Raw genomic sequence first — 72,089 nt, forward strand, 5'->3', positions numbered from 1 at the left:
GCTTAATATAAGAACATAACACAAAAACAGCCATACTAGGTCAGACCAGTGGTCCATCTACCCCAGTCTCCTGTCTTCCGACAGTGGAATTAAAAGAACAGGCAATCATTGAGTGATCTTCCCCCATCATCCACTCCGAGCTTCTGGCAGTCAGAAGCTAGGGACACTCAGAGCCTGGGGTTGCATCCATGACATCATGGCTAATAGCCATTGATGGACCTATCGTCCATGAACTTATCTAGTTCTTTTTTTAAACCCTATTAGTTTAGGCCTTCCCAATATCCACTAGCAATGAGTTCCGCCGTTTGACTGTGCATTGTGTGAAGAAGTACCTCCTTTTGTTTGTTTTAAACCTGCTGCCTATTCATTTCATTGGGTGACTCCCTGGTTCTTGTGTTATGAGGATTAAATAACACTTATTCACTTTCTCCACACAGTCACTATTTCATAGACCTCTATCATATTCTCTCTTAGTCGTCTCTTTTCCAAGCTGAAAAGTCCCAGTGTTTTTAATCTCTCCTCAGACAGAAGCTGTTCCATACCTCTAATAACTTTTGTTGCCCTTCTCTGTACCTGTTCCAATTCCAATATATCTTTTTTTGAGATGGGGTGACCAGAATTGTACACAGTATTCAATGTGTGGGCATACCATGGATTTATACAGTGGCATGATGATCTGTCTTATCTCTCTTTTTCTTCTAACTTTCCTGTTTCCCTGCCTCCCACTACCCTGAGGCTTCTCTGCCTAAGACCCATCAGCTGCTCTTCCAGGAGCTGGTGAGGGTGAGGGAGGTCAGGGAGTACTGCTGAGTTCTGGGTGGAGAAGTCCTAGAGCAGCAAGAGGGGGAATAGGGCAGAAGGGGAGTTCTCATACATTTTGGGATTGTCTAGAGCTCCAGGGCACTGTGGTCAACACAACCACCATTTTAGATCACCCAGGCTGCTACCTAACTGGGATGGAGAGATGGTAGAGGGGAGTCTGCAAACCTCTCAGTGACCAGAAACCTCATAATGACCAACTTTCAGATGGCCCACATTGGCAACCACTGGGCAGGAAGAATTTCCCCAGATTCCTCTACAATATCTCAGTTCCCATGAACCTCTGTGTATAGCATTTCAGACAGTTCAGCATGGCACTTCAGCCAGCAGCTGTGAACCAAATAGCCAGCACAACCACTTAAGTATAATTACATCTATAGATCCAGTGAAGGACCAGGCCTAGGAAAGCATTGACATTTGCAGCCTTTTTCTTGACCCTTTGTGGCTAAAATTGAGGCATTCCAAGAAGATCTGGCATAATCAATGAATAATGGCTGCCCGTATTCTATGCTTTTAGAGTTTATTTTACACTTGTTCTGATGAAGATGCCTTTAAGTTTTTTCCATTTTTCTAGCAGAAATGAGGTCAAACCCACCAGAGAATGAAACTGTGACTTTTTGCTGTTCTTTGTACAATTTATATCTTCTGGGAATATATTAAAGTGATAACAGAAGTCGTTCCCCAGATCTGTTGCTGATTTACTGCAGTAAAGGATGACTGTTCTAAATCATTAGAATGTGGGATGTGGACATTGGATGACTTAGGTTATTGATAATGAGACAGATCCCCTGGTAGCAATTCAGTTCTGGCCCACACAGAAAGTAATCAAATGTCACTGCTGTCTGCTAGCCACTGGAAAAAACCTATGTGAAATGAGTTGTGGGTCACAGTCCAGTCATTACTGTTACCAGGGCACGTGGCCTCTATTTCAGCAGTTGAGATGGGGAAGGAGGGAAAGTAGGACGGGAGAGACACAAGAGACTACTAGGAAATGAATGGTGGTTCCCATGTTTTAGGGCATGAGGAAACGAAGGTAAGTGAAGTCTCCATCTCAGCAGCCAGGAAGAGAGAGAGAGAGAGAGAGAGAGAGAGAGGGTATATTAAAGGTGGATCTTTCAACCTGAAGTTATCCCACACATTAGCAGAGAAGTAGAGGAAAGTTTAAAAAATCATGAGATTGCCCCCCAAAATCATTAGATTTAAAATGTACCATCAAATCACGTGTTTTAGTCTGGGTTATCACTTTTTAATCAGACTCACTATTTTATTTTATTTTTTTAATCCTTTGAGGTTGGCAGGACTGAACTGGTCACTACTGGGATGCCATTAAAATACCATTTCTTTGAGGCAGCAAGCCAGTGTTGTGTCTGAATATGAATTTCAGTACACAGAGCAGTATCCTTGCCATATGTCTGTCAAAACTCTTGCTGGTATCTAGTCACCTATCTCCATGGATGGTAGGTATTTTAAACACCTTTGAGGAGCTCAGCTTAAGGGTATTCAGCACTTTACAGAATCAGGCTCTGAGGACCAGATCCCCAAAGGTATGTAGGTCCCTAACTTCCATCAAATTAGTGGGAGTTAGGCTCCTAAATCCCTTTGGGGATCTGGGCCTGAGTTCTTAACACCTGTGCACACACACAGCGGGGATGTGGAACTTCTCAACTCTCAATAAATGCACAAAAATATCTTTCCAGAAGCTTGAATAATTCTAAGTAGCAGTCCCAAGGGATTACAAGAGAAACGCAAAACTAATATTTAAAGCCATTTGCTTTGGACTGAATTTTAGTCAAGGGCAACCAAATGGTGCTCTGCCCAGTGTTTGGTCATGAATGAAGTATGAAAGGGGAAAAGACCTCAAAGTACAATGCCCACAGAAAGTACAAACAGTGTTGTATAATCAGTGCTCTAGGTTACTGGCTGTCCTTGTCTGGCTTCCTGCGGCTTCTACACAGGGCCAGACTGTGAAGCCCTTACTCACAGTGGAGAGCAATTCCCTGTGTGGTCCTATTGACTTCTCTGGAACTCCCTGCTAGTGCAAGTGAAGGATTCACAAACAGGGCTTCAGCATTTAGCTGGGTTGCATTAAGAGAAGCCCACTCAGCCCCATATTCTGAAGCTCTTGAGAACACCCAGATATATATTGTTTAGAGCAGTGGTCTCCAAAGTGGGGTGCGCGCACCCTAGGGGGTGCGCAAGAGGATCCTTGGGGGTGTGCGGCAGGAGGAGCTTTTTTTTTTTTTTTTGGCTTCGCATCAGTTCGGGCTTCAGCAAAAATGGTAGAGGCGGCGCGGCAGGGGGTGCGTGCTCAAAAATTTTTTACTGATAGGGTGCACGATCAAAAAAGTTTGGAGACCACTGGTTTAGAGGACTGTTTTCCTGTTACTGCACTAAAAATTCACGTCTGTTTATCTTGTGTGGCTCCTATCATAGTGGTATGTGAAAACCTACTTGTGAGGATGACACTCCCCTTTTGCGTTAGTTTGAATTCATACATATCACTCCTCCATCTTAAAAGCACTTTACAAATATTATGTAACTCATCCCATGTAGATACCTGGTATTGACAGCAAATAGATCCCTTATGGTGGTTTCTTTTCTTTGTTTTCAGTGCTTTTCAATATGCAGATATTGAATCGGAGCCTCTGCAAGGGAGACTGCCTTAATACCCCTTTCCCTCTGCCCCTCACCTCCATTCCCACCCCCACAAGCTCTCTCCTATTTTTCTTCCCCAAATTTAAGTGATTTACTTTAATTTCTTTTTCTAAAAAAGATGTATTTAAATTAATCCCTCATGTAACTCCACTGAAGGCAATGGTTACCCCATGATTAATTTTATCCTTGTATGAGCTTGCAACTAGTTTTCTTCCTCCCTTAATATTGCTTTCCTCATTCTTTCAACAGCTGTTTCAGTTTGGTGACTGAAACTTTAAGGCCTTAAGCTTGTGCAGGATCATGCATGTGTGTGACTTTACGCACATGGGCCCTGACCTGCAAAGGGCTTCAACACATGCTTAGCTTTGAGCAAGTGTGTAGCCCTATTGAGTTCAATGCATGTAAGCATCGTCCTCAACTCATGCATGACTTTGTGTTTGCAGATTTGAGGCCTACGAGAATATGAGAGGTTTCAGAGTAGCAGCCGTGTTAGTCTGTATCCGCAAAAAGAACAGGAGTACTTGTGGCACCTTAGAGACTAACAAATTTATTTGAGCATAAGCTTTCGTGGGCTAAAACCCACTTCATCGGATGCATGCAGTGGAAAATACAGTAGGAAGATATCTATACACACACACACACACACACACCCCATTGTTTCATGTTCTGAGTGTGTGTATAGATATCTTCCTACTGTATTTTCCACTGCATGCATCCGATGAAGTGGGTTTTAGCCCACGAAAGCTTATGCTCAAATAAATTTGTTAGTCTCTAAGGTGCCACAAGTACTCCTGTTCTTTTTGAGAATATGAGAGACACTTCTCTGTCCAGGGAAATTTTTAAAATCAGCTGTCATGCCAATTTCAGGTCAGACTGCCAGAAAACAGGGCACATACCCCAAATAGGTGGCGTACTCTATCATAAGATTTCACCAAGCCAGTAACAAATGTGTGCTCCCAAATTACTATACAAGTTATTGTAAAGCCACAGACAGTCCCTTTCAGCCCTCTAGTCCCTCTTGCACCATCCAGACAAAGCAGACTTCTGTGATAAATGATTATTAAAACCAGACATCACATATATTAGGCTCTTCCAGCTCCTGAGAGCCAACCTCTTACCCCAGGTCAAAATATACTTCAGGATCTCACCCAAAAACCATGCTGGTAGTCAAACTTTTAGAAAACTAAAACTAAAGGTTTATTGCTATAAAAAAGAGTTATTAAAAGGTTACAGTGAATCATATACATTACAGTTGATTTCAGAGCTTGTAGATCAGGATAATAGCAGTGATGTTGAATCTGCTAGCTTGTAATGAGTCTCTCTGATTCATGCAAAAGATTGAAGTCCTCAGTCCATTGTTCATAGCTCCCTTTGTTAGAAATCACAATCCAGAGATATGGAGTAGGAAAGAGGCAAGGAGGTGATATCACCATCTCCAATTAATACCCCTAGTCCATCTGCATGGAAAAGTACTGGCTCAGACATGGAGTCATGGATCACATGTTCTACCTCTCCTGCTGAGTCATGGGCATCCATTGTCCATGTGCTCTCTTGAGTCGTCCTCTAGAGGGGCCCACTGGAAGAGTTGATTCTCCTTTAATGGCCCATCAACACATGGCTGGCTAGTCTTGATGTAAATCTGTCTTGTGGGTGTTACCCAGGAACACATGTTTAGTAACGCGCATACAGTAACATTTCATAACTTCATACACAATGGTGATACAACATTGCAACAGGATAAGAATACTTAGCAATTTATAACTTTTCCAATGATCCCTTACAAGGCATGCTTTGTACAAGATTTATCACAATTGTATTGATGACATCAGTGCAGACAGTCGCCTCCCTTTTTCTACAGAGTCACTAGCATTCTTAGGTCCTAATCCAATTCCTATTTAAATCAGTGAGCGTCATTACTTCAGGGCTTGTCAGCCACATGTGGCCATTCCACATACCCACGTTGCATTAGGGTCTCACCAACTCTCTACTACCTCCTCACATCCTGCATGTTCATGTTTTGTCCAACAATTTCTTTCCATCTTTTAAATATATTTGTAAAGACTGGTTCTGTCTGTGCAATTGGCTCTGGAGTGTGACTTTAGCACATAGCTGATTAATGCCAGAAGAGTTCAATGGGTTGAATCAGCCCAAGCACTTTACAGGATATTTAAAAGTGGAGTTATCTATTATTAAATATGAGGAGCATGCTGTCTAAACAGTCCAAAAGGACACGAGAACAAACAATGGAAGCACATTGACCTGCGTGGTGTTTGCAGAGAGCTCAGCTTACTGAAATCAAACTAGACATCTGGGCAGAGGCAAAATATTTAACCAGGTCAGCAAAACCCAAGTGAAAGTAAATGGTAATTGAGAAATGGGATTCCCGAAAGCTGCCCATATGCTCCTGAAGTGGAATGAGGAAAATAACTGGAGCTGGTTGAATACTATGGAAAAATTTGCCAATAGTGTGTGGATATTAAGTATTTGGCTTGATTCGGTTTTGTTCAGGCCCCATATGTCTAGATTCACAAAGGGATTCAGGTGCCTAACAGTTACACACCTAACTCCAAAATTTAGATTGCCAAAATTCTGCTTAGCTGCTGCCTAACCCCATAGGTGCCTACATTTCCACTGGTAAAATTCCCAAGGCATCTAAATTTCTGCTGTTGGACATGTGCAAGGCTTCCTACGTCCTGATGCCCAGAGACTAGGTGATGCCTAAGCCCCAGGACAATCCTCAAACTAGACATTCCCCGGCCTATTGGGAAAGTGTGTTCGGAGGCTGCCTGAGAACATACCTACCAGATCAGGCTCTGAGAAGGAGGTGATACCTTTCCCTCCCCGCCCCCTCCATACCGAATTGCCCAGTGACTAGAGCACTCTCGCATGATATGGAAGACCCAGGTTCAAATCCTCTCTCTGCCTAATATGGAGCAGGAACTTAAAGCCAGGTTTCCCCCCCTCCCCAGGGAGTGCCCTAGCCCTTGATCATAGGGCATGCTAGGGTGGGTCTCTCTTGTTGAAGCTGTTCCACTTTGTACGGGATACTTAAACATCCATTGAGCCAGGGAGAGAATGAGAAGCTCAGCAGTAACCACTAGGTTATACTTCTCCGGTGATGCAGGTTCCAGTCCCTGCTGCACCAGCAGCTCAGGGAACCTGGAGAGGCAGCCCCGAATTGTGGGTAGCTGGCAGGAAAGACCAGACTCCCTTTACCCCCACCTCCCCCTGCAGACAGTAATTATCCCTGCTTCCCTGTTCTGTCTTTCTCCAGCAAGTGTTAGTGGGGCGGGGGGGAGATTAAATGTGAGTCACCCTTAGACACTACAGTGTTTCATTGTAAATATTGTTGTCTCTTCTACTGCCACCGGTGTCACCCCTTTGTCAAGCTGTAGCGGATGTCTGAGCCCTGGCGGTCAGCTTCCAGGGGAGGAGTGTCATGGAGTCTAGGCACATTCCAAGAGTGACTTCTTTTATTTACACTCCTACATTCGTCCTGAAATAAGATGGCTAGAGAACACCCAGAGCAATCCCTTCCCCGGGGATCTCAGCCCCACATCAATGTCCGGTTTTCAGGGAGCAATACTGCCTCAAGAATTGACTCTGCTCTCTGCCTTGGGCTCGGATTAAACTCTAGTGCGGCTTGCACAGTTCCCTCTCACCCAAAGCTGCCTCTACACGCAACTGGGCATAACCCCAACCTAAAAACATGCAGCATGTCTTCCCAAGAGTCCAAACTTGCTCACACACTAAGAAAAAGAATGTGGGAGATCATACCAGCACCACCTGGTGCTGCCTGCTGTAACAATAACTAAAATACATGGTTGGACACACACGCTAGCTCTGAAAAGTCCTGGCTTGCTAAATAGGTCTAGGCTAGTCTGTCCGGAGCATCTCTGGGAGGCAGTGTTCATTCACACACTCCTGATACAGACTGGAGTAGAAGGAGTGAGGAGCAAACCATGTGTAACCCTCCCCCCATGTGGTCCCTCCCACACTGGGGCCCAATGCAGGCTTTGCAGCAGGTCACACCTATCCCAACCTGTAACTGATCTCAGATACTATGATGGATAGTAAGTCCAGAAGGGACCATCATAATCATCTCATCTGACTCTTGCAGAACACAGGCCCTAAAATGTCACCCAGTGTTTCCTGCATCCAACTTGATTTGCAAATAACTGGACTGGTTCAGAAATGGCTCAGGAAGGGAAAAAAGTTACAATTACTCCCCCGGCAAGGAACTGGCCTTCATGGGCCAAGCCTTGACTTCACTTTCTCCCTGCTCCTCTACAATTTAGCCAGGCCCCCAGAAGGCAGGGTGTTTCCCTTGTGCCCTCATCTGCTCCCAATGTGCCTCTACATAAGAGAGAATCTGGTCCATGTTAAAAATCATCAGTATTTTAAGAGAGGAGAAAAGAATCATGTCTACTTAAACAATACATTTCTGCTCCTTTGTAGAATGTGCCTTCCCATTCTCATAGGCAGACAGGATCTTAAGCACATGCAGAAGTCTATAGACCTCACTTGATTAATCCTTACCCCCATCGCTCAACGCTTACCCATGTCAATAGCCCTATTGACTCTGCAGTCACAGCCATTTAATGTAAATCAGAGACACAGCTCTGGGCACAGTTCTCCTCTCAGACTCTCATTCACAACTGTGCCTACAGTAGAACCTCAAAGTTACGAATATCTTGGGAATGGAGGTTGTTCATAACTCGAAACAAAATGTTATGGTGGTTCTGTCAAAAGTTTACAACTGAACATTGACTTAATACAGCTTTGAAACTTTACTATGCAGAAGAAAAAATGCTGCTTTTAACCATCTTAATTTAAATGAAACCAGCACAGAAACAGTCTCCTTAACTTGTTAAATCTTTTTTTTAAAACTGTCCCTTTATTTTTTAGTAGTTTACTTTTAACACAGTACTGTACTATATTTGGGTTTGGTTTGGTTTTTGTCTCTGCTGCTGTCTTATTGCATACTTCTGGTTCTAAATGAGGTGTGTGGTTGACCGGTCAGTTCATAACTCTGAGGTTCTACTGGAACTCCATTGTGGTGAAACTGATGTAAGAAAGAGAAGAGTCAGGCCAGTTATGCAACACCTACATTAGTGAAGATTTACTCGGGCAAGTAAGTCAATAAGGCTACTAGTGTGTGGAAGTGCTCCACAACTTCTATAAGGGTTTTATAACTTGGACCTTACTATCTGTAAAATTCTGGGCTCCACGGGACATAAGCAATGGCAGAAGAGGGTGACACTGTTCAGTAAATGTGGAAATTTGACAATTTAAAGAAAAACACAGCAAATTAAAGGGTCTGTGAAAATAGGTCAATTATGTTTTTAAAAACAGGATCCGTATTGTCTCTAGCACACTGAATCTACTTAAAGAATGCCTTATAATGTGCCAGACATTAGATTAAGGCCATCCAAATTTGTAATACATAATTATTTAATTAGCAAGAATACATAAGAGCAAAAATGAGTTGGCCTTGGCCTGCAGGGCAGAGGTGCTTAAAAAGAGGCAGGTCTGGTTAACACAATAAATCCGAAAAGGGTTAGTTTCTGAAAAGAACTGCCTTGTCAAAAAGAAAGCAACAGTTACAAGTGGTTAGGAATGGTTTATTAACTTCATTTTCTGCATAAGAAATTACTTACACTATTATAAAGAGCCACCAACGTAGTTAATCAAATTACACTGCAAGAACTAATTAGAAATGTATTTAGCAGATTACTTATGGATAAGAAATGACATATACTCTCCATGCTGCACCGCATGTTAATTTCCTGGTTGTGATTTATGATCATTTAAAGTGATCATAAATAAAATGTTTGTTTAGGTCTTTGAGTGCCTTGTCATCAGAAAAGAGCAACCAGAGACACTAGAGCAGGCTGAAGTGCTGATAGTGACATGACTGCTACTACCGTACCCTAACCACAGGGGTCTGCTTTTCAAAGATGGGTGCAAGCAAATTGCACTTAATCATGTATTTGCATACACTCATGGCATGTTGATGCACAAGTACTCCGTTTTCCAAGTTCCAATGCACCCATCTTTGAAAATCATGCTGTACGTGTTTAATGTGCCATGCTTTGAATGAGGGATGAGTCCTTGTGAAGGTAGCACCGCTAAATGAAACCCTTCGTTAGGTTGAGCGAACGTGCATGTGATAGGACTGTGAGCTGTCTGGAAGTGGGTGAAGATAGGGAGCCAAGCTGAGGACGGTGACTCCATGCCATGCCAGAGGGGTGTTGGATTCATCCTGGGCATTATAGGGGATAGCACCCAGCAGCTGAAGGAAATCACAGACTACTGCCCTTCAGCCTCTCAACATCTATGAGAAAGAGACCTTGGAACAAAACTTGGAGGTTGGGGGAAGCTCTGGATCAAGATGCAAATTAAGGATAAAATTTTTGGTGAGTGTCAGTTAGTACGCATCAATATGATATGAGTGCTGCAAAGATTGCACATCACTGGATAATCTCTTCCTTGCAGCCATGGGGGGCCTAACATTTAAGCCAGGTTCATCCGAAATGTTCACAAACAGCAGCAGCCCTAGGCAGAATTTCAGGTTTGTAATGAAACCTGAAACTTTTCCATCTAGCTGGATCTGCCCACCTACCTCCAGCAGTCATACCAACTCCCAGTGTGGAGTGCCAAAAAAACATAAGATTGGCTTAAAAATCATACGATTTTAAAAACACTAAACATGGGGGGGCTTGTTTTTGTTTTTTTACCTCCTGTACACGGTAGGTAGCATTATTTCTTCTGCATTAGCGCCTTTTGGGTGAAAGCTGAGATTCTTATCTAATTATAGGCATCCAGGAGCTGGGGCTTTAAGACAAGCACCAGCTACTGTGAAATGCCTGATCAAATCAGGAGAGTTGGCAACATGCCGTGATATTGACAAGTTATCGATCACCTTAGCATGTAGGTGCTTTGTGTGCAGGGCCAGGCTCTTTGATACCAAATCTGCACCTGAGAACTCGTACTGCTGCTTGGAATCCTGTTGATTTCAGAGACTCCTCTGAGGACTGACGGATCATGTATATGGATCAGGCACTGCTACCCTGGAGGTGTTCTGCTATTCTAGCCATGAGCACAGTATAAAAATGCAGGACAAAATTTTCAAAGATGGGGGGCTTCTAAAGCTATATTTAGGCACCGAAATAGAAACTTCAACATGGACTCTAGCTGCACTTGAACCAGAAGCCTGAACATGAATTTGGGAGTCCAACTCTAGTTATCAAAGTCAAAATATTTTTTGGACACCGGTAGAACCTGGTTTCAAAATTGGGCCCTGGAGATATCAGTCTGATCACATTTTAAATTTGCGTTGAATTGCTCCTCTTTGCTTTGCAGCCTTTTGATTTTGCTCAAAATACTCAGTAACATTCTTATAGCAGTGAGTGAGTTCATGGTGCTACATTAACAGCTTGTAATGATAATATATTAGATGCTTTTGGTTGCACATAACTACTGGCTAAAGCTTAAATAATTAGTGGTCTTCTGAGCCCAGTAAAGAGCAGCAGTGGCAGCTTTTAAAGTATTCTCAGTGCTCGCTGGAAGGATGACCAGATACCGAAGGCTTTATTCCCTTACTGCTACTTTAAGTACCTTTTTATGTTGTTTTGTTTTCGTTTTAACTTTGAGACTGTGCATGTGATAGCTGCACTACGTTCCCACTTGATGGTACAAATCTTCTGGAACCACAGGAAGTAAATATGGGGCAGAGAGCTTCTGAGAGCACGGGACTTGGTTTATGTATTTTATTGCAACAAAAACAACTTCCAGGAAACCATAGCTCTACTCGAGGGCTGAGGTTATAAACCCCTTGGTTCCACCGGCCACAAGAAGTAACCAACAGCGTCTTGTTGTCACTTGTTCTGTTAGAAACCTGGCAAATATACTTGTCACACAGAAAGAAAGAATCTGGCGGGCAAGGTCCTCCACTGGTGTACATCAACATAGCTCCATTGAGGTCAACACCAGCTGAGGATCTAGCTTCTAACTGGCAAGGCTTCATTCAGGAAAAATAGGCCCTTTATGAGTTTGAAGCACATGATTCAAATCTGAACCTCTTTTACAGCTTTTACTGCCCTAAAATCAAGGGGGTGGGAGCCATAGTTCTGCTTCTGCCTCTCTTTATTGCTAGATATTGGAAGCACCACACTCTTCTTGCTCCTGTTAAATATTAGATGTGTGTCTACTTTTATGCTGGTTGAAATCAAAACCATCATCTTCCTTTAATATCCCTCTTACAATTCTCCTCGCCCTTTTATACATATAATAATATTATTAAAGTTAAGGAGAGCTGTGAGAAAGACTCATTAGGGTTTCCTCCTGAGATATCTCTACATCACTATGTAAAAGTGGGGTTTCGTTTGGTTTGGTGTGTGACCTGTTTGTTTGTTTGTTTTTCCTTGGAGAGCTTTTTGTGTTATGGGAATGGGAGGGAGGTTGTTGGTGGGTGGCTGGGTGTTTTTAACTAAACAGAATTGGCTGCTGTTGGCTCTCAGCGGACATGTATTTTTTCCCCCTTAGCTGCCATTGTTAAACTCCTCAGATCCTCTTTAGTCCTTCAAAAACTGATTATTTGCAACAGTCCTATCTGGGAAGGGGGAAAGCATGTAAACCATGTCTGATAACTGGTGTGAATGTAAAGCAGTGTTACCTCGCTAGCAATAGCAATGTGATTGCACGTGGCTGAGCATAGAGATGAAATCTTCTTGGCATTGTCTTCCGTAATGCTTTAGCAGTCCGCACTGGGAATGCAGCAAATGGAATCCATCACTAAGCCGAACTCTGCTCCGACAGTGGTCATGTCAAAATGAGGCTTCCTTGCTCCCCTCTGCATATGTTTACAGGGAGAAGTCTGGATCCCTGCTGTGGGGGTGTCGAAGAAGGAACCGCCCTTTCCCTGGCATGCTTCCCTCTTTTCCCCAACCCTGAAGAACTCTGCAATTAGGGAAGGGCTGGGGAGGAGGCAGAGAGGGAGTGGGCCTTAAGGTCTGACAGATTCTCTCTGCACCTATGCTGTGGAGTCCCCCTGCTGAGCTAGTTGCGGTTCAGGGCTGGCTGGGAGACAATGAGTGTGTCTATACTGGAATAAAAGACCTGCGGCTGGCCCGGCTCAGCTCTCTCAGCCTCATGGGGCTGCAGAGCTGTAAAATTGCTGTGTAGACGTTCTAGCTTGGGCTGGAGCCAGCCTGCACCCAAATGTCCACACAGCAATTTTACAGCCCCGCAGCCCGAGCTCCGTGAGCCGAGTCAGCTGACCCAGACCAGACGTACTCAAAGGGACCTTCAGTGTGGCGCTCCCTGTATATCCTGCAGCAGCCCGAAAGTTTAGGAATTAGTGTCTGTGGCACGTGGAATAGGATACTAGAGTGTTTGGGGCCATAATCTTGAATATAACTCAAGTCCCATTTCACAGCCTAATGCGTTGCTAAGCATTCCCCTCGGCTCTCCGTAATTTTAATTTTCTTTAACACACCTTCAGTGCTAACTTTTTTCTCTGCTGAATTACAGTTAAATAGGTAGGTATCTGCTGCAAGGAGACATAACTTCCATATTTTATACCAAAATAATAACCCATTACCTACCAGAAATGCATGGTAAACAAGTACATATCAACTGCTGGTTCCAATGAGCATCAGAGCTTGTCTAACGTTTTGTGATACAACTATTCTGGAAGGGTCAGAGGCTGCCGTGATTACTCATATTGAGTAGCACTTTACATTGTGAGCAATGTAGTGAGCAATCTCACTTATTTCAATGGGATTACTTGCAGAATACGGTACCCTTCAGTGGCAGAATTTGGCCACGTGTGTATCTGCATGTATGGCGTTCTGTGTATCATTATTGGAATTAGAACCCACCCTTTTAATCTGACCCTGTTTCCAACCCAATTTCTAGACCAAAGACCTTCTGAGGTCTGCCCAGAAATAACGTGCTGTAATGGCAGTTCCCTGAAGAGCTCTAAAAATCTCTGTTCACGGTGCAAAGGAAATGAATGCGTAAGGATTTTCTGCTAGGGCATGCAGCTCCAGTCTTATCGGATCTCTTATAAGTAGCCAAGCTGGGGTTACAGGAGGGATGAATGCAACCTTGGGCATTGAGCAGCCAAACTTCTGTAACCTGTGGCAGCTGCTATCCAGCCCTGGATGCCACTGCACTTCCCTCCACCCCCACCTTCACTTTTCTCTCGCTACTCCCCCTGAGGGAGAGGAGGAGCCTACAGAAGTCTGGCTTCTTTCCCCCAGGGAAAAATCCAGGTGCTACAGTGAGTAATGCTCATGGTGCAGCAGGTAGCAGTGTTTCCTCTGCTTTAGGACTAAACATGTGTCCCAGTATGTTGTTAAGGAGATATGTGCTGCTGGATATGCCATTCCATTCCTGTGCACAAGGACAGACAGAGAGCAACTGAGTTTTGCATTAGAGACAAGAAGGAAAAGGGGTTTTTGGCTCAGATCCTCAAAGGTATTGAGGCCCCTGTCTTCCATTAAATCAATGGGAGCTAGGTGCCTAAATACCTTTAAGAATCTAGGCCTTTGTGCCCTCCATATGCACCAGCGCCAGGTACAATCTGGCTCTTGAAAAACGTATAGTTCAAGGGCCCACTCTGAACCCATTTGTGATGGTCTAGTGGAAAGGTGGCTGCTCTTGTAGCCTAAGAAGTGTCAGGTTCAAATCCCAGATGATTTAGGGGAAGAAATGTATGGTTAGGGTGCTGGCCTAGGACTTGTGAAACCTGAGTTCAGCTCCTTCCTTGTGTGACTTTGGGCAAATCAGTTAATCTCTCTGTGCCACAGTGCTGCATCGGTAAAATAGGGATAATAGGACTCCCCTACCTCATGGGGATCAATATACTGAAGATTATGAGATGCTATGTTAAGGAGGACCATATAAATACCAGACATGTACAGATGGATGGAAGTTGTTCCATAGACTCTAAAGAGTTTTGGTTGAGGGCTTAAATTCCTCCTATAACTTAAACTGAATATACTCCTGACGTCCAGTCCTAAGCTGTTTGTATTGTTGCTTTGTGCGCTTAAATGGCTTTGTAAAGCACTTGAGTGAAAGGCATTGTGCAAGTGTCATTGATTGTCATGGTTTTGTACCTGCTAATCCTGCAAAATAAACTTCTGTTCGAGAAATTGAAACTAACATGAGGAGCAATTTTAAAATCTCCTGTGGCAGGGATAGTTTAATAAAATCTCGGTAGCTATGTGGTATAGGTGGCATTGTCTCTGTTGCTTCCCATTTATGTGGTGAAGGCCACCACATCTGAAACAGTCACTAGTAATTTAAGCAGTTAGTCTTGTGGTTTTTATTGGGGGGGGAAGGTTATATGAACAGGGAAAGGCTGAGAAAAAAAATATAGGCTTTTTTAATTCAGTTCAAGCCCTGGGTGAGGCATCAAGCAGGAGCCAGTGACCCATAGCCTGGAAGGCCCTTAAAGAACAAATGTTAAGAAAATGATATGCTAAATGTGCACCTCTTATTAGGAATGTGCAAGGGGGCTCAAGGTTTGGCATTTAGCCACATTCGACATATGAGACACAACCACAGTGGGGACCTAACTTATCCTGGGAGCAATTCAGTTGGAATGGGGTTACTGGAGGGATGAATGGGGTTACAGGAGGGATGAATGCAACCTTGGGCATTGGGCAGCCATACTTCTGTTACCTGCAGCAGCTGCTATCCAGCGCTAGATGCCATTGCACCTCCCCGCCCCCCTTCACTTCTCTCACACTACTCCCCAGGGGTGAGAGGAGGAGCCTACAGAAGTCTGCCTTCTTTCCCCATGGACAACATTGAGAGGGAGGGGCACTTTCATTTTCCCCATCCTGGAGGCCAAGGGAGCAGCCTTGTATCTTTCCCCTTCCCTATCCCATAGGCCATGGAAATGACAGCAGCCATTTCTTTTACTCTCCTCCCCACGGAAACCAGAGAGAGAGCCAGCCCTCCTGGCATTCTTTCTTCTCTTCTTGAAAGAGATGGTGACTAGGATCCTCAGCTCAACAGGTTGAACACTGTTGGGTCTTCATGGGCGGATTGAGGAATGTACCGATGAACACATCCCTAGTTCTCCATTAGCTGAGCACAAATCAGCAACCTCAACAGGGGCTCTGCTTCTTGTAGCACACTCCAAAAATACTCCAGTTATCACAGCAATAGCCAGGATGTGCATGTAAACCCAAATATTGCTGATCTTCAGGGAATTTGGCAAAACCACTTAATTTGACTCCCATTGCTTGCTATTTTGGTAAAATTGATGTATTATTCCTTATTTACTATATTTGCAAGTCACCTTTAATTCTCCAGCTGATAAAAATGGTGAATAAAGACATTGTTGTGTAATGGTCTGCGCAGGACTGTTAGATATCAGGAAGTGCTGACCAAATCCCAGTTTCGAGGGCAATGGGCAACTATCTTATTTTCTTCCTCACAAGGTGCTGTCAGGATCGGTTAATGTCCATAAAGCACTTTGAAGATTAAAACTTCTGTGCAATAAGATGACACATAGAATGTAGGTTTCCCACCTCTCTCTCACACACACACACACACACACACACACACACACACACTTTTAAAATTCCTATTACATTGTTTTTGCATTAAAACATTGGTAGGATAAAGTTTGATTGGAATTGTATAGCTAGAATCCCAGTTTTGCAGAGTTAATAATAAAACCACAGTGATTTTTGGATACACTGGCATCGGTAAATGTCTATTTGTCTTTACTAGTCATTCCATTTTATCTCCATTAGACCAAGGATGCATGCCCTCTGCTCCTCGACCTAGATTAATCATTTATCGGGTAATTTGCAGTCATGTGATTGATATAAATGGCAGAACGACCTCTAGCGTGCTACCTTTGGGGAAACAATCTGCAGAAGACAAAGTGATTAAACCATCCCTTTAAACCCAGTGTAATTACAAAATGAAGGTAGTAATAGTCTTGCTGCTTGCTGCGGTATCGCTGGGTCATGCTGAACATAGAGGTAAGATGGCTTGCACTCTGCATTTCTCCTGTGAAACTTTCCATTTGAAAGGCTCCATCCAACTTCCATTGAAATCAAAGGAAAGATTTTTGTCAGTTTCAATGGAAGCTGGATCAAGTCCTCAAGCAGAAGAACTGTTTAGATAAAGACAATGGTATCGTTCAGCATGGGAGCCATTTCAGAAAAGTTCTAGGGGTGGCAAAGTTGTGTTAGCATATGGAACACGGGGTGCTTATTATATGATATCTTGCAAAGACTGGGTGGGAGGCAAAAGTATGCTCCATTATGTCTTTTATAGACTTTGAAACAGGGGGCAAACCAAGGTTGAGGGGGGGGGCAACTGCCCCTTTTACCCTGTAGCAAATGATGCCCCTGCTGTTAAGGTGTTTGATTTTTCAAAGGCACTAACAGGAACCTCTTCAGATACTGTAGTGATTAGTGCAGTCGCACAATTGATTGGCATAACTAATAGAATCATAATCACTTACTTAAAAAGTGTTAATGAACTGGATTTTTAATTGGACTTCCAATATGACAAGAGTTTCTCACTGCAACACAAACTCAGAACGCATGAAATAGAAAACGTCTTGGTATGGCTCTGCATCGGCAATGGAACTTTGCACCTTTTTGCATCTGTGGCCAAGGTTGGTAGTGAACTAAACTTACTGGGCCAGCTCCTCACTGGTGTCAATTGTAAACTACAACAATTACACCAGCTGAGGATCTGGCTCTTTATGACCTGATAGCTGTTATGCGGCCTGTCCAAAAGGAATTGCTGCTCTCTCTCCAGTTCTTGGGGTTTGTCTGCACAGCCCACGGCAGTGAGCCTCCCAGCCCGGGTCAACCAACTCGGGGTTGCAGGGCTTGCACTAGCACTCTCAAAACAGCTTTGTAAACAGTGCTTTGATGTTGTGGCTTGGGGTTTGAAGACTGGGGTTGGGGGGGAGTGGGCTTCAGAGTGTCATCAAAATGACATATCACAATTGCCACCTTTGCAGGGAGTCTCAAACTGGGAAGCAAAGTCCTGATCTGGCACAAAGATTGACGTATCATCTTTGTCAGAAATGGGGCACATTACTCAACAATGTGAAGGGAGAGATTGATTGCGTGGCTTTTGTTGGCCAGGCTAGGGGAGAAAAAGAACTTTAGTTCAAGGCCTTGACTCTGCCAGGATTCATGTGGAGAACACGACTCTCTCTAGGGCTTTCAGTCTGGTACCTTTTGCAAACACTTTTATTTGCTTTACAAAATGAAAGACCTTGAGTAGAAAGAGCAGGGCAAAACCACAAATTCTCACTTTGGTTACTTGATCTGTAGTTTCAGACTCACAAATGAAGCTCTGCCAAAAAGAATATAAATTATAAATAAATAAACAAACATATATTTATGTATTTTATCATTATTGCACACCAGTTTACGAAAGTGAAAATGAATTCCAGTAACCTTGCCCTTGAAAGCTGCCAAGTGGTGATATTAAAACTAATACTTGATCATGTTAGGAATATCTCCCTGGGGTTAGTCTCCGTACAAAACAACAAAAGAAAACTGGACATTAATAGATTCTACTTACTGCCATTTGCTTGTATTGATTCACAGAGACTTCTTGCTTAAATTTTTAACACTGCAAGGTTAAAAAGGAATATATGGTTATTTCACATTGCTGAACCAGAGTTGTTTTGCTTCTATGATTGAAAACCTTGCCTTTGATGCCAATATACAACTTGAGGGCTGATTTAATTAAACAATGCCCCAGAAGTTGAAGTGTTACAAAACCTCTATTGGAATGAAAAATGCAGGAAACTAGAGATTTTTTCCCTCTCTTTGACAGGACAATCAGTCCTATAATTACAACTTTGTACAGCCTTGGTCATTGTAATCCCATGAGGCCTGATCCTCAGCTGATTGTAAATTGGTGTAACTCTACTGATTTAAATAGAACTGCAATTGACTTACATTATCTGAGGTTCTGGCCCATGATGGATTTTTTTCCCTTTCAAAAATCTAAAGTATTATCATGAGATCTGAATGCTGCAGATTACCCAGCAATTAATATTGTAATTACTTTGGTTAATTGGGAAATAGCAAAGGCAATATTCTCTCTTCTAAGGCACTCATTGGATTCTTGATGTGCAAAATAACAAAGCTGGATGCAATAAATTCTGAGGATAATCTGACCCTGGAAATATCAAGAGCCTCCAAGATTTTAAAGTACCAGCATGCTACATAAGAGGCTTGAAGAAAGAAACACCAGAGAAGGAGTGAAAAGGGAAAACAGGAATTGTCCAGAGAGTTTATAGTTCTGTGAAAGATGGAGAGAGGAGAATAGGATCACAGATTGGGTCCAGGGGAGAAGGAAAAGGATGGGAAGGGAAAATACCTCAGTAGGTTCAAATGAGCAAATTTTCAGAAGCTATGAACTCTTAGAGTCAGATCTTCAGCTAGTGTACATCAGCATCAGGGCCAGCTCTAGGTTTTTTGCCGCCCCAAGCAAAAAAATTTTTGGCTGCCCCCCACTCCAGCCCTGGGCTCTCTCCCCCACACCCCCTGCCGCCCCAACTCTGGGCTCTCCCCCCCCCACCTGCACCCCCTGCCGCCCCAACTCTGGGCTCTCCCCACCACCCCACCTGCCACCCCAGCGCTGGGCTCTCCCCCCACCAGCGCTGACTCCGCTCGCTCCCCCCTCGCCTCCAGCCGGTCCAGCGCTGGCAGGGTCGGGGTAAGCAGCGGGGCTCCCGGGCCGCGCCTCAGACCAGGGTCCTTCCAGCCGGGGCTCCCGCCTCCAGGACCAGCCAAGACCTGGGAGGGCAGAGTCGGGGGACCGCCCCGGCAGGGGGCTGAGGAGCTGGGGCAGGGCAGTGCCAGAGGGAGCAGAGCCCCGGAGAGCGGGACGCAGGCCCCGCACGGCAGCGCCCCGCCCTCTATGGCCCCACTCCTGCTGCTGCTCCTGGCCGCCCTGCTGCAGTCCCTGGGCGGCTCTGGCCGCTTCGCCCAGCCCCGGCTGCGGCGCTGGGGGGCGGCTGCCCTGTGGCACCTGCAGGCGGCTCCATGTGCCCCGGGGGGCGGCCCCCAGCCCGAGTGTCCCGCGCTCGGAGCCCGCCCAGCCATAAGCTGCGGGTGCTGCTCCCCGACGCGAAACGCAGCGGCCCCAGGGCGCCCCCCACGCACAACGTGCTGCTGCTGCCAGGGCCGGCTCTAGGCTTTTGCCGCCCAAGCGCCCCTCCCCCCCCACAAAAAAAGAGGCTGGCTGGAATGCCGCCCCTGAAAATGTGCCGCCCCTGAAAATGTGCTGCCCCAAGCACCTGCTTGGTTTGCTGGTGCCTGGAGCCGGCCCTGATCAACATCACTTCACTGAAGTCATTGACGTGATGATATACATCAGCTGAGCATCTGACTAAAAGTTATTGTCCCATCCTTGTTTGGGGACCTGCATAAAATGAGATGTTGGTCTCAGCCCAGTCACAGTGGACAAGTGCCTGTTTGACAAAATTACCACTACCGCTAGCATTAATTGCGGCTTTGAGTGGCAGTCCCAGCAGAAAATCCAAGATCTGAATGGACCAAAAAGACTCAACTATCTCACTCTCCATTTTTCCATATCTCCCTCTTTCAAACAGCCACAGTTAGACAGCTTGCATCAGTCATGTAAGATACCAGGCTCACAACCAATGCATTCACTTGAAAGCATTTCACATCTTATTGACAAAGAAACAAAAAGGTCATCTCCAGGCCCACCCTGTGACTTGTGCCCTCTCATGCCATAAGAAACTTGAGCCCAATTCCCATGGTTGGGGAGGGTGGTGGTGAAAGTAGGCCTAGTCCCTGTTGAGCAAATGCCATACAATGCTCTGCGGTGATCCCTCCAGGTAATCCAAGCAGCAATAATAGGGTTTGAAGGAAGGGTGTTCCATGCTGCCTCAGTAATGCAAGAGTTGGACGGCAGTGTTAATAGCAGGCAGTTCTCCTGTACATAAACGCTTTTTCCCACATCAGTATCATACCCTTATTAACCCATTCAGATTTTTAAAATTGCCGAAAAGAAGCCATAAATGAAGCTGAGCGCTTCACCCCTTTTGGGCATTAAAGAGACTATGGCATTTTTCACAAGAACTAAGACTGTAACTATGTGTCCCGGTGTCAGATCATTCCCATTCCACTATCTGGAGGTCCTCACAGCCGTTAAGCTGGAAAAGAGATTTGTCACTTCTGTCCTCATCATCTTCTTGGTGGTGTTTCTGTGCCCTCTTAAACAGCTGATGTGTTTCAGGTTGAAGGGAGCCAGCTACCTTTCAATGAGAGCTGAAGTGATATGTTAGCATGTCTGTTTAAATAAGTAACACACTCTGAGATCCTATGGGATGAAGACTATTTCTCCCTAAAACACAGCCCGCTCTGTAGTCCTACTACAATTGAACCCTGATCACTGGCATCATGCCACTCAAAGCACTATCTACACTAGCAAAAAGGTGTGTATTTAAAACATGATAGCTAACATGTGACAGCTAACACGTTTAAAAACCCTAGTGTAGACAGGACAAGTTATAGTGTGGACACGTTAGCTAGTCAAGGTGAGCTCTAGGGGAGAGTCTAAATTGCGGACCGTCCCTGAATGGAGTACGTACCATCAATGCTGCTCTGGGAAGCATTAATTTCCATAGTGTTTTCTGCCAGCAACTATATGGATTTCTGAGGAGATCATGCTGCCTATCGCAGCTGTTCCCCTGCTCTGCCCTAACCAGTTGGCCATACCCCTGAAATCATGCATACCCCTAGACAAGCATAGCTCCCTCCAAGAGGCTGGCACTGGCTCAGGGCTGGAGGAAGTCCTCTAGTTGCCAGTCTCTTCCACCCATGCTTCCCGACCACATTTGGCAGGTAAACGTGCTCATTCCCTTCCAGTATGTCACAGAAGAGAGGAGACGGCCCAGTGTGCTGCTCAGAGGTAGCTCTCTATCTGCAAGAAGGAGCTGTATGGAGCTGAATTTTGAGGGCAGGAGAAGAGGCTGTGGTGTTGGCCCTAGAAGACTATGAAGATGTCTAATCTAAAGACCTGATCGCAAGTCAATAAAAAGATTTTCCCCTGATTTCAATGGGCTTTGGATCAGGTTCTTAGTGAGCAGGGGTTATTTGATTGAGCTGAGCAGCCATTTTATAAATCGAAATAACCTAACATGGCTGTATGTGTTGTTTGAGTCCAAGCCTCCACTTTAATATAATTTTCTGTGTCCTTTTCACAGCTGGTGGACTATCATTAACAACTTATTTATAAGCACATACCAAATTATTTTATAAACACTGAGCAGCTGAATCCCGTATTTATTTTGTCTCTGTTTAGCTGATTTAAGCAACAATATCCAAGTGTATCAGTGAGCAGCTATTCCAGGTCCAAAAAATGTGTTTTGTTTACTTTGGTTGTGAGTAGGGTGACCATATTTCCCAAAGAGAAAATGGGACACCACCAGCTGCTTGCCCGAGGGCACCTCCATGCTGTTGCCTGTCGCTGTAATCCTGTCGCCACCTGCCGCACGCCAGGCTGTTGCCCAGTTGCTGGAACCCTGCTGGAACCCGCTTGCTCCCCTGCGCAATGCGGGGTCCCCTATGCATGCTGGAACACTGCTGCCCCCACAGCCCTGGCTCCCCGCTGTGGGGGTCTGGCATCTCTGCTCACCCCCTCCACACCGCACCCCAATTTTTTGACAAGAGTGGGCATTTGTCCTGTCAACTGATCAAGTCAGAAAATGAGACAAATGCCTCTTTTGGGAGAAAAAGTCAGGACAGGGCTTAAAGAAGGGACTGTCCCGGCCAAAACAGGACATATGGTCACCCTCGTTGTGAGGGGAAAGTGTTCTAACAAAGAGCTGTCACCCTCAGAGGCTACTTGTTCCAACAGGGGAGAGAGGTCAAACTTCTTTGACTCGAATAGATTAACAGGATACAGACTGATTAATATCTTATAGCTTGACACCTCGCCACACCAGCAGAATCATCACTTGTCTGTTGGGGACACATGAGCATAATCAGATAGCATCAGACTTTAATACAATCAAAAATGTCGAACACAAAGCAAACGATAGCACTTTGAAGCATTTCAGGAAACCACGGAGTTTCCCCATCCATGTATCTAATTTGTGTCCTGCAAAGTCTATGCAGCTGATGCATTAAAATGCACTTTTGCTCTAAAAATGCCACCTTCAAACTAAGCAGTTATGCTACTTATGTGCATTCAGAATCTGATCATATTAATGATGAAAATAAGCTTTCACTGCTTTTTATTCTGGTGCTTTGTTCTGCAAAGTCAACACAGTTGAGAGAGTGAGCTAAATTCTATTCATCACCATCAGAATTGTTTAGGTTCTAAATCCGTTACATCTGTGCAACTGAGGGCATCATTTGACGACAGTGGGTTAGCAGAGACTTGATCATGGTAATGTTCCCTTCTGGCCTTCAAATGTATGAATTTTAGCCTACCACTCAACTGTAGTTCATTTAAAGGGATATCACTCATTTTAATCCTAAAGATCCTTGCACTCTATGTACATTTGGTGTCCTAATTTTTATTGTTGAAACTGTTTGCATCAGAAATAAAGAATCGTGACAGGGAGGTCTGAGAGAGCATTAATTTCACTACATGAATGGTTCTTACAACATGGTAAATGTCCAGCATTACTAATTTTAGTGTGTTTCCATTTGGGGTCTGTGTATATCTTGGACTTTTATATCTTCAACCAGACCCTGACTTCCATAGGACTAGCTGGTTTCTAGATGCTGTGGGCCAGGTCCCCAGATAGTATAAATCAGATTAGTTCTATTGAAGTTCCAATGGAACTGTGGTGATTTCCACCAGGTGGTGATCTGGGCTGTACACTTTTCACTGCCCACTGGTGCCCCGTATTCTTGTGTGATTCAGATTTTCTAAAGAATCTCCTGGAGCAAGTATTTCCAGAAATGGCAGCTTAAGGGTAAAAGAGAACATGGGAATTTTTTTCAAAAGTGCCTAAATCCTATTTTCAAAAGTGACTTAAAAGTCCAAGTCTCATTGAAAGTCAATCAGACTTAGGCTCCTAAATGCCCAAGTCATTTTTAAAAATGGGATGTAGGGCCAGACATTAAAGATATTCTGGTTCCTAGAGATGCAAATAGATGCCTAGTGGGGTTTTCTAAAGTGACTAGGTTGGGAGTTAGGCACTTGGACCCAGAACCTCAAAGGTATTTAGATGCCTAACAAAATTCAATGGGAGTTAGTCAAAGGCATTTAGGTGCCTAACTAAATTCAATGGGAGTTAGTCAAAGGTATTTAGGCACCTACCTGGGCCTTAGGCATATGCACCGACATTCCACTTTCCCCAGGTGTGCTTGACCCCTGCTCCACCCCAGGCCCTGCCCCACTCCACCCCTTCCCCCAAGTCTCCTCCCCTCCCCACCCCACCTCTTCCAGCCCCCATTCCACCCCCTCCCCTGAGCGTGCCCCACCCTCGCTCCTCCCCCTCCTGAATGCTGCTAAACAGCTGATCCGCAGCAGGCGGGAGGGTGCGGGGAAGGGGGAGGAGCTGATCAATGGGGCTGCCGGTGGGTGCTGAGCACACACTATTTTTTTTCCCCGTGGGTGCTCCAGCCCCAAAGCAGCCATGGACTCGGCGCCTATGGCCCTAGGTGCTTTTGAAATCCTACTAGGCGCCTATTCACATCTGTAGGTACCTAAAAACCTTTGCAAATCTGGCCCTAACTACCTAAGTGACTTTTGAAAATGGAACTTGGGCTCCTAAGTCACTTTGGTGCTTTTGAAAATTTTATCCTTTCCGCTTTTTGCAGTAACTGGATTCATCCTGTCTTCACTACAAACACCTTTCCGGGTGTGAAAGTCACTGTGAAAATAATGTAAATGTTACAGCAGAGTTCCTAAAATTATACTGATATTTAACCTGCTGGTACCAAATCCCACCCCAGACAGTTTGTAGCAAAATCAATAGCACTTTACAGGGATTAGTGGCTTTTTAATCATTCCTTTGGCACTTGCTGTAATTACATGAATCATAGTGCTCTCTGCTTAGGTTTGGTAATATGGGCACACTACATCATTTTATAGCAATTCCATTGCAATTTAGCATTAATGTTCACCTATTGCAAAGACTTATGGCAATTCCTTTTCATTCTGTCTGTCCTGATGCTTGATATTTCTTTTGATAAATCCATTCAATCCTGTGCGTTTTCCAGATTGAACATAAAATCGAGAGCTTTCTTTCAAACATATATGGTTCATAGCACCCTCTATTGGTTCTTATTACAACAGCAATTGATTTCCATGTATCCGGTGCAATCTACAACTTTGTGCAGCCAGCGTTGCAGCTGAAAAAACTAAAGAAGCCAATACAGAAAAAGACTAACATCAATAAAACAAGGGTAAATTTCTTCTAAAAGTGCCTAAATGACTTAGAAGACGGAGTCCTATTTTCAGAGGTGACTTAGGAACTTAGCAGCCTCAGTCTCATTAAAAGACAATGGGACCTAGGCTGTAAGTTAGTTAGGCACTTTTGACAATTGTGTCTCTAGACAATTAGAGGGAGATATTCAGAAGCACCTTTTAATTTTCTTTTTTCAATGGGAGCTGGAGCCCTAATTCCTTTTGAAAATCCTAGTCTTCAGTGATGGCCACTAAACAAAACACGAAGACAGATGGATAGATAGAGTTGATGAAGTAAGAGAGAATGTCTACCTAATTTCTTTAACTAAAACTCTAATTGGGCCTGCTTCTTCTTTCACACTGGCTTTACACTGGTGTAACATCATTGATTTCAACAAAACTACGAATGGGGTGTCAGCTGTCAGATAACCCCTGAAGAAGAGCTCTGTGGAGCTCAAAAGCTTGTCTCTCTCACCACCAGCAGTTAGTCCAATAAAAAATATTAGCTTGCCCACCTTTTCTCTCAGATAACCCTTTACTATTTTTATTAGATTGTCCTGAAAACCCTGTTTCTTATAAAAGCCAGAAAGAAAACGTTCATCACCTACCACCCAACCTGATAATTTAAGAACTTTCTTAATACTAATGAAAGGAGAAACCCCTTCAACAATAGTCACTATTAAACTCAAAATAAAAATAGAGAAGAGGAAAAAGGAGAAGAGCTTAATATCACAGAGTTTTGATAGGACCACCAATAAACAGGTTACCTACCTTAATGTAAGAAAAACAGAAGTTTGGACCTAAACGTGAAACAATGAAAGACTTTAATTGACACTATCAAATGACAGGATAGAAGAGGAAGACTAAGAGTAGAAAAGCATCAACCGCAATATGTGATTAATACCATAAAGCTGCAGAAACTGACTGGTAGCAGGTCTCATTGATACAGTTTTAGGGACTTCCATAGGGCAATTTATAATTGTGTATTTTGTGTATATATATTTTGTGTTTTCACGTGTGCTGGCTACATCTCATCTGTAACATCAAGTGATTAGACAGGGTACCAAACATCAAAGTCCTGGACAAGAGCTGTAAGACTAGCATTGAATCCCTAATTATACAGGTGCAACTTTACTGGGCTTGTACATATGGGTAATACATGCCTCCCAAAGTCATATTTTATGGACAATTGAAAATGGGAGCATGTATGCTGGAAGGCCAATGAAAATGATATAAGGACACTCTCAAAGCTCATTTAAAAGCTGGCCAAGTTGACCCCAGCACATGGAAAGCTGCTGCTGATAGATCAAGATGGTGGCAGACCTACTGGTCTTCAGTTAAAGCCATTGAGAACAGCAGAACAGAAAAAGCCAAAGAAAAGTGCGAGCTAAGAAAGCAGGCTGTGGCAAAAACAAGTGAGCATGTCTGCCCGATGTGCAGATACATCTGCAGATCCTTCATTGACTTATATTTGCACTGAAAGACACACTGAAAAAAACTGTCTCTTGTACATTGACTACAGTGGGAGTCTCCAATATATACTAATTTCTCTCTGACTAAGTTGTAAAGCAAGTGTTATAAGGTTTTTGTGATAAAAGAACGTATCTGTTAGTAATGTGAAAGAAAAACAAAGCCTACTCTTTATTTGTACCAGTAAGCAAGAGAAGAAAGAGAACAATTATATTCATTTTCTTATCAGACATGACCCCACATTTTTCAGGATTAGCCGGACTAGGATAAAAGAATGTCACCCGTTAAATTGTAATGTGCACACATTTTGTATGCAATTTTCTCTAGGGGTGAATGGGAGCTGCTGGTTCTCTGCTCTTTGAAACTAGGGCTATAATTTTATTTAGATGTGTAAACTCAGACTTCAGAGCTACAACTGCATACCATATGGAAAAACATGAATGGGTCTTCCAGAAACCTGATCAAATATAGCCAGTGAGTTCTGTAACAAACTGAAAATGCAGCAGTGCTGTCTTCTCTATTCCCTTTTGCTCTCCTTCCCTAAAGAAATATTCTAACGCTCTAGTATATGTTCTGTTTTGATTTGTAATGGGCAAAAAAAAGAAAAACACCTTCCACTCTTTCTCAGTCTGGCCACCTCCTACTACTTCCCCGGCCCCAAAGAGAACAGGGATTCCCTTGCCGTGAAGAATCCCTGAGCTCTTGTCCTCTTTGTGGGCCCAGGGAGGAGGATGGAATGGGAGAGAAGGGAGAGGTCATGTGATCCTCTTTTCCTTTCCCCCACTCCTATAAGCCTTGGGGCTCAGTGATTTGGTCACTTGGTGACTCACCATACCTTGAAATGGTTTTCTGACGCTAACATTCATGGAACGTTCTATACACTCAGATCACTGATAGGTGCCTACAGTTCTAACCTCACGCTGACAAAGCCTTTTTGTTTGGTGGTCAGGTTAATGGGACTGTCCCTCACTCAGATTGCTAATAACCTGTGTCCTGCACTGGGGATTGTATATTGATGGCTAAATGAAAAGAAAGAGAGGGGGGAAATCATTTATTTATAGGAAATATTGAGCATGTGTTTTAAAATTCAGCCAGAGATGAAGAAAAGTTTATTAAAAAAAAAATCTATCATATTGGAAACTGAGGTCTAAATTATACTCTTGAATGGGTCTCCCACTGATTTTAAAAGAAGTCTTTCACCAAAATGACAATACATTCATTTCCAGAATGGTTTGCCCACCCACACTAGGATCCTTGCCCTTCCCTAGGACGCCAAGGGCCCAACTCTGCCACCATTACTTGCATTGTGTAGTACATAACTCCATGAGTAGCCCCATTGGAAACACCAAGCGGGTAGGTGGGGATGGGAGGGAAATGGGCGGAGCCAATGCACAAGCCAGCACTGCTGGATCGGTGCAGGGGAGGTTATAATTTGCTACTGATGTATGCCAGCAACAAATGAGTCTCTGCCAGAAGTAAGTGGGGAAGGTGGAAAGGAACTGTGCCTTTCTTTCTTCCCTGGGCTGCTTTTACACCCCATCCCTCAGGCTTGTGGCAAAGCCAAAAATCTAGCTCTCAGTAAAACAGGCTCCAATTAGCATTATGCTAAGCTCCCCACTTTTCATTTTGTGGCCAAGTTAAAATTTTCACAAACACTCACAAAGACAAACTTGTGTTTGCCACAAGTAAACACGGCTTTTCATGACAAAGATGCCCTTATTCTATATTTACCTCAGTTGGAAATTGGCCATTTCTGTCTGCCTGCTTTTTTATTTTTTTAACGAAATGTTCCCTAAGCAGAGAATTGCCTCATGACATCTGTGCATGAAGAATGGCCTCTAGCATGAAGAGCTTCAAGCATCCTTCTCTGCTGCCGTCTAAAGCAGATAAATGTGAGTGTAACGCAGCAAAGAGGCAGATGAGATGACTGGATCATTCCAGCCCTGCTAGTAGCTTGAATTATTCAAATGAAGACAGATCAGGCACTGAGCAAACAGAATTTCATCAGACAAACAAGATGAGGTTCTGTATTTAAAAATGCTGTCATTTTCCCTCTGATTTTTTTCAAGCTTCATTTAAATTCTGAAAATGCCCTGTAGTACCTGTTAAGTGCCTTACAGAGAAGAATTTAGTCATTCCATGTGCATTCAGCCTGAGGTGAAGTGTTTACTAAGAGAGACAGGTTTCAGAGTGGTAGCCGTGTTAGTCTGTATCAGCAAAAACAACGAGGAGTCCTTGTGGCACCTTAGAGACTAACAAATGTATTTGGGCATAAGCTTTCTTGGGCTAAAACCCACTTATTTCCATGTACATTGGCCAAACCGGACAGTCTCTATGCAAAAGAATAAATGGACACAAATCTGACATCAAGAATTATAACATTCAAAAACCAGTAGGACAACACTTCAATCTCCCTGGACACTCAATGACAAACTTAAAAGTGGCAATTCTTCAACAACAAAAACTTCAAAAACAGACTCCAATGAGAAACTGCAGAACTGGAATTAATTTGCAAACTGGACACCATCAAATTAGGCCTGAATAAAGACTGGGAGTGGATGGGTCACTACAAAAACTAATTTCCCCCTGCTGATACTCACACCTTCTTGTCAACTGTTTGAAATGAGCCATCTTGATTACATTGGCCTCATTAGCGCTACAAAAGTGATTTTTCTTCCCTTGATATTCCCCCCCTTCTTGTCAACTGTTGAGAATAGCCCACTTCCACCTTAATTGAATTGGCTCGTTAGCACTGACCCCCCACTTGGTAAAGCAACTCCCATCTTTTCATGTGCTGGGTATTTATACCTGCCCCTGTATTTTCCACTCCATGAATCTGATGAAGTGGGTTTTAGCCCACGAAAGCTTATGCCCAAATAAATTTATTAGTCTCTAAGGTGCCACAAGGACTCCTCGTTGTTTTTGTTTACTAAGAGTGTGTCCCAGAACATCAATGATGCATTAGGTAAGCTTTTCTCAGTTGTGCAGTCTTACGGGAACCTCCAGACAGTCCTTAATGGAGCTCTATCCATTAATAGAGCTCATTATGGTTCATGTCTCCTACCTATGGGGGCAGGGAAGGAATTCTCCACGTCTTTACACTGTCATATCTAGTGCCAAGGAACAACAAGGGAGTCTAAGCCACACACTTCCCCCCACCCTCAATCAATGGGGAGACATTGGTTTTTACACAGGTGTAAGTGAGAGCCGGGAAGAAAGCAATACAGTTTCTGCTATGGTAGCTACTGCAGAATAAAAAGAAGCAGCAGCAATACTATTCTTAACCCAGGAGTTCTAAAACAAACATTTGCAGGGGTTCGTAATCCATGTTCTTTTGTTTCCGTGTCGTTCTACACTGGGTCACCTTGCCTTCATCTTCACGCTTTTGAGCAGTATAGCCGACTTTCCTAAGTTTGCTTGTGTCACTTCTCAGGGCTCCTGCTCTCTGAGGCAGCAGGCCCTGCTTTTCATACATTTTTTTTTTGTCTGCCTTTTTCTTCCTGGGGAAGTACAGTATAGTCACAGAACCCACTCCTGCTGTTCAAATGGGCCTGCTTTTCCATTACAAACATTCATACGGGAAAATCTGCTTATTAAAAAGGATGTCGGCCAGCATACCGGGAAGACAATTTTACAGGATCCATTGCTATTGTGTTTCGGGCAGGCAGATGGTAGTGATGCCACCTGATTTCTGTGTTAAGCAGAAGACGATTCAAAAGCTCATTCGAAACTGGCAACAAAACTATATTTTGTAAGAAATAGCAGGAAGTCAGATGCTTGCTGGAGATGGAAACCACCTTCTGAGTAGTACTTTATAATTGTATATTATTTGTACCTGAGCTATTATAGGGCTGTCCAAATTATCCTGATTTTCAAAGTTCAGTGTGTACCTTTTTTGTATGGACAAATACACTTTCTAGAACCATGCACTGAATTAACTAGGGGTGGAACCAATAGGGTTTTATGACAATTAATTGGAATTCTGTGAAAATTACTCTGAGCCTACAGTGTCAAATTTAACAGAGAAATATGTTCTTTGTAGAGTTGTGGTGGTTTGAGGAGTTGGTTTGTTTTATACCATTCTGTGGAATTCTGAGGCACGGATATAATTCTGTATTGAACTCTACAGGCTGTTTTGAACCATCATATGTTATTTTATATTAAATGCTATTGGGATGAAATTCATCCCCATGCAGCGGGCCTGCACAAGCTTTCTGTGCCACTAGAATCCTATTTTGAGGGCTTAAGAGGGAATTCATTGATACTTAGAAATTGATGCTGGTCCTTGGCACAGGGGTGAATTTCACCCCACTGCTTTTCTACAAAGATACCCTAACAACACATGCACCTAGACAGTTATTTTCTAATTATAATAGTGGGAAAATGTGTTTTTTCTTTTTCCAGAAGAGATGGCTGGAATATGGGAATAGATATGTCATCCCCTTTCCATTTAAAAAATAAACCAACATTAATTCATTCTCTCTCTCTCATATCTTCTCATTTTGGAAAGAAGGGCCTGATCTAAAGCCCATTGAAGTAACAAAAAGAACAGGAGTACTTATGGCACCTTAGAGACTAACAAATTTAGTCTAAGGTGGTACAAGTACTCCTGTTCTTTTTGCGGATACAGACTAACCTGAAGTAACAAAGACTCCTATGGACTTCAGTGGCCTTTGGACCAGACCCTCAAGAACATACAGATTCTATTATAATAGGTTTTTACACTATGCTCATCACCATGGATCTGAGCACCTTCCAGAACCTCAGTAAGGAACGTGACTAACATTTGGTTATGTTGTTTGTTCTCTCATCCTTTCCCAAAAGGAGAGATGTGTGCAGTAGAATATGTTGTTTGGGTAGGGTTTTTCTGGCGTGTTTTTTGTTTTGGTCTCACTCAAGCCCATCTTTGTCTTCAAGAGGACAGAGTGAGATATGCTTTGTTTTCTTGTGTGTCTGTTTTATCAAAACAAGTAATTGATCATAAATCTTCCTGTGACTGATTTTGCAGGTCGAGACTATGTACGGGACAAAATCTGTCAAGAATTCAACAGCCTGGGAAAAGACAACTTCCGATCTCTGTATGTACCCCCCAGAACACTGAAGCATTGACTTTGAACCCAGCCTGCTAAGACACAGCACACAAACCAAGTTAAAGAAAATGATTATAAAAAGAAAAAATAATGTTAGAAGATTTAACTATAATTAAACTTTCTAAAGGGGGAGTCCTATTGATTTCAGTGGGACCACTTACACGAATAAAGTTAAACACCTGCATATTTGCAGGATCAGGGCCTTAGACTGTAAGTTGTTTGTCTGCCTTGAATTTTCAAAAGAAGTGAATTACCTAAATCCTATCGCATTTTAATGGAATGTGGGTGCCTAGCACCCTTAGGATTTGAAAATCCAGCCTTCTACTTCAAGGCAGCATCTGTCTCTCTGACCCCAGCTACACTGCTATTTTTAGCAAGCTAGGTGGCGCAAAACTAGCACGTGACTATCTGAGCTGGGAAACGCTCCAAGCTGCAGTTTAGATGTACCGTTAGACATTTAACTGCCTGATCTGCAGCGACTATCAGTACTTAGGCATGTATGTGACATCAGATGTATCCATAGAGAATTATAGAAGGAAATCTGTGTCCACAGTTACTTCGGGCTGCAAAGCTGTGGGAGCAAACTGGAAGCCTGGATACATGCATGCTGAAAATAAGGCTCTACGGCTATAGCACAGATTCTGATAACATTTTAAAGAAAAAATGTTGCTTTAAAAGAAAACCCTTATTCTTATTTCAGACCCAGAGCTACTATTCTTCATGTAAAACTTGTAACTGCAATCGGACAGATTTATGTCAACAGGGTTATAGTGAAAAATAAACACTTCCCCAAACTTGCCCTGAGATCTTTGCCTTCTGTTTGTTCTCAGAGCAATCATCATGAACAGCAAGAAATTCTCCAATGCCACCTTTGAAGAGATCAGTCACGTTGTGAAAGACGTGGTCTCCCTGGCAGAAACGTGTTGTGTCAAAGGGGCTGACCCCAACTGCTATGAAACTGGGGTAAGTCATGCTCTATAGAATCACAGTATCTTAAACACGATGCATTTATTAAAGAAAACAGCTTCTAACAATAGACAAAGAAACCGGCTTCCATAAAAGCTTCCACAAAAGCTTTGCTCTCCGCTTTTTCTCCCTTGTCTACCAGGCCCCATCCTGTATGATGACAAAGGAGATCCATTCCAATTTAGGCTTAAATAGTTTCTTGTAGCATTTATTTTGTACATTTTAAGACCATGCTATTACCAGCTATAAATTACCTCTTCTGGGGAGAGGGAGATTTTTTCCAAGTCTCTGGTCTCTGCTATGTTCTTCCCCGTTTTTTTTTTTTTTCTCCACTCTCTTGTTGTCAGTCAATATCTTTTATACCCTATTCCATAGCTTTGCGCAGACTCAGTTACCAAGTTACCTCATCTGTGAACTTATCCATTCTAAACCCCTGACTAAACATTTTTATGCACAAATCACAATAATTAACCCAAACTAATACATTTTTGCTTACCTTGCTAAAACTTATTTTTACTTGTCTTATTTATATCATCTGTTCTCTGCTGTTAATCCCACTGGCTCGTTCCAGTTGTTTTAATCTTACTGGTCTGTTTTTGTGGCCTTGGGTTTTTGCTTGTCAGCTTGTCTTGGGAGCACCTTAAACTTAACAATTCCCTCATGACACTCTGTTTCACTTTGCTATTTACACAGACCACGGTTTTACAAAGCAAGACACACAAACCAGGTTTCAGGGATGTATAAACTCTGAAGTTTTTCCAGCTACATTCAGGAATGCTGCATCATCAGAGACGCACACAAATTCCTTTCTATTGTCTTATAGTACTACACCTAATATTCATGTCTCTAACATTATTTAGTGTGTATGTGTATGTATATGTATATATATATATGTATATATATATATAATTGACTGACACAATTCATTATGCAGTTTCCCAAGAGCACTATCTGGAATTCTGAATGGCATACAGAGGCATCTACTGGCTGAATAATATATTGCACATAACCATATCATTACATTCTTACCAGAGAGGAACAATGTGATGGTTCCAATTTATGTACAGTTATGTATATGCAATGTTGTTTAGATTCCAATGAAAGTTTCAGGTGAAAATGGTGGAGAAGTCTGGGGGGAGGTGAATACATATGGAAGCATCTTGAAATTAATTTAAAAGGTAACGCGGACTATGGCTGAAAGGTGGTGGGGTTTGTCTGTTCAGTGCATACATGTAACTCTCATTAATATTAATGGAATTTAATAGAGCTGGGATCCAGCTGCAAAAATCAGGTCTGGATCCAGATTTCAAGCAGCTTGTCATGTGATGGTGGTTAAGAGTCACAGAAAGGGTTAAATTTTCCTGGAATAAGGGAAATGGTATTATCCCTAAAGTTACTGTGACCCCTCTTTCCTCCAACCCTATGCTTCACTTCAGAGCTTCTGCCTAGAACCTGCCGCTGGCGCCTTGCTACATATTTAAAGGAACAATACACATACCCTCATATTGCCAAAAGATTGAGGTATCCTGATCCAAGCTTTTGGGTTGGGACCATCTCTATTTTTTATTTTTGGCAAGTCACTGTCCCACCTTGTGCCTCAGTTTCCTCATCGGTACTATGAGGATAATCATTGTGACCTCCTCTGTAAAGTGCTTTGAGATCTAAAAATGAGAAGTGCTATATAAGAACTAAATGTTGTTGTTATATAGTGCCAATGGCTAAGCGGTTTTACAAATCCTATTCAGAGTATGGATGAGGAGCCCCAAAAAGGATTGGGCCACATTTCCTGAGCACAGATCGCTGTTCTGTTTTAATTGCGTCTGGAGAACTAAAAATGTTGGTATGACTGATATCTAACAGACCAACTCCTCATGGAAACAGGGTGACCCACTTCTGCCAATTTAAATACCCATGTATGGAGTCACACCTGCCTCTTTCCTCTTCAGACCAACTCCATCATGCCAGCGCCAAGCTTGAGTGTCTGGACTGGGCATGGGCCTGTGCACAGATGTGGGTGAGGAATCTTCATACTCTCACCCCAGGCACAGAAGAGCTGCAGACCCACTATGTGGAGGCTACTTCCGCTATGTGGCTAAGTAGCTCTCCATGCCAGTTACATGCTCCTAAGATGGGACAGAGAATTGGAGGACCATGAATGGCAGATCATCTGCTTCCACCTCCCCCACAGGCCTGCTCTCACTTGTCTGTGCCCTGCAGCCTCCTTGGCTCCATGCACTACAGCCCCTCAAATCCTACCTTTCCCTTCTACAGCAGAAATGCGTCAGATCCACTGCCGGAAGACCCTGTGCAACCATAGAGGCAGAATTTTGACACTAAGCAACACAACCACATCCACTTTGAGCTACAGCCTGCAGTCTTCTCACTTAAAACAAGTCAATGGGAGTTTTGCCTTCATTAGGGCTCCAGAATCCACCCCTTTCTACAGTGATTACCATTAAAAATGGAATGTTTTCCCACAGTTACCACACCCTGGTGTCTGAAATGCTGCAGGTATCTTCTAAGATAGCAGCGTGGTCAGAGAAGGTAAACACTGACTCCGTAACGCAGCCACTGTAGTTCTCCTTCTCCTCTTTTCTTGCTTTGCATTGGAGCCCCCACTATTTTGGGGGCTTGCTTTATGCATTAAGCAATTGCGTTTTTTACTGCTGATAGTGTAAGACGTTTGGGTCAGATACCTTTCAGTGCATGTTTTGTGTTATCTCCTTCTTAGAAGCACCTTGGACATAAGCTGGCTTTACAAAAGTCAGAATTTGGCCAGAGCTACAGTGCTTAACAAGTGATTAAGCAAGATGGTTAACAAAATTCTCACACAACCCATTCATCTCCTTCCCCCCCCCCCCCACCCCCTGAAAGTTATTATCTTGTCCCACTTCTCACCAGAGAACGAATAGCAGAAGGGGAAATCTCATGTTACTAAGACTGTATTACACTGACAAAGTATACTGTGGTACATTCATGGGTATGCAATGAATTACTAAATAATGTGGCCCCCAATAAACTCCATAAGTGACTGGGAGGGGTTGCAGCCAGCCCAGAGGAATAAGGTAATGACACTGTGGTTCTGTACAACATACCAGTACTTATGTCCCCAAGATGAGGTATCCCCAGCCCAACCACCACAGAGCCTGCTTCTTTGAGCTGTGTGCAGAAGTGGATTTCACCTATAGAAGGAGGCGATGTTTTACTTAAAGAATGTGAAAACTGTAATTACTGCTAGACTGAGAACTTGGACATTAACGTTCTCTCATTTCCTTTCCTTCCATTCCACCTTACCCCAGTCTTCAGCTCTGTCTGCCAAGTCCTGTGAAGAAAACGTTCCTTATCCTGATCACCCAGGGATTGCGGCTTGCTGTACCCACCAAGGGTTAGAGCGAAAGCTCTGTCTGGCTGCCCTGCACCAACCGCCCAAAGAGTTCCCTACATACGTGGAGCCATCGAATGAAGAACTCTGTGAGGCCTTCAAGAAGGACCCCCAGGATTTTGCAGATAGGTAAGTGTAACCCACACACCTGCTGGGTGAGGTGTTCTGTCCCATCTAGTGGCACTGAGGAGAGAGGGAGAGATAGATGAGTTTGCTCTAGTGCCTTAACTAACAGCCAGTTGGCTTGTAGCTCATGCGGTAGAGGCTCATGTTTTAAGCTCCAGAGGCCCCAAGTCAACAGATTGTCTCCATCAGATTCTGTTTTTTCTCTCTGACAAATGGTTGGGATGCAGACAAGTGGAAGTGCTATTAAATGGGGGTTAAGCACTGGATAGAAGTTTATTTTGTGTGCTTTATTGTCTCTGGCTCCTGCATGGATGCACAAGGCTGCAAGGGTACAAAGAACCTTTCTCCCCTACCCACTATGTGTGCCAAGCACCCTGGGGATGTGCTCCACTCATCATGGGGCAGAAAGGACCATGGCTTAGCTTAATAAAATATTACATGGTGTAGCAATAACGTTCTTAAAGACAATGGGGTCGGAGTGTCTTTCTGGGTGCTGTGCGATCTGAAGAAGGGTCTCTGTGGTGCCTCTCAGCAATGCAGTTTTTAGGAGTATCTTCTGCTTGGATTGTAGTAGTTGGGGGTCAGACGGCACCATGAAAGGCTGCGTGTCTCTTGGTTCAAGAAGTTAGGACTACAGACACTCCCTGACTTACGCAAGCGTTCCGTTGCGGAACGCCTTGCGTCACTCGAATTTTGCGTAAGTCGGAAACGTATCTCCGACCATTACACACACACAAAATACCCTCCTATTTCTAGCTTACGGAACTTTTTCCGTAAGCTTGGATTTGGGTATGTCGGGTTTACATAACTCGGGGAGCATCTGTATTGTTTGTTCTGACTCATGTAGTGGAGAGATGGTGGGAAAAGTAAGGCGGGGGGGAAGCAGAGAGTCCTTTGTAGATCCTGAATCTCTGACTTATTGTTGCATTCCTGGGTTCTCCTGAGGGACTAACATGGGGACTCAGGGTCAGATTTTCAAAGGCGTTTAGGTACTTAAACCTGCAGATAGGCACCTAATACAAATGAATTGCAATGCCTAGCTGAGTCCGGTACCTATCTCCCGTTGAAATGAATGGGTGAGAGGCCCCTAAACCAGGTAGACATTTTTATAAATTCTGCTAGACACCTATTTGCATCTTTAAACCCTAAAATCTGGCCCTGAATCTCTCTGTAGAGATTGATAGTCACATTTCTTTTTAGATGCTTTAGAGAGAGATTTTCAAAGGTACAACAGTGATTTAATCACACAACTCCCACTGACTATCAAAAGTATTTGATTGTCTTTGCAAATCTCTCTGCAAATCTCTCCCTAGACACATCAATGTGCGAATGAGTTGTCTGATGTTAAGCACCCAAGTTTGCCAACTTTGGACTTACCTGCTGTTTATTGTTCGATTTATGAATACATTTACTTTTATGATTTCTTTCCTTCTCCTGGCGCTAGCTGTTTAATAATCTAAGAAAATGTAACCAAACTACAAGATAAAGTGTCCAATGTGATTGCCTGTCAAGGAAGCAACTGTCTCATGCTCCAGGGATAAAAGAGAGATCCATTAACTCTGACATTTCACCCAAGCAAAACCAGGGAGAATTTGGAGCTCATGTACTATATTTAGGGCCACCTCTGTGCAGGTGCACAGCTAGGCTGGGGAGAGGATGCATCCCTGTAACACACAGAAAACAGCAACAATATGGCAGTAAGTTGTGTGGGAGAGGCAGTCAGAACTACTGCCCGCACTCACAGGCCTACAGTGGATAGGAAGGGACATGACCATAGCTCCCCTGTTGGCATTATGCTTTATACAATCATAATGTCTCCCTCCATATGACTTAGGCGCTACAGAGTCAGAAGGCACCATGAAAGGCTGCGTGTCTCTTGGTTCAAGAAGTTAGGACTACAGACACTCCCTGACTTACGCAATTTATTAAACCATGTATTAATTTATCTGAAACTCTTTCCTCTCACTCTGCACTCCATTGATGCACAGGGCCATAACCTAGCTCTACATATTTATCTTTTATTGCTAGCCCACCTAATTCGCTCATCAGGCTTGGCAGATGCCAGTCATGACAAAAATGCAATTTATTAAACCATGTATTAATTTATCTGAAACTAATCAGGATGCTACTAAACCAGCCAACATAATATTTTTTATACCATGGCAGTTATGAAGACTCCGTAAGGTCAGGCTGACCTTACAAACTGTAATGATCATCAAAAAATCTATACGAATAAACAAACTTGCTGGAGTATTTCTGTTCTGATCTCAGTTAGTGGAGCAGCGACTCATTCACATGGGTTTAAGCCCATTTTTGTGAACTGGTTTGTGTGGGCAGACTGCTATACGTTCATGGCTACCACCATTTTAAAAAAATGGAAAATAGCATATGTTACATTTTGCAAAAACACTGGGGTGGGATTTTCAGAAGCCCAGAAGGGAGTCAGGTGCCCAACTCTTTGAAAGTTATTGACTTTCTTCAGGAATTGGGTGCCGGATTCCTTTAGATGTCTTTGAAAATCCCTCTGAGTTAACAAATTCTCCAGCCAAGTACTGTCTCTTTTCTAGGTTTACGCATGAGTATTCCAGTAACTATGGACAAGCCCCACTGCCAGTATTAGTGGGTTCTATAAAGAGTTACTTGTCCATGGTTGGGACTTGCTGCATTTCAACAAGACCTACTGTGTGCTTCTTGAAAGAGGTAAGTGTGTCCCTCCTTCACTTGCTTCCTGCCAACTTCTACAGCAGAACAAGTCTAAAACTTTTTTTAAAAAATTGTCTCTTCTATTGGGTCTTTAATCTTGATACAGTCCCTATCCCAGTGGTGTGTGTGTGTGTGTGTGTGTGTGTGTGTGTGTGTGTGTGTGTGTGTGTGTGTGTGTGTGTGTGTGTGTGTGCGCGCGCAAAATGCAGCACCATGCATCATAAGTTATATGTACTGTATAAAACGGTGATGGAGTGTTACCTTGTTACCTTAGAACATTCAGGGTGCATTTGGAAGGCTACCAAAGGATGTAGCGATTCAGTCCTGGCATCCACTGACTTTTAATCATGATTAAGCTGTGTGGCTCTCACCAGTTTTGCTCCATGAGGAAGCAAGGGAACATTTGCTCTGCATTTGATCCCCCGGGGTTTGCACTCCTTTAATATGTACTTGTTGAAATCAAACCCCAACACTCCAAATGAAACTCAGCTAAAACCATTAAGTTCCACACCAGGACCTTGCTAAATCATGAATTTTGATAGAAAATCTAAATTTGTCCAAAGTCCACTCCATATGTTTCACTGTGAACATTTCACACCACTCTCATCATCTTACCAACTGTCTATAAGATGCTGCCACACATGATGAAAACAAGCTCAGTAAGGGGTTTGATAGCAGCATAATCAAAAAATATCCCTCTTATGTAAACCTCAATCTTGTCACACTCAGAGTTGTCTTTGAAGGAACTCAAATGTGAAATTGCAGAACTACTGTCATCAGTAACCTATCGTTTAATCAGCTTCTGTACCAGATGACTGGAGGATAGCTAATGTGACGCCAATTTTTAAAAAGGGCTCCAGAGGTGATCCCGGCAATTACAGGCCTGTAAGCCTGACTTCAGTACCAGGCAAACTGGTTGAAACTATAATAAAGAACAATATTGTCAGACATATAGATGAACATAATTTGTTGAGGAAGAGTCAACATGGTTTTAGTAAAGGGAAATCATGCCTCACCAATCTACTAGAATTCTTTGAGGGGGTCAACAAGCATGTGGATCAAGGGGATCCAGTGGATACAGTGTACTTAGATTTTCAGAAAGCCTTTGACAAGATCCCTCACCAAAGGCACTTACGCAAAGTAGGGTGCCATGGGATAAGAGGGAAGGTGCTCTCATGGATTGGTAACTGGTTAAAAGATAGGAAACAAAGGGTAGGTATAAATAGTCAGTTTTCAGAATGGAGAGAGGTAAATAGTGGTGTCCCCCAGAGGTCTGTTCTGGGAACAGTCCAATTCAACATATTCATAAATGATCTGGAAAAAGGGGTAAACAATGAGGTGGCAAAATTTGCATATGATACAAAATTACTAAAGATAGTTGAGACCCAGGCAGACTGCGAAGGGCTACAAAAGGATCTCTCAAAACTGGGTGACTGGGCAACAAAATGGCAGATGAAATTTCATGTTGATAAATGCAAAGAAATTCACATTGGAAAGCATAATCCCAACTATACATATAAAATGATGGGGTCTAAATTAGCTGTTACCACTCAAGAAAGAGATCTTGGAGTCATTGTGGATAGCTCTCTGAAAACAACCACTCAATGTGCAGTGGCAGTCAAAAAAATGAACAGAATGCTGGGAATAATTAAGAAAGGGATAAATAATAGGACAGAAAATATCATGTTGCCTCTATATAAATCCATGGTATGCCCACATCTTGAATACTGTGTGCAGATGTGGTTGCCCCATCTCAAAAAAGATATATTGGAATTGGAAAAGGTTCAGAAAAGGGCAACAAAAATTATGACTTCCGTATGAGGAGAGACTAATAAGCAGGGCCGGCTCCAGGCACCAGCTTGTCAGGCAGGGGCTTGGGGCGGCCACTCCGGAGAGGGGCAGCACGTCCAGCTATTCGGCAGCAATTTGGCGGACGGTCCCTCACTCCGGCTCGAAGCGAAGGACCTTCCGCCGAATTGCCGCCGCAGATCACGATCGCGGCTTTTTTTTTTTGGCTGCTTGGGGCGGCCAAAACCCTGGAGCCGGCCCTGCTAATAAGACTGGGACTTTTCAGCTTGGAAAAGAGACGGCTAGGGGGAGATATGATTAAGGTCTATAAAATCATGACTGGTGTAGAGACAGTAGATAAGGAAGTGTTGTTTACTACTTCTCATAACACAAGAGGTAGGGGTCACCAAATGAAATTAATAGGCAGCAGCTTTAAAACAAATAAAAGGAAGTATTTCTTCACACAATGCACAGTCAACCTGTGGAACTCCTTGCCGGAGGATGTTGTGAAGGCCAAGACCATAACAGGGTTCAAAAAAGACCTAGATAAATTCATGGAGGATCTGTCCATCAATGGCTATTAGCCAGGATGGGCAGGAATGGTGTCCCTAACCTGTTTGCCAGAAGCTGGGAATGAGTTACAGGGGATGGATCACTTGATGATTACCTGTTCTGTTCATTCCCTCTGGGGCACCTGGCACTGGTGTTACCAGATGTGCCAGTTACTTTGGGGTATGCTCATTTATTAGGGTTAGTCTTCTCGGGGGGGGGGGGGGGGTTGGAGGGTTCTGTAATTCTATTAATGTACTGCTTGTGTCACTTGTGTGTTCATATGGAGCTCTACTTCTCCCTTCTGCAAGTCCCCTCCCAATGGAGCTATCCTGCAAGACCTAGGTTCCCCTGGGTTCCTCTAGCCCCAGAATCAGATGAAAACAAACACACACACACACACACACACACACACACACACACACACACACACACACACACCAAGTCTGAGCGGACTGGGTCAAGCAGCACTTTCAGTTGCCAGCCTTATATGCCACAGGTTCAGCACGTCCCTATCCCCACCTTCACATTACAATTGTTCTGGTAGTAACCCACTTGATGAGCAAACCCCTCAGGATTTTGGGGCGCTACAGGGATCTTTAGCTTAGGTAAAAGAAGTGTTGCTGCAGAGCGAATGGGGAAGCTAAAAACACAAAAGAGTAAAGTTCAGCGAGACGGGCCACACATCAAACAAGATATAGCCGAATAGTGTAGAGACTTTCCATTGCTATGGAGATTCATTGTAATACACTGCACAATCCCTTAAGGGAAACTATGAGAGCAGGCAAAATCATTTCCTTGGTGTGGAGAGGGAGCTAGGAAATTAGTGAGGCGGGAGAGACGTTTACTATGCCACTGGTACCAAAAAGGGGGGTTGCTCTGAATCAACCTCCATACACTGTCTCACTGTGCAGTTCAGGAAGATTGCATTTAGGGTCTATAGTTTTTATTTGGTTTCCTAGCATCACCATGCACCCAGATTGGAATAGGGTTTGCTGCTAATGCAGTGGAGGCAGGTGCACCAATTCCCTTTGCTGTCAGCCTGTAGGGAAATTAAGTAAACATCACAAACATGATGTTCATTTCCTACTAAGTGGCAGCTGCTAATCATCACTCCGGTCATTTCCAGCAACCTGGAAAACTATTTTATATGTTGAGAGCCAATTAGTTCCATTTAGCTGTTTGAAAAGAGGGAAGGAAGCCAAGACAACCAAACTGTCGAATTAAAGGGATCTAGTGGCAATCCTGAAGTTCACGGTTTGGCTTGCTCAGTATTAGACATTTGGAGACAAACCTTCCGCTGGTGTAAATTAGCATTGTCTTATGGACCTCAGTGGCACTGTGCCATGCCACACACCAGCTGAGGATCTAGCGTGCGATGGTTAGCAAGCCAGAAAGAGATTGTAAACAATTATGGCTGAAACAGGACTATTTCCAAAGCTGAAGTACCAAACAGAAAAGTATCTATTATTCATGAGAACAGATCATATCATCTAGCTCTGACGTGCCATGCAATGTATTTATTGTAGCCATGTGCAGGCAGATTTGCCTACGAACAAGGAGTTCTAGTCTTTAGCTAGCAGATGGAGCCATGGCACATGAAGGCATAAAATCCAAGAACAAGGGGAGCAGGTTTGAAGCGTTTACTGCAGTAGTTCCCAAACTTTAGCAAATAGTGAACAATTTCACTATTGAAAGGAGTTGCACAAATCTATGTCTTCATGGTGTTCTGATGGTGCTTCGTGATGTGTGTGCTGCAACACTGCTTCAGTCTGTCCCACTTCTGGCTGCTGGGAAGGAAGAGTCGTATCTTTACTCTCGCTCTGCCTGTTGGGTGTTGTTTCCACTCTTACCTGAGAGAGAAGAAAGGTTGAAAAATGGATTTCAGTGGGTCTGACGCTACCAGATTCTCTTGTTGAGAGTTCCCTGCTCTGGGTGAAACATGCATGTAAGTAATATTGGGCAGCACTCCTATAACTAGCACACCGCAAGCTCCAGTCCAGAGCCACAGGTGGAGGATCACTGCTGTGAGCTTCTCAGCATGGAGATCAGGATCTCCCAGGGGCGGGGAATCACAGATTGGTGAGAGGGGATCACATATTGCTAAATAGTAAAGCAGGCCTGGCTAGATGAGAGACGGTCCTGGTACGGAAGCAGAGATCCCAGTCTGTAAAAGATAGAGAATCGTAAGTTTGCAATTCTAAATAAAAATAAAGAGATTCAGAAGTTAAAAGCCACTTTTGAAAAGGAGTGAATTACTAGGAAGGGAACTGCCAAGTTAACACATTTCAGGCCTGAATTTCTGACACTCAGGACAGAGAAGAGGGCAGCAGTTTGTCAGCATTGCAACCAGTAAAAAAGGTATTCATGACAGGAAGAAGGGGCTCCAGTTGGAGTACCCCAAGTGACCGGACATCTTACATGAGCCTAAGGACTATATAAATATCTCCTTGATCCATCACAAAACTGAAGGACCACAAATGATAGCCCAGGGGTTCTCAAACTGGGGGGTCAGGACCCCTCAGCGGGTCACAAGGTTATTACATGGTGCGTCGCGAGCTGTCAGCCTCCACCCCAAACCCCGCTTTGCCTCCAGCATTTATAAGGGTGTTAAATATATAAAAAAGTATTTTTAATTTATACGGGGGGGGGGGGTCGCACTCAGAGGCTTGCTATGTGAAAGAAGTCACCAGTACAAAAGTTTGAGAATTACTGTGATAGTGGACATCTAGGAAAACTGTCATTGCAGCATTGCTTGGTACTGAACACCACTGAGAGTTAATGGGGATATTTAGACTCATTTAGGATAATAAACTGAATGACACACTGACTGATAGGAATGCTCCGGTAGACTACAAGTAAAGGAGTCAATCTGTGCCTAATGCAGTTCTTCTCCTTTCTGTTCCAGAGATTAGAAAGAAAGACTCTATCCATACTCACCACCATGTCAAACAGAATTTGTTCCCGCTATGCAGTATATGGGAAGGAAAAATCAAAGTTCAGGTACAAAGGCAATACTATATGTTCAGAAGTGAAGGTGTTTCATATTTGAATTTCCTGTTTACTGTAAATTTGTAATAAGATTCAGCAGGATTTGAAAAATAAGTGCACTATTGTATTCTGTGGAAAAGTACTGTATTTGGTAGAGGTACAAAGCAACCAGTCTAACCTATTACCATTCTTTTGTAGCATGTCAGAGCTGTGAAATCCTTGTTTAGATGGGCTCTCATTCAACCCAAGATTATTTCAACTGACATGGCTAGAGATCTCTCTTCTATATGGTTGGTGGAGTCTCACATCCAATTAGAAGGGTGATCAAGAGGCATATACTGTTTCTAGTCTGTAGAGATGAGAGAGTAGATTGGACTTTCGGCTTTGTAGTGGCATTGCGAACAGCTGGGGTGTTGTTTGTGTACTGAACACAGAGAGCAAGATATTAATGTTCTGGGCTCTTGATTAGTGCCGGAAGGTGGGGTAACATAAGAATACAAGAGTGCATCAAGGATAAAGGTGGCAAGTGCTCATATATACTCTTGGTTTCAGAGTTAAATTTGGGTATGGAGCCATGCCTCTGGATTTCCCAACTCCAGCTATTTAGGCCAACATCTTCAAATGAGATGTCTCAGGTTTGGCCCTTTAATTAATGTGCTGCTGAATACCCATATGGAATCACAAGTGCTCAGTGCCTCTGAAAATCAAGACCACTTATTTAAGTACTTACACAGGGAGGGAGGGACCTAAATTTAGGCACTCATGCTTGAAAAAGTTGGTCTTTTTCTTTCCCAACTACACTGTTTTAATGAGATTCTTTTTGTTTAAGGTATGCATCTTTCAAACCATTAGTCCATCTTTAGAGAGGGCTAAAGTAGGACATCTCTACTCACTTGTAACTCAGTCATTGCTCAGGCATCATTCCCAGTGACTGCACAGGGAGCTTGCCAGAGTAGAACAATATACTACGTAAGGAGGAATTGGCCCAATGATCCTTGTTTATACAAGCATGTTAAGCATTTCAGTCTTCCAGTTCGTTATGGTGCACTCCCCATTAGAGCACCCACTTGCAACAGGGCATAATGTTGCAGGTATCCCCAGTTACAGCCCCTTCTGCTGGCCATCCCCATCTGCGTGGGTCTTCCACAGCCTGGCCCTCCAGGCAAGTCACCTAAGAGTTCAAAGTTCAATCCCCTTTCAGGGCACTCAAAGTCCCAACTCGCCGTTCTTACTGGACTTCTCTTCAGTTCCCTGCTCCTTATAGCCTCCCCCATACAGAAGCCTGCCCTGCGGGTCTCTTCTATTCTTTAGTCTCCTTGCAGAAGACCCAGGCCCAGGATGGTCTCCCAGGCCCCTTGTTCCAAGGGTCCACCACAGTAGTTAGCTCAGTTTTTCAGCCATAGACAACACCAAATTGGTAGGCCTTCCCACACAGACAAATACTACTGCCACTACAATCTCTTCCACACCGAGCTCCCTCAGCCTGTGTAAGGCCCAGCAGGTCTATACACAGGCCCGCAGGGTTGCCAGGCAGTGAACACCACCTCCACACTGACACCTGTTACCAGCTTGTGCACCCCAACCCATGACCCACTGCAGACACCGACCCCAGGAAGTCTCACCTCTAGGGGTTTGACAGATAACAGCCTCATGGCACCTGATTGTCTCCCCAGAGGCATGACGGAGACACGCAGGGCCTGGCTGGAGCTCTCGTCGCCGGGCAGGAAGAAGCGTGGTCTGGCCGGGGGGCCCTGCTGGGCAAAGGGGGAGCCCATGCCCCCAGCTGCTCCCTTCTGGGCGTTGTGCCGCAGAAGGGGGCAGCTGGTGGCATGGGCTCCCCCTTCGCCCAGCAGGGCCCCCCGGCCAGACCACGCTTCTTCAACCCAAAGGCCATTCCAGGAAGTGTCTAGGCAATAATGCAGAGCGCTAGCTGGCTGCCATGATCACCCTACCTTCTCTGTTCCTGAACTCCCAGTATTGATTTTGAATCTTGACCCCTGTTCAAACCCTGGAATACCCACATGGCCCTGATACCTGGTATTGGCCTCAGCCTGATCCCCAACCTGTCTCCAGCTCTGTCCCTTGGCCTGACTCGCTGCCTGACTATTGACGCTGGTACTTACTCTGAAGCCCAGCGGTTGTGCCTGCCTACTGAGTTCCTGACACTAGTCTCGCCTACCTTCACCCGGGAGCCTGACAGCCTGCTTTTAAGGCCCAAGTGCCTGATGGATCACCACCTAACTCAGCCCAGGAGGCAATCAGTCATTCACCCCACTGGTGTGGGTTGTGTTTCTAATTGAGGTTTTTCCCTTTCTCTAGCAGGTGATGGTAGGGTGACCAGAAAGCCAGTGTGAAAAATTGGGCCGGGGGTGGGGAGTAATAGGAGTCTATATAAGACAAAGCCCTGAATATCAAAAATATCCCTATAAAAATGGGACATCTGGTCACCCTAGGTGGTCACCTAGGTGGGGAAACACCATCACATTGCTCTTCTATTTTTAGTCCATGTTTTAAAAAGCCATAAGGTATATGCGTGTCATCTTAGTAGGTTGAGAACTAAAGTATTTGCAATAAAAGAGTTTGTTGCCCTTCTCTGCTCCTGGTTCAACATTCAATACAGAATATACAGTATTTGTTTTTTCAGACCTTCTGCAGCCATAGGATGAAACAAGCAAATCTCTTTTTAGTGACTCATGTTCTAAATTCATGGCACTTATCCTACAAATATCAATAGACAGGACTTAAGAATGGTAGGCAGACTTTGGAATGGCTAAAATACCTAACTCCGTTTTGCATTTTGTGACTGTCTAGCGTCTTAACGATGTTTGCTCAGAAGATACCCTCTGCCTCGTTTGAGGACATTTCCCCGCTAGCGGAAGCCTCTGCTGAGGTGTTTTCCAAGTGCTGTAGTTCCATGGCTGAAGACTGCATGCAGAAGGAGGTAGGAATCCCAGAATTCTAGACAGAACAGACCTCTTAGGTCACCTAGCACAGTGGCTCTTCACTTTGTTGACCCCACAAGCCAAAAAATGGCCCCAAATGTCATGCCACAAAAGCTTGTGGGATTTGGATCAAAGGGAGAAACAATGGGAGGCATTGGAATGCTTTGAGCAATAGGTTGGGCATACTGTCAGGTCCTGAAGACTTGGGCATAGGAATGGTGGGGATGCTCAGTGGGGCTGGCCGGGGCCTGATGCTGGGTGGGGGTTTGGGAGCCTAGGGGATGGTGGGCTGCTGCTGAGGCTGTTTCCCTTCTCTTCTCCCACCTCTGCCTGCTAAGTACTCACTTCAGTGAGTGCTGCTTTGTGAGGCTGGCTCTGAAGCCTCTAGAAACACCAGGTCCCCTACCCCAGAATTAGGTTCTCTAGGCAAGTGGGAGGAGGGGAAGGTAGAGAGCTGTGTGGTGACTGGGTTGGGAGGTGGAAGAGGGATAAGGTGGCAGGAGCAGCAGAAGAGGGAAGAGAGAGAGCAAGATATGCTCCCTGGATCCTATAAACTTCAGGATTTGGCTTTTTTTCCCCTCAGTCCGTGAAATAAGGGTCATACGCTGTAGACTGAGAAACATTGACTTAGTCCAGCCTCCTTGCTGGTGCAGGATTATACCACATTGTACGCTTGGTCGTGCTTTGGTGCAGTTTTGTTTAAAATGTCTCAAGTAGTTGAACTTCCACGACCACTTCCCTTAGAAAATTCTTAGGAGAAGGCCAGAGTTTGAAAGTATTTGGCTGCCCAATGGGAGTTAGGAACCTAAACACGTTTAACAATCTGGCCTGAAGTGCATAAGCTTCATAAGTGCTATCATTTCATTCTTCAAAGGGGCTTGTTTTGTTTCTGCTGCTTTTTCCCTCTGGGTTTCTTTTCTCTTAGGGCATGTCTACACTTACCGGTAGATTAGCACTGCAGCGAGTATCGATTTAGTGGGTCTGGTGAAGACACGCTAAATCGATGGGAGAGCACTCTCCCATCGATAGGTGTACTCCACCTCCCCGAGAAGCATAAGGGAAGTCAACAGGAAACGCTCTCCTGTCGACACAGCGCAGTGTAGCCACTGCGGAAAGTGGATCTAACTACATTGACTTCAGTTACATTAGTCACGTAACTGAAGTTACGTAAGTTAGATTGATTTACCGCGGTAGTGTAGACCAGCCCTAGTTTCAGATGACTGTATTAATTATAAAGACCTCTTTGAAATGGGATCTCTAGAGAGTAGCATGAGTGATTCCATTCGATTTCCCATTTCATGTATTTATTTCTGTATTTGTAATTGAGTTTTCAAATCACCAGCTAATTTATTAGTATAATAATCACTTGTGCTGCTAATTGTTTTCCCTATTTCTTTATTTTCTCTTCCTCATGGAAGAAGAAGTTAGCGGATGGATTTGATAGGTGTCCATCACACTGCTGTGGAGTATGAGTAAATACATCCATTGAAAATTCTTTTATTCGGTTTCTATATTAACTCACCTATTAGTTTCCCTCCTACGCAGTAATGTATCTGTGGGGGAAATGTCTTCCTAACCTCAGTCTTTAGGCTTTATGTCCTAAAGTTTGGGGATTAATATCAGTTCTACTGTTTTATCCTAAATAGTCAAATTATGGATGCTATTCTTATTCAGATTAACAACAAGGAGTCCGATGGCACCTTAAAGACTAACCGATTTATTTGGGCATAAGCTTTCATGGGTAAAAAACCTCACTTCTTCAGATGCATGGAGTGAAAGTTACAGATGCAAGCATTATATAATGAGACATGAAGAGAAGGGAGTACCTCACATTTTCAACAGTGACTAGTGATCTGGGGTATCACAATTTTGGGGTGCCCAACTTGACTCTTACGGGGGTCTCGATTTCAGAGAGTGAGTGCTCAATGCTTTCTAAAAAAAATCACCTTGATGGTATCCCATGTTGGGCACCTAAACATGGAGGCACCAGAACTCACAAGTTACTTTTGAGTATCTTGACTTCAATATCTAATCCTCTTCTAAAATCTACTCGGCTTTTACAATGATGCCTTGTGACAGTAACATCCATGTGTGCAAACAAAGTTGGCTCTGACTGATTACTGTTAAGATGATATGGACTCTAAGCATTTGAAAACTGACACATAACCCTGAGCATTGCACCCAACCTTGCATTCGAAGTCCAATACCAAAGTTCACTAGCTGGACTTTGTGATGTTTGTGGCAGATAGAAAAAGTTAAGCCAGTTTTCAGAGGCTACAAAAGCCAGAGTCATGCCTTTTCAGTATCTCAACCATCAGGAATTGGTTCTGATATTGTAATCCTTCTACCATGTGGTTTTATTGTTTGACACATTGTCATTTTGAGACTGTTTGGGATCTGGAGTTGTTTGACAGCACAGAGGTAAATTTATCTCCAGCTTGTGCAATTCACTTAAGGTCTTATGAACTCACTTGTTTTTCTCACTCTGAACTCCAGGAACTGGATCCAAAGCCCAGGCAGTAACTGGAAATGCTGTTGTTCCAAACACAACAGACTTCTTATTAATAATAGATAAGGCACTGGAGGAATGACCACAGGGCTGGGAGTCAGGAGGTCCTGAGTAGTAATCATAGCTCTGCCACTGACTCACTGTTTGGCCTTGAGCAAATCATTTCACCTTCCTGTTTGTTTCCCCATCTGTAAATGGGGATGATAATATTTACTCACATGCCTCCTAAGGGCATAGTGGGAATTCAGTAGTCGGTGTCTGCACACTGCTTAGAACAGGTAAACCATTGTAAAAATGTCAGATATCCCTATACTTCAGCCCTTAAACTCATTGCTGTCTTCTTTATAGTTATCAGAACTCACCACAAAAATCTGCACTAAAGTATCATCCAAGGACGAAAAATTTTCTGATTGTTGCAAAGGAAAAAATCTCCTGGAAAACTACTTGTGCATATATTCACTGCAACCTGCTAAATCTCTTCAACTGCCGGAAATCCAAAGACCCACAGACGAACAGCTGTGCACGAACGATGGGAGCCATCCGATGGATCAGTACGTAGGCTCATTGCCTTCCTTCCCCTAGCCCAGACAGAACGGTGGTTATCCCTGTCAAAGCAGAGTCTTAGTTTCATTCTAACACTTCGCAAGAGCACTGGGTTAATTGCCTTTGGTTTATGATTATTCATATCATTTGTATGTCAGCAGCATCAAGAGGTCCTCATTGCGACAGGGCCCCATCATGCTTCGTGCTGCATAACCCTAATAAGAGACAGTCCCTGCCCCAAAGACCTAACAATCTAAATAGACAAGACAGATAGAGTGAGGGGGGAGAAGGAAGTATTATGATGTGAACAGAGGCACAGAGAGATTAAGCGACTAACCCAAGGACACACAGGGAGTCAGTGCCAGAGCCAGGAATATAACCCAGATCTCCTGAGTCCCAGTCCTGTGCGTTAACCGCAAGACCATCCTGCCTCTCTTCAGGAATATCACCCAGCAGCTCCCAACAGGATCAGGGTCCCATTGAGCTTGTTGCTGTACTGACACACAAAGACGTAGATCTTCAAAGGTATTTAGGCACCTGGGTATCTTTGGGGATTTGGACCAGAGTCCCTTCCCCCAAAGAGCTTACAATAATAATAAGAAAAATAACGACAATGGGAAGTATCAGGAAATGTTAATAATGTAATACACACTGGAGAAATTGGTATTTTTGTAGTTGCAAGATCGCATCATCTAAAGTTTGTCAGTAATGCTGGAATGAGGGATCTGTTTTCATCCTATGATGAACACACAAACTAGAGGGTACCATGTTTTTCTTCTCCTATTGCAGATTCACATTTGAGATAGCGCGAAGGCAAACCAACATCCCAGAGGTGTTCCTAAGTAAGGTGTATGATGCTACCCATAATCTTGTCAATGGATGCTGTACCGCTGTGGATTCCATTGCTTGTGTCTCTAGCAAGGTAACAAGTGTCATATTTTTCTCTCACATTCAGATGCCCTCTGCCTTGCTCTTAAATTTCTCCTTCCCCTAAAATTTTTCCCAAACTTACACAGAGCTTGTATGCGCCAGCCACAGCTAGCGGATCAGTACAATGCATTGTGACAGACAAGGGGATTATTTGATTATAGAAATATTCCTTTCTTTCTGCACTGCAGAGGCCAAAGCTGAGAGGGGAGCTATTAAAATTCCTAACAAAGGCCGATGAGCTATGTGGAGAATATAATGACCTCACGTTCCTTGAATTCAAACAGAGGTAAGAATTAAATTCTACACATTCCTGATCCTCTACTACTCTTCTACTTCCACCATTTGCTCCTAAAGCTTCTCCTCCATTCTTGACCAATAGGGCATTGCCTACAATATGTCCTGAATATTCCTACGCCTTTTTAAACAACTTCATTTCAGCTGTGTCTTTGCCCCTTCTAAGTTCACTTTCTACAGATGTTCTAGTGACCAAGTTCACAGGCATGAGTGTTTTGGGAAACATAGAAATGTGACATGCATCTGACGAAGTGGGTATTCACCCACGAAAGCTTATGCTCCAATACATATGTTAGTCTTAAAGGTGCCACTGGACTCTGTTGCTTTTTACAGATCCAGACTAACACGGCTACCCCTCTGATAGAAATGTGAAGTGAATAATGGAGGATATTCACAGAAAGCAGATATATTTGGACCAGAAACCTCTCTGAGAATTATGCTCCTCAAATCACAGCATAGAAAAAGCCCATGTGACCTGTGTTCAGTCAAAAGTGCTCGGAATTAAGGGATGTGTAAATTATCTGTGGCTCAGAGGTGATTTCTCTTGAAAGGGGACAAGGCAATGACTTCTTCTGCCCGCTTTAGTTTTAAGGCAGGGCTACTAGTAGCTGAGGTTGCTGGTGGGTGCAGTGAATCAGGCCCACTGAGTGCTGTTCTGTGCTCCTTAGAATCAGTGAGCGTTTTACCATTGATGTATTTGTACATGAATTCAACAGATCAGTGTCATTTTTAGTGCTTATTCTGTCACTAAAGTGTCCTTTAAAATCTGACCTGTTGCCCCTACATTGCAGACTAAAAGAAAGCTTCAGCAAGACCATGCCTGATGCAACCCCAGCCTCCCTTACAGAGCTGGTGGAGCGGAGAGCCAATTTCGCCTCCACGTGCTGTATTATGAATGCACCTCCAGTGTACTGTGGCTTGAAGGTAAAGTGCCCTCTCTTTCTCTGCTCTCTTCAGCGATGTTCAGTGGATGTTTATTTGGTTGTCATCTGTCATGTGACTCCTCCTGTAGCTGCTGCGACTCTGCGTTTGGGGTCAAATCCTGCAAATCATCACACAGCCCAAATAGCCAGCTCTTGCATTCGCTAGGGATCCCTGATGAGGCCATGGAGGAGAGAATCTCCCCTGCCCCTCAGGTCATGGAGTCCCTGAGCTTCCATAGCTTCCTTGCTGATTCCATCTCTGCTCTGGAAGGGCAGTGGCCATTGGATGCAGGTACCAGTGGGTTCTCTGGCCCTGCATCCTCTCCTTCCCAGACCTACCCAATCTCTTCCTGAGAGTTCCTGCAGAACTAGCACCCCTGGATGGCACCTCCAAAGTCCTTCCCAGGGTACTACCTCCACCCTTAGGACAAAAGCCACACTCCTCCTGGAGCACCAAGCAGGGTGTACCCAGGAGGAGAAGCTCCCTTATCCTTTGACTGGGTGCACCATGCACTGCCCCTATGCTGCCCACACTCCCGCTCACCCCATGCCCACTGGAGAGTAGTACTACAGCATTAGCATGGGCATGATGGGGGCTAAGCTTAGCCTCCATACAGGGACCCAAGAGAAAGAACACTCCTGGTGTCCTCCCCCTGCATTGTGGATTTGTTTAGCTGGGCACAGTCTAGCCTGCTTTTCAGGATACCCACTGAATGTCTGATTTCAGGACAAGAGCACGGTTTGGGCGGGTTTGGGGGGAGGAACTGCTTCAGCAATATCTGATAATAACAAGGGGTGATGTTATCCTCTAGGTGGCACTTATGGCTGGTGTCCAGACAGCACCCAGCAGTGATCACCTGGTGATTAAGACCTCTTGACTCAACGGCTACACTTAATGCTTCTTACTTTCCTGGCAAATAGCCGGTAGCGCTACAAATAAGCCATCTTTATCAATGACCTGGAAGAAAACATAAAATCATCACTGATAAAGTTTGCACATGACCAAAAAATTTGGGGGAGTGGTAAATAATGAAGAGGACAGGTCACTGATTCCGAACTATCTGCATCACTTGATAAACTGGTCACAAGCAAACAATATGCATTTTAATATGGCTAAATGTAAATGTGTACGTCTGGGAACAAAGAATGTAGGTCATGCTTACAGGATGGTTGACTCTATCCTGGGAAGCAGTGACTCTGGAAAAGATTTGAGGGTCACAGTGGACAATCTGCTGAACATGAGCTCCCAGTGTGATGCTGTGGCCAAAAGAGCTAATGTCATACTGAGATGTGTAAACAGGGGAATCTCAAGGTAGGAGTGGAGAGGTTATTTGACCTGTGTGTGGCACCGGTGTGACCTCTGCTGGAATACTGAGTTCAGTTCTGGTGCCCACAATTCAAAAAGATGTTAATAAATTGAAGAGGGTTCAAAGAAAAGTCACAAGAATGCATCCGACGAAATGGGCATTCACCCATGAAAGCTTATGCTCCAATACATCTGTTAGTCTTAAAGGTGCCACAGGACTCTCTGTTGCTTTTTACAGATCCAGACTAACACGGCTACCCCTCTGAAGAATGATTAAGTGATTAGAAAACCTGCCTTATAGTGATAGACTCAAGGAACTCAGTCTATTTAACTTAACAAAGAGAAAGTTAAGGGGTGACTTGATCATAGTCTATAAGTACCTCCCTGGGGAACAAATAGTTAATGGACTCTTCAATCTAGCAGAGAAAGGTATAACATGAACCAATGGCTGGAAGCTGACACTAACAAATTCAGACTGGTAATAAGGTATAAATTTTTAGTGGTGAGAGTAATTAACCATTGTAATAATCTACCTAGGGTCATGGAGGATTCTCCATCACTGACCATTTTAAGATCAAAGCAGAATGTTTTTCCAAAAGATCTGCTCTAGGAATTTATTTTGGGGGAATTCTCTGGCCTTCGTTATTCAGTAGGTCAGACTAGATGATACCAATGGTCCCTTCTGGCCTTAGAATCTATGAATATATGTGACTGCATTATGTTTCTCCTGGTTTTGGAAGGAATTGAGTTTGCCAGTTCTTGGCTCGAAGCTTGACAATTTTACTGTCACAAATATAGGGGCAAAGCTCGAGCCCAACATTCTGGTTTTGTTGCCTTTTAATGAGAGATTGCCTGAGTAAAAACACCTGGATTTGGCCCATATCAATTCAAACCTAAGCAGACAGAAATTATTTAAGATCTTGTTCATCACACATACTCTGTAAGGCCCCGATTCTGAAACTGGCTCCATGCAGGGAGATCCCTGAGCCCACATGGCACCTCACTGAAGTCCCTGGGGCTCCACACAGATGAAGGGGGTATGTTCACCCATAAAAGTTGCAGGATCAAGGCCAGAGGTTGGGAGCAGTGAGTGGTCAGAGTCTTGCCTTTGCATGGTTAGGAGACAGCTCAGAGAATGTCTTCCATCTGCCCAAATACACCCCCAGCAAAGCTTGGTTAATCTCTTGACCTCTTGCATCCAGAAGCACCAAAGCAGCCAGCTAATTTGGGAACCCTATTTATTTATTTATTGCCAACGGACAGAATTCTAGCTGGTGATAATCTGTCCACCTTCATCACCGCTTTAAGTGACCGCACAATAGGCAAACATTATATATTCCTTCAGTTTAGCCCATTGTTCCTGTTGAGTTCATTGTGAGGTCTTGGAGGATAAACTACGACAGCCCAGTCAGTTGAGCGGTTTATAGAGTCCTTTTGGTTGATCATTTTTCCATGTGTGTATCCTCATGTCCCTCTCCTGGAGTTCTCCTTCCTGTGATCACTTTCACATGTCTTTGATTTAGTAGGAAGTTGCCAACCAATTTCCCTTCTATTCCCTAATTCATACTGCTAAAAAATTACTTTTTCTGCCTCTTTTTGTTTTATGGCTTTTTTTTTTTTTTTTTGTCTTCTTGGCAACCATTTAAAATTGTCTGGGTATTGATGAGTATCCAGTCCGACAGGAGGACTTCCACAGTCCTTTCCCGTAGGAGCTGAAATCCAGGACTGGATTGCCACTTCTTCCCCATACACATGAAACACAGGCCTAAGTTACTCTCCATTGGTTGGGGGTGTGTGTGTTTTTTTTAATAGGATGCCTTTCCCTGGTACGTCTGACTTGTAAAATCATATAGACCCAAACGCTGTAGCTAGCTAAAAGGGCAATTTTTAGGAGCTTTAAAATATACAATTGTTATGAGCAAGAGAATGGGCTTTATTTTAGGGTCTAGTGTGTGGTTGGGTCTGTTTCTGTTATATAGTAGTGTTCCTAAATCTCCCTGCATTCTCAGAGAGTACTTTGGTTTTCCTGACAGCTTTTTCCCTTATTACTTTTTTGGCCAAACTATGGCCTCGTAAGTAACGACTACGTATCTGCCCTGAGCACAGGGCACCCAATAACTGTGCCGTCCTGTGAGCACACCAGGCAGTGAAAAGTGATGGAGAGTCACGATTCATTTCCTGGTTCCCTCCTTTGGCTCAGGTGGAAAGGGGCCAGGGTGGACAGGGAAGTAATCTGTGAGTGATGAATGCCAATAGCAAATTATTTCCCTTCTGCATCTGCTGAGCTGCTCAGGTTGGGCAGATTCAAGGCTCTCCCTACTCACCTGCTTAGGAAGGGAGGTAGCAAAGCTGTTCTCCTCACTGTACTGTGAGCCAGACAGCCTGTGCAGTTGTGTAAGGGGATGCCTTACCACCTAATCCAATCACTGGTGAGGTCTCCATGCCCCCTTGTGTTTGAACCAGTGTTCTGCGAAGCGTCATTAGCTGAGTTAGATTGTAAACACTTGGGTGCTTGGATCTCCTCTCTTCTGTGTTTGTGTAGCTCTGTTGCACTTTTCTGATGCTCTATAGCAATAGAAGCGTGCTCAGAATAAACGATTCTCCTCATTGTCAGTCAGTCTGTTTTGTGTAGGATTTCCTGTTAAGAATACACAGTATTAAAATCACTTTGAATAAATATAAGCATTTCTTCTAATAGCTATAACCATCCATCCTCTTTGTTACATGCTCTGTAGGTGGATAATTGCCTCGGATGCATTTATGCTTCCCCAGTGAGCATGGGATGCAAACTAACACTGTGGTTCATTTTCTGCTAGTAGAGCCTCACAGTGAGGGACAGAGACAGGTACTATGTTTCTCTTTCCAAAACAGTCTGTCAAAAATCACAAGTGGAGCTGATCAGTATTTGCTCCTTTCGCACATCTATTGCTGTCACACCAGGATGCTGAGGCTCAGGGTTATTAAAGGCTTGCAAATTTTAGTTTGTATGTAACATCTTATTTATTATGTGTATTGCTGTAATATTGCCTAGAAACTCCAAGCGAGATCAGGGTCTCGTTGTACTGGAAGCACACACATAGTAAGAGACAATGCAAATCTAAATAGAGAGACAAGGTGGGGGAGGTCCTATCTTTTATTGGACCAACTTCTGTTGGGGAAAGAGACAAGCTTTCGAGCTTACATAGAGCTTTTCTTCAGGAGACCTGATATTACCTCACTCACCTTGTCTCTCTAATATCCTGGGACCAACACAACTACACTGCATCCTATAATCTAACTAGACAAGAGCTGGCCGGGGGGGGGGAGAAAGGTATTATTATTTCCAATTTACAGATGGGGAACTGCAAAACAGAAAGATGAAACTAACTTACCCAAGGGCACACAAGAAGTTGACCCTGGATTTCCTGAGCGCCAAGCCAGTTCCTTAACCACAAGGCCTACCTTCTTCCAGTACTAGAATAGAAGGTCACTAGTCAGGCAGATCATCCATTTTGTTCATAGAGCATGATATTGCCCAATCAAGAGGGCCAGTACCTCACATAGGCACCGCTTACTTCCCTCAAAATAGAGCTTAAATGGGAGTTAAGTGACACATAGGCCTGGCGCTGGGCTCTACAGAGGAGTGAATTTCATCCAGAGTCTACTATCAAATTCCATCACAACCAAGACTCTCCTTCCAACAGTCCTTTATTGCTTTTTTAATAGGCTACAGAATAATAATGGAATCTTTTGCCTCATTTTCAGATTAACGCTGAAGTTGGACACACATGTGACCATGATTCCTGCATGTTGATCTAGCTGTGGAAATGCAAACTAAAAAACCTCCCTAGGTAGGTGTCAAATCCGACATGGGCTTTGTATGCAGGCAGTTTATAGTGCGTGATTTAATTGGTAAATGCTCTGTGGGACAAGGACAGGACTACTGAAGACTGAAACTGCGTGCTGCTATTTGTCAGGTCTTTACACAGACTGGGAGAATTAGAGAGCACAGTAAATGAATTGCTTGCCTTAGAATGGTGTTTAGTGCAATTAGTGTGATTTTTTTTTTTAAATCCGCTTTTAGGCTTAGTCGTTACAGTTTGAGATTTAAAAATGTATGAACACTGAGTACACATTATGTGGTTTAGTATGTATCACTAAGGAATAAGCCCTGTCCCATCCCCCACCAACACTGAAGGCCCCTGGCAGCTAAACTCGAGCACTTGGGTTGAGCAAGGGGAGTGTGATTTGGAGTGGGAGCTTAATCCTGCCTCTCCTTCAGTGCTGGTGAACCGCACTGGTGAACCGCAATACATTCACCCAGGGCACCTGGGAGTCGGGGAAGGACAGTCACAACAGAGCACTGCAAAAGCTAACTAGAGTTATAACTTGTGTGCTGCACATAACTCAAATCCTGTCCATACACAACGTTCTTCCACAATTCGTTGGGAGAGAATTCATAGAGTGGCTCAGCTTACTGCAAGTGCTAAGAAGCATGGGATGTGCCCCAGAAGTCTTCGTACCTCATGTCAATGAATACAGTGCCACCCTGGATGCAGCAACTCAAGTATTATTTCAGTGTGGCCATTCTCACTCAAGCTAGGATAACTCAAGACCAGTAACTGAAGTGTACGCAACTTAAGTGAAGTCTGCCATGAAGACATAGCGAGGGTAATGCTAAAGAGAAAACTGATGTATGGGACCAGATCCTCAAGCTGGTGTAAATCACTGTAGCTCCATATAATTCAATAGGGTTCTACCAATTTACATCAGCTGAGGAATAACCATCGTTGTTGTTTTGTCACAATCCTGACTTGAATCAAGATCTTTCCTGTCTTCACCAAATATATTTCTTCACAGGACTGTATTATTTTTAAGACTTAACATTTATGTTCTGAAAGGGACATAACATAAACAACGTGCTTGGGTCATATTGTTCCTTGTATAAACGCAAAAAACCCAATTCTGATATTTTTTTTTCTTTTGATCATTTTGCTGACAGAATGCAGAGTTTGCCAGGAAGCATTTTGAGTCAAGAGTCATCTGATCAATTGACTGGTTGAGTTACTTTGTTAGAACGTAATAATCATTCTTTCCACCTCAGTCTATGTGATTGCATGTTGGAGAAAAACAACCGTTATTCTTTGTTCCAGTCACTATTTTACTTGAGATGGACCCAAACTTAACCCCTGCTCCTAACACACCCAAACTTTGGGGAAGTTTGTATCCTAACCCAAACATCATGGCTCAGCTCAATGTCTGCCTTATAATTATTTTGATCATTTGTTTAGTTTGATTGATAAGCTAACATTTGAAAAAAACCAACAGCAGAAAGAATTTCTAGCCTGCTTTGATCCTGGTTTAGAAGCTAGACTTAATCCGGATTTAAAAGCAATGATTCCATGTTTAGCACCTTTACTGATCTTTACTAGTGTTTGTTCAATCTTTCATCTAGAGGTTTCAAAGCCTTTGTAACCAAAGAGGAGGAGAAGGAGGTGTATAATTTTTACCAATGGGGATAGAGAGGGTAAGTGACTGGCCCAAGGTTGCAGAGCAGAACAGCCGGGAATAGAACCTAACTTTCTCTATGAGAGTGACAGTTTTTGAAATGAGAGGTAAACGTGCCACACGCTCCATTGTTAATAAATCAACTCTCAAAATTGGCAGCTCACATTTCAGGCTGGGATTCTCAAAGCTGCCAATGGGAGTTAGGCACCCAAATCCCAGTAAATTTCAGGAGGAGTTGGGTTTCTAACTTCCACTGATCCCTTTGACTATTTCTCCCCTTCATGCAATGTTTCATGGGCCTTTTACAGAACTAAGCAATGTATATTTGATACATGGAAATCCTTTTTACACTTTACCCAGCAAACTGTACCAGCAAGTTCCCTTCAGCCCTACAACACTGCAGTCCAGGTTACGTGAGAGAAACAGAACACTGAATGAATTCCTTTGGATTACGCATTTCTGTAAACATCATAACCTTTGGTAATTGTTTCACCTTTGTAGGCACAAAGTGAAAACAGCAATTAAAAGGAAGAATGATCCTCCATTTATGGTGACGCATGAAGACCTCTGCTTTTCCTGAGTCACAAGAACTAAGAGCTTGAATCAATCTCACGGCTTCTTATCTATTAGTACAGCAATGTGACTAGTGTATATTGCAACCTCAATAAAGGTTTCATTAGCACCTCCTTGCAGGTGATCAGGTTAACACAGTGGCATGTTTAAATGGAAAATCCATACTTGCAAACACTGAGATGAAGTCTCTTTTCGATTAGATTGGACCAGATCCCCACTGCTATAAAGCAGATCCCTGACTTCAGTGGAGCTACCCCCATTTACATCAGCTGATGATCTGACCCAACTGAGGACAGAAGTTCTCTTTCCAGTTTCCATTCCAGCTTCCACCAGAACTTTTGTCATGGAAAACCATTTTTTATTTTAACAACTCAAGGGAAAACAGAGCGTGTGACGGGGCAGCTGCCACTCACTTTCTGGCAAAGGGTTAATAGCAGCCCTTGAAGTGGTGGCACAGAACCCAGCCAATCAGAGAAAAGCTTAGAAGCCACCAATCAGGGCCAGGCTGGGCCCTATAAGAAGGGCTGCAGGGCAGAGAGGAGCTCAGTCTCTCCCTGGAGCTTGAGGGAGAAGTACCTGGGACAGAGCAGTGCTGGGCAGGGTCAGGGGAGCAAGCAGAGCTCCAGCCTGGCTGGCTCACAGACTGCGGCCTTGATACAGGGGCCGAGTAGTGCTGGGGCTATGGGGAAGTGGCCCAGAGAAAGCAGGTAGCGGCAGAGGGGAAGGAGAGGCAGTGAGCAGCTGCCAGCTATAAGGTTCCTGGGTTGGGGCCCAGAGTCGCGGGTGGGCTTGGGTCCCCCCTCCCCTTTGCCCCATTGGCTGCCGAAGGAAGTGGCCAGCCAAAGGACTGCAGTTTGCCCCTGAGCGAGGGGCTGGACTAGGGGCTGCAGTTCGCCACTGTGGCGAAAGGCCGGGCGAAGGACTGCCGGTTCCCCCGGAAGTGGGGAGACAATGGAGTCGGGGTACAGATAGCAGAGAAGTGGAGCAGTGACGGAGAGTGAGACACCACAAGAGGAAGGCGCCCTACTGATGGACAGAGCTAATTCCCGTTACAGAGCACAACTACGGGCCATTTCTCCACATCAGGGTGTTTGGTTGGAAGATTATCAGCAGGGTGGGAGGTTGATAGCAAAGCTTGAAAGACATTTTTTCATTTCCACAATTGTCTCGAACAAGGGCAATCAGCTCAGTGCAAAGGCGCTTAAATACGTGTTGACTTGTACCATACAAATCAGTGTCAGGAAAGAAGCTCAGCCTGTATTATGAAACATGTACGTATTAATTGCTATAGCAAACAGTGCCGGTCAAGGAGCCGTACAGAACTGAGTTCCCATTAGACTTTCTGAAACTGATCCCTAGCAGGACGTGACCTGTTTTGTGCTGTCCCACCATTGCAAAGCAGTCATAAAGCAGTGGATTGACCATGGCAGATGGGAATGTAACAGGGCAGCCTGCCCCTTTTAAGGCCCGGGCCCAGGGGTATGTGGCTGGCCAGCCCCACCCCACCACGGCTGAACAGGGTGTCGGACTGCAGAGGAAGAAAGCCCAGCAGTAAGGGGGTGAGTGAAGGCGTGTGGGCTGACAACTCTTTCCTGAGAGCCAGAGCCCTTTCTACTGGGCTGCCTGAGGAAATGAGCCAGGGGACAGCAGAGACTCTCCTGCTGGAAGAACTAAGGGAAAGCATCTGCAGCTGTCAGGTCTCTCTTGGTAAGGGTGTGGGCTGGGCCGGCCCTAGGCACCAGCAAAACAAGCTGGTGCTTGGGGCAGCACATTTTTAGGGGCGGCATGGCCGGCGCCAGAATGCTGCCCCTAAAAATGTGCCCCGGCCGCCCTGGCTCACCTCCGCTGCTGCTGCCGCTCGCGCGCCACGGCGCGCAAAACAGCTGATTCGCGCACCGCTACTCGCCCTCCCTCCCAGGCTCTCAAACCTGGGAGGGAGGGGGAGATCCCGAGCGGCCGCGGCGCACGAAACAGCCGTTTCGCGCGCCGCTGCTCCCCCTCCCTCCCAGGCTTGAGAGCCTGGGAGGGAGGGGGAGACTCCGAGTGGCCGCAGCGCGGGCGCCGCTTCTCCCCCTCCCTCCCTCCTAGGCTTGAGAGCCTGGGGGGAGGAGGCAGGGCTGGGGATTTGGGGAAGGGGCGGAGTTGAGGCGGGGCCGGGGGTGGGGTAATTAAAAAACGGGGGGTGGGCGGCCAAAATTGTTTTTGCTTTGGGCGGCAAAAATCCTAGAGCCGGCCCTGGGTGTGGGGAAGGAGTCTGAGTTAGCCCAGGTCTAGCGGCCAACTGAGAGGGCCAGGGGTTTGCGCGGGACTATTGTGGACTTCTGGAGCTAAGGGGGGAACAAAGAGGACTATGCACAGACCCTAATGAGAGGCTATAGAGGACCCCTTGAGTCAAGGGGAAGAAGGAATGTGGTGTATCCTGATTGGGAGTGGGGGAGAAGTAGTGACAGGGAGGAAGAAGTACTGATAGGCCTGAGCGTGAGGCCTGTGGACACTGGTACCCTGGAAGGCATTGGACTAAGTCATTGAAGCAGTCTGGAAGGCATTTGTGGCTGAGTGGAGTCACAAAAGACAAGGGGAAACTGAGGCTGCAATGTCCCACTACACTGTGAGGTGGCACTGAGATTTGTAACAGGGAACTTTTGGTTGCTGAACTTCTTTTTGCACAAACGATGTCAGATAATGGCAAATAAACAAACCATTTAAAACAAATCACAAACTGCTCATGGACAAAGGACTAATTCATTGGGTATTTTACTCACCGCAGATCATTCAACCACATCTAGCCACAAGCCTGTCTGCAGAGAATGGACATAAATGCAGGTGTAGGGCTGCCAAATTTTGTGGACAACAGCACAGCTGCAGCCCAGACTTCTCGAGTTTGCCTACCTGTGTCCACGGGTAATCACTTAAGCATTTCCTCATCCATTAAAGCAAACTTAGGGCCAAAGTCTCAAAAGACCAATCAAAATGTTCAGGGTGAAGGCAGGGCCGCCCAGAGGGGGGGCAAGTGGGGCAATTTGCCCCAGGCTCCGGGCCCCGCAGGGGCCCCCACGAGAATATAGTATTCTATAGTATTGCAACTTTTTTTTATGGAAGGGGCCCCCGAAATTGCTTTGCCCCAGGCCCCCTGAATCCTCTGGGCGGCCCTGGGTGAAGGTGGGTGTGTGTACAATTTCCAGGGAAAAAATTGCAAATGAAATCTGGCCCTTAAAACTATCCAGAATAATGCACCACATCTCCAACAGATGGCGCTTACGCTTTAAGAAAGAGGAAAATCCACATTGGAAAAGTGAGGAGCTATTAATGCGAACTTATGCTCCCTATACAGTTATCAAACTGGGTGGGTTGCACTTATTTTATCTACTTCGCAGATAAGTCAGTTAGTAGATACGGTTTGCTCAGAGCACATACATTACATGGACATCCCAGAAGTACTATGTTATCCTTAACAGTCCTCTCATGGGATCTTCCATATGAAAGCAGGTGCATGGACACTTTATATTGAATATGAGCCATGTAATGGTACCCACCCAATTTAAGAAGATGCCACAGACTCAAGAATTGACCATGGCATTGTCCAAACCGAGGCTCAAGGCCCCAAGAAACGTTGAGCGTCACCAGATGACAAACGGAAGACACTGGCAGTGTTTTGAAACATAAAACGTTATCAACAGTCAGTAGTTAAAATAGAACTTCTTCCAAAATCTGCCCAAACACTATTCACATAGTAAGAGGTAGGGCCTATTTAAAGTCCCCACCCAGAATTGGTTGACTATCAAATGACCCCTTGAAAGGAAAGGTCAGCCCTCAAGTTAGCCCAGGATAGAATTCATGGTGAGTGTAGCACAGGGGGCGTGACCTCCCTCAGAAATTGGCAGGGAGGGACGGCCCCCCCCGGTGGGTGGATCCAGCAAGTCCCTGCCCACCCCACCGGAAGCAGAGGGGCGGGACAGGAACGGGAAGTATAAAAGGTGAGCACTGCCAGAGTGGGACACCGAGGAGGACCTCCGCTGCCCCAAGGATTTGCCTGAGCCCCCAGAACATCCTGCTACTCCAGATGCCGAGGAGCAGCTGGGACAACCATTGGTGGTTTATCCTGGGGAGATGGAGGAGGATGCCTGGATCCAGATACATGCCGAGGGGAGGATCCGAAGTAGCCCAGAAACAGCTGACTGTCGTCTGGCTGTGTTGCTGCCTGAGTTCAGGTCAGGGTGCCGCCTGGATCCCCACCGACCCAGTAGCATAGCATTCTGCCGCTGTTAGGGCCCTGGGCTCGGACCCGGTGGAGTAGGATGGGCCTGGGTTCCCCTGCCCCCCCACCCCTGGCGTGGCAGCCTCACCACCTTAGGCCAGGAGGCCTGTGTTAATCTATCGTCCACCAAAGATAGGACGCTAGACCCTGTACTGCTCTGCCCTGCCTGCAGGCTGGAGCCTTAGACTGCGTGGTGCCCCGCCCCGCTGAAGGGTCTGGGCTCCCATAGACTGTTTAGTGCTCTGCCTTGCCTGAGGCCTGAGCCCCCGCAGACTGTTTGGTGCCCCATCCTGACTGAGAGCTTTGCTCCCAGACTATTGACTGCTCCGTCCTGCCTGAGGGCCAGAGCCCTAGACTGTTTGGGGCTCCCCCTGGCCTGAGGGCTTGAGCCCCAGAGCCTGACTGAGGCCCAGCCCGGTCAGAGGGCCTGCGCACCAGAGACAGCTAATTTCCCACTTTTCCAGACTGCCTTCTTAGGAACGAGACAGCGAGGAGTTGTGGCCTCCCTCCAAGACTGACAGGGAGGGACAGCCACGCACTCCAACAGTGAGCCATAAGGGTCTGTGGTGTATTTTAACCTTTGACTTGTTCCTCTCTGTAGCGGGGTGGTTACCCCGCTCCTGCCCTGAAGGGCTTAAAACAGCCCTGGGGGAAGGTTGTGGCTGGGAGCTGCTAAGCTGGGCTGATTGGGAAGCAGCTGCAGCTGGGCCACACTCCAATCAGGCCTCAGCTGGCCCTATGTAAAAAGGCTGTGAGCCAAAGGCCAAGCAGTCTCTCCGCCTTCAGAGGGAGAAGGGCCTGGCTGCAGTGGTCTAGAGACAGAGTACCTGAGTGGAGCAGGGCTGGGGACAGGCTGGGGAGCTCCAGCCTGGAAAGCCCCAGGCTGCGGCCTAGCAGAAGGCCAATGGGTACTGGGGGTTGCGGAGGGTAGCCCAGGGGTAGGCCAAGGCAGCAGGTCCAAACCCAACCTTGCCAGTGATGAGTAGGCTGATACTGCAGTCTGCCCCAGGGCATGGGGCTAGATGATGACTGGCAGTAGCCTTATACTGAGGTGAGGTGGGGATAGTGGGTGGGGGTTCCCTGAGGAGGGGAGACCCTAAGACTGAGGGGTTACTGCTAGGGGGCAGCACCCCAGGTACAAGGGCACCATGGTCCAGGGTGGGACATGGGGGCCAGAGGACAGGCGGACCACCGGCCTGCAGAGGGCGCTCCAGGATGCTGGAAGAGCTAATTCCCATGGATGACCAGCAGGAGGTGCCGCAGGGGTAAGTCCGCTCCTCTACACTCTCCAACTGCTTGGCTGATGCTGTGCATTTCTCTCTGCTGGCATGAAGAACCACAGCTCTTCAATGGGCCTGAGCAGGACTCCCTGGGAGGGGCTTTTGTTAGCCCTGAAATGGCTAACACTGGGAGGTGTGGCTGACTACATAGTCATCAGATTGCTCCCATCATATAGCCCTGAGAAGGGCTTTTATTAATGGAAAGAGAGATGATGTGCTCACGGTGCCCCTCCCCAGGACATTATCACAAGATAATAAGAGACGGTGGCATAAACATAATGCCGGATCATCAGCAGGTGTAACTCAGGGAAGCTCCACTGACTGCTCTGGCCATGGTGGGTGGGCTGCACCCCTGAAAATCAAGCCATGTGTTTAGGTGCCCCCCAAAGCTTGGAAAAATTGGCCATAATATGTTACCCCTTTATCCAAAAGCACTTGCGTTCCAGAGGTGCCTACCCATCAGCCCTGAATGAGGACATACCCCGGAAACCCTGAAGTAGCATGAGTGCCCATTCCAAGGGCAAAGCATGGCTTGATTTTATCCTGAGACAGGAAAAAACAGGCAAGATCTGGGAGTGACAGAGAAACTTGTGAGCACACAGAGAAGCATGAAGAATGGACCCTAGCAATGGACTTAACTTAGCACTGACTTCAAAGCAGGCACTTGGGTGCTTAAAGTTACAAACATGCTTAAACACTTGCTAGGCCCACCCTTTAACCCCACAGTCTCTGCCTGGTCCTGTGCAGTGTCTCTCTCACTAGGAATAGCAGAGCAAAAGCCAAGAAATTGTCAGATAAAGTCCCATGATCCCGCTGTGTCCTGCTTACATTTAAAATTAAGAGTTGGGGGTTTGTTTTTTTTTTTTAAAGTTTGAGAACGCAGGGCTATCGTGGGAGCCACAGCACATTAACCCAACAGAAGAAAGCAGTGGTCCAGGAGACTGCAAAGGCAGTAATCTGGTAAATGACCTGATCACAGGGGCGGCTCTATGTTTTTTGCCGCCCCAATCACGGCAGTCAGGCGGGCTTCGGCAGCATGCCTGCGGGCGGTCCACGGTCACGCGGATTCGGCGGCGTTTCTGTGGGTGGTCTGCCAGTCCCGCGGCTTCGGCGTACTTGCCGCCGAAACCGCGGGACTGGCCGCCGGTGGACCTCCCGCAGGCATGCAGCCGAAGGCCACCTGACTGCCACCCTCACAGCGACCGGCACGCCGCCCCCCGCGGCTTGCCGCCCCAGGCACACGCTTACTGCGCTGGTGCCTGGAGCCGCCCCTGCCTGATCAGCAGCCCCTCCCAATATAATCAGTTTTTAGGGCTAACAGAAGCCTTTCCAATGAGTTCCTGTTCAGCCAGGGCCGGCTCTGGCTTTTTTGCCGCCCCAGGCAAAAAAGCCTCCGCCGCCCCCCCCGCCGGGGGGGGGGGGGCGGCGAGCTCTCCCGCCGGGGGGGGGGGGCGGCGAGCTCTCCCGCCGGGGGGGGGGTGGCCGGAGCCCCGGGGCGAGGGTGGCGAGCCCCAGCGGGGGCTCCGCTCTCCCCCCGGCGGCCGGTGGGAGGGCGCCGGAGGGGAGGGCGGCCGGAGCCCTGGGAGGAGGGCGGCCAGAGCGCCGGGGGCAGGGCGGCGAGAGGGCGGCGAGCCCCGGCTGGGGCTCGGCTCTCCCCCCGGCGGCCAGAGCGCAGGGCGGCGAGCCCCGGCGGGGGCAGGGCGGCGAGCCCCGGCGGCCAGAGCGCAGGGCGGGCTCGCCGCTCTCCCCCCGGCACAGGGGGAGGGCGCGGGGGGGAGGGCGGCCAGAGCGCCGGGGGGAGGGCGGCGAGCCCGGCTGTGGCCCCGCTCTCCCCGGCGGCCCGAGCGCCGCGCCGCCCCCCTCCAGGTGCCGCCCCAAGCACCAGCTTGGTTGCCTGGTGCCTGGAGCCGGCCCTGTGTTCAGCTTCTACCCACCCCCTTTCATATCGTCTTGAAGGCTTTGTAAAATAAGCTGTCCCTTTCCAAACCTGCCAGTTAACTTGAAAAACATCAGCATTACCAATCAGTGTCTGTTCTGTTAGATCATTTCCATTTTGCAGGGGAATGAAAAGGCACTTTGCATTCCGCAATGGATTCCATGCCCACAACTGACCTTGACGCAGAGGACAGGCTGGTTACTAGAGGGTACGTGAGAGATCTAGCTATCTTTCCAAAAACGATTTATTTCCCGTGCAAGGGATGTAGTTGGCCTTTATGACAACCTGAAGAGCTCAGGTTTGCCTTTCCCATGCTCTCCCCCACTAGACAACTGCTCCACTATCAGTTCAACCACTAGATAAGGAAACTCCATCCAAGATAACTAGGGCTGTCAAGAGATTAAAAAAAATTAATCACAATTAATTGCGCGATTAATTACACTGTTAAACAATAATAAAAATATTTAACTAAATGGTATTCTGGATGTTTTCTACATTTTCAAATATATTTCAATTACAACACAGAATACAAAGTGTACAGTGCTCACTTTATATTTATTTTTATTACAAATATTTGCACTGTAAAAAACAAAAGAAATAGTATATTTCAATTCACCTAATACAAGTACTGTAGTACAGTCTCTTTATCATGAAAATTAAATGTAGAATTATGTACAAAAAATAACTGCATTCCAAAATAAAACAATGTAAAACTTTAGAGCCTACCAGTCCACTCAGTCCTACTTCAGCCAATCGCTCAGACAAACAAGTTTGGTTACAATTTGCAGGAGATAATGCTTCCCACTTCTTGTTCACAATGTCACCTGAAAGTGAGAACAGGCATTTGCATGGCACTGTTGAAACCGGCGTCGCAAGATATTTACGTGCCAGATGCACTAAAGATTCATATGTCCTTTCATGCTTCAACCACCATTCCAGAGGACATGCTTCCATGCTGATGACAGGTTCTGTTCGATAACGATCCAAAGCAGTGCGGACTGACCCATGTTCATCATCTGAGTCAGATGCCACCAGCAGAAGGTTGATTTACTTTTTTGGTGGTTCGGGTTCTGTAGTTTCCACATCGGAGTGTTGCTCTTTTAAGACTTCTGAAAGCATGCTCCACACCTCATCCCTCTCAGATTTTGGAAGGCACTTGAGATTCTTAAACCTTGGGTCGAATGCTGTAGCTATTTTTAGAAATCTCACATTGGTACCTTCTTTGCGCTTTGTCAAATCTGCTGTGAAAGTGTTCTTAAAACAAAGATGTGCTGGGTCATCATCTGAGACTGCTATGACATGAAATATATGGCAGAATGTGGGTAAAACAGAACAGGAGAAATACATTTCTCCCCCAAGGAGTTCACAAATTTAATTAACACGCATCATCAGCATGGAAGCATGTCCTCTGGAATGGTGGCTGAAGCATGAAGGGGTATACGAATGTTTAGCATATCTGGCACGTAAATACCTTGCAACACTGGCTACAAAAGTGCCCATGCGAACCCGTTCTCACTTTCAGGTGACATTGTAAATAAGAAGCAGGCAGCGGTATCTTCCATAAATGTAAACAAACTTGTTTGTCTTAAGGATTGGCTGAACAAGAAATAGGACTGAGTAGACTTGTAGGCTCTAAAGTTTTACATTGTTTTGGTTTTTTTGAGTGCAGTTATGTAACAAAAAAATCTACATTTGTAAATTACACTCACGATAAAGAGATTGCACTACAGTACTTGTATGAGGTGAGTTGAAATATACTATTTCTTTTATCATTTTTACAGTGCAAATATTTGTAATAAAAATAATATAAATTGAGCAGTGTACACTTTGTATTCTGTGTCTTAGTAGAAATCAATATATTTGAAAATGTAGAAAAACATCCAAAAATATTTAATAAATTTCAGTTGGTATTTTATTGTTTAACAGTGCGATTAATCAGGTTTAATTTTTTTAATGCAGTTAATTTTTTTTGAGTTAATCACATGCATTAACTGTGATTAATCGACAGCCCTAGAGATAACTAATAAAGCCAAATTAGATAAGAGCCATCACTTAAGGAAACTCATTAGTTCTGACAACAATGCCCCTATCCCAGAGGCATCCTGTTAGCTTTGTAATATCTTTGATTTGTCCACTAGATGGTGGTAGATTTCCTCTGTTAGAGCTGTCTCTTTACTGCTGATACATTGCCAAGTGAAAACAACAGGCAATGAGATAAGCACTTTCCTTTGAGAAACTTAAATACTAATCCAACCCCAGTTGGCACTCACCAGCGTTTGGACAAATGTATTATATAAGGGCATATTTTCTCAAGCAGGGCCCAAAACACGATCTGATTCTGAAACCCCCAGATTTTGGGGGCAATTCAAAGTCCAGACCCAGGGTTTTGTGGCTTGAGTCTATCTCTAACATTTTCTAAAAGAAAAAGTCTTTGTGTATAAGACAAGCAGAGTCAAATGTCCCTTAGCTTCATTGGCCAGTGTGGTCCATGGGTTGAAATGTGTGGTGGGAAATTAGCGTTTAATGGGATGGTAAATCCATCATAAGGAACTAGACACAATCCAAAAGACTTCCCTTTGTCAAAACCTGTAACACAACAATATGTCTGCACCTTCCATTTGTAAATGCAGTAAAGAAACAGGCCACAGGTAGCCCCTGCTCTCCGACACACCCTTATACGTCACAATAGACACGTAGCCTATAGCAGTAGCCAAACACTGTAGTAAGCATTAGTCCTTGAGTCCGTGCTTTAGAACAGCTTTTAGAAGGGGCATTGGCTCCTTGCCTGTAGTGACTGCAGTAGTATGGGTGGAACTAGAGCTCCTCAAGGGTTTGTGGTGTCTTGCTTGCTAAAGTCTGACTTGCCAGAGGGTATACACTAGAGGTAGATGAACCCAGAGAAGGTTGGAGTCAGGTGTGTTAACAAGTTCAGGTAAGCCAGGTCTCAAAACCTTTCTCCTCTTCATGCTCTAGAGGTAAGGTCCCAACATGGAGGCCAGCAGCAAAATGGGATAACATGTGCACTGTAGCCTGCGACATTGCCAAAAGTCCCCTTCCTGGCATTTTCCTGTACTGTGCGTATCTGGCAGCTTGGATGTTTTATCAGTTCCTGCCCCATCCATCGTCTGTACATATGCTTGAGCTATTACATTGTCCAACAGCCATACAGCTACTTCATGACCAATGAGAATGTCTTATAGATCTTCTTCTTTCATTTGCATCACATGCCAATATCTAGATTGTTCAGCCATCTAACTGCTGCATCATCAAGGGTAGCAAGGTATGGCCATCCACCTGCCAATCTTCCAACTGTGCACTCTTCCATCATGTGTGACTGGCTGCATGGCTGCCCTGCAACACACTGTGAAGACTGGGCTAAGCCAAATTTCTACATGGTGGTAGCTACTTTGGCAGTTCCAGACAGCAGCCCGTTAAGACATGTCCAGCATCTGCATCCCAGGTTGCAAACCAGTGGGTGTAAATTTAGGGCTTCTGAAGTTCGTCAGCAAGTTTGCCTTTCTGTCCCTGGGTTTCTGACACTCTGCTAGGACATGGCCCTGATACGCCATTGGTCATCTGAGACTGGCAGCACTGGAAATGAATGGCCAATGCAAAAGGCTGTGGTGAAGTCAGCATGGCAGGTCAATAGGCACTGCAGGTGTAGGTGTTTTCTTCTGGCACTGGGCTGATCTTCGTGTAGGAAGTGTGTGTTGCTTATTTGCCCCATTGGATCCATTATCAGCATTGTGGACAGCAGGTTGGTTGAATCCATTGTAGCCCTCCAGACAGTTTTTAGGATGATGGCATCTCATCAAACTTTTGGAGGCGCTATATGAACCAACACACACTAACATCTATTTATGTGTGGCTAAGGCAACCATTTGTGATAGGGGTGGCTGTGTTCAGTTCTGAATCAACACGATAAATATGCTGACTTCTGCCCCAAACTGCTGCCCAATATTCCATTGGCGCGAATACCAGCACCAGGATTGAGATTCATAGAACATTTGCCTCTGCTCCCCGGGAGGTTCCTGCTAGCTTCTGGATCCAAGGCAGTGCGGGCAATGATCTTTTTCTTCAAGTGCGCTAGATGCAAGCAGTATATTAGATTACAGTCCAGTTTGACTCCAAAATAAGCGGTAACTGGCTGGAAAGGGAGTTGAGTGGCCAGGAGATAGTTCAGCTGGAAGGTTGTGGCCACCATCTTAGACTCACTTAATGTGTCTCCACTGAAAAGGTAAGTGGCCAGAACATTCATGTCCTGGCTGAGTGACCCTTCAGTATATGTAGATCATTATCCACATCAGCAAGACAGATGTCATCCGCATATATGTACTTATTGGCCTTGGTTGTTGGTAGGTCATAAGTATATATGTTGAAAGGGAAAAGCAGCTAGAATGGGTCCTTGTGGGAGTCCATTACAGAGATGCCTAAGCTGGCTGGTTTTGTTTCCAGCTTGCAAGATGAAGCTCTGATTCATTATTATTTCCATGATGAACCACACCATGGACTGACAACAAATACTTGCAACAACTTGGCAGTCAGCTCCAAACTGCGTCGTATGCAGCTGACAGGTCCACCAGGACAGCACCAAGGAGGCCATGTCTTGGAGGCCATGTCTGCTGCCTTCTCGTCCCCTGTGGGTAGGGTAAAACAAAATGTGGAATACAGGCTTGCTTTCTAAGAGCCAATCAGCCCGAAGCTGTTCTCCAGGCAGGCCCCTTTTGGGGCCAGCACTGCAAACCCAAGCGCTGGGGGTGGTTCTCAAGATTCTTATAGGTGTGTGCTTAGAACAGAGTTTGAGCTCATGCCTGTGGATACCGAGGAGAGAGGCTGGTTCCTTTGCCATGCTGCTCTCAATTTTTTATAGAAACCTGGTCTGCAATTGGTTTGCCACATACACATAGGCCACGCAGCTCTTAGACCCTATCAAGTGATCAACATACAAAGCATGACTGTAGGGATGCTTAAAGGCTTCTCATGATGGACAGCTCTTAGACCAGAGATCAAACCCATCCCCTCTCCTCTTTTCACGAGTGTTCTCACTCAGATCACAAGGGCTGTCTGCCTCACTGGTGTCAGCTGAACGAAGGAATGTGAGACTTGGGCCAGCATTGCATTGCGTCTTTAAGCAGGAGCAGCAGCAGAAGTTCTATTCCCCATG

At 45.0% G+C, this 72,089-nt stretch overlaps 1 protein-coding gene across 1 annotated transcript; it reads left to right on the plus strand.

Moving 5' to 3' along the window:
• The first annotated feature begins 31,090 nt into the window (after positions 1–31,090).
• GC (GC vitamin D binding protein) lies at positions 31,091–57,192 on the plus strand. Its single transcript, XM_065405120.1, has 12 exons — positions 31,091–31,118; positions 31,361–31,430; positions 32,273–32,405; positions 35,708–35,919; positions 38,484–38,616; positions 43,865–43,959; positions 46,759–46,888; positions 49,747–49,949; positions 50,731–50,863; positions 51,060–51,157; positions 51,957–52,089; positions 57,139–57,192. The coding sequence occupies exons 1-12, from the start codon at positions 31,091–31,093 to the stop codon at positions 57,190–57,192; spliced, it is 1,422 nt and encodes a 473-aa protein (XP_065261192.1).
• Positions 57,193–72,089: the final 14,897 nt, after the last annotated feature.

Source organism: Emys orbicularis, chromosome 5 (assembly GCF_028017835.1).
Source record: "Emys orbicularis isolate rEmyOrb1 chromosome 5, rEmyOrb1.hap1, whole genome shotgun sequence".
Lineage (NCBI taxonomy): Eukaryota > Metazoa > Chordata > Testudines > Emydidae > Emys > Emys orbicularis.

Coding starts and splice junctions, on each gene's coding strand:
- GC (XM_065405120.1), top strand. CDS start 31,091: ATGGATCTGAGCACCTTCCAGAACCTCA. Junction 32,406..35,707: donor CCAACTGCTATGAAACTGGG/GTAAGTCATGCT, acceptor ACCTTACCCCAG/TCTTCAGCTCTGTCTGCCAA. Junction 35,920..38,483: donor CCCCAGGATTTTGCAGATAG/GTAAGTGTAACC, acceptor TCTCTTTTCTAG/GTTTACGCATGAGTATTCCA.